The 72,089-nt window shown below is 44.3% G+C and overlaps 2 protein-coding genes, 1 long non-coding RNA gene and 1 pseudogene across 27 annotated transcripts; 2 read left to right on the top strand and 2 right to left on the bottom strand.

Moving 5' to 3' along the window:
* The first annotated feature begins 3,733 nt into the window (after positions 1–3,733).
* On the top strand, positions 3,734–9,142 carry LOC136485732 (uncharacterized; annotated as a pseudogene).
* A 6,870-nt stretch (positions 9,143–16,012) lies between these two features.
* On the bottom strand, positions 16,013–31,811 carry LOC136485730 (wall-associated receptor kinase-like 22). 3 transcript variants are annotated; one of them, XM_066482576.1, is made up of 6 exons: positions 30,828–31,811; positions 22,048–22,113; positions 18,199–18,669; positions 17,590–17,742; positions 17,330–17,458; positions 16,013–17,212 (listed from the first exon to the last, which is right to left on the bottom strand). In XM_066482576.1, exons 1-6 carry the CDS (start codon positions 31,714–31,716, stop codon positions 16,206–16,208), a joined length of 2,715 nt encoding a protein of 904 aa, XP_066338673.1. In that variant the 5' UTR covers positions 31,717–31,811; the 3' UTR covers positions 16,013–16,205. The 3 variants fall into 3 exon arrangements, with proteins under 3 accessions (XP_066338673.1, XP_066338671.1, XP_066338672.1); XM_066482574.1 differs by having other exon boundaries at positions 16,013–17,458; XM_066482575.1 differs by lacking the exon at positions 22,048–22,113 and having other exon boundaries at positions 16,013–17,458.
* An 11,313-nt stretch (positions 31,812–43,124) lies between these two features.
* On the top strand, positions 43,125–50,301 carry LOC136487258 (uncharacterized). Its single transcript, XR_010767205.1, has 4 exons — positions 43,125–43,406; positions 49,180–49,322; positions 49,439–49,615; positions 49,727–50,301. It is a non-coding gene; the product is annotated as an uncharacterized lncRNA (long non-coding RNA).
* On the bottom strand, positions 43,787–57,980 carry LOC136487257 (uncharacterized). Of its 23 annotated transcripts, none has more exons than XR_010767200.1 (10): positions 57,572–57,980; positions 56,417–56,509; positions 55,758–55,801; positions 55,619–55,672; positions 55,010–55,306; positions 54,864–54,903; positions 54,669–54,765; positions 53,954–54,592; positions 52,161–53,873; positions 43,787–44,258 (listed from the first exon to the last, which is right to left on the bottom strand). XR_010767200.1 is itself a non-coding variant. In XM_066484388.1 (10 exons), exons 1-4 carry the CDS (start codon positions 57,856–57,858, stop codon positions 55,258–55,260), a joined length of 483 nt encoding a protein of 160 aa, XP_066340485.1. In that variant the 5' UTR covers positions 57,859–57,980; the 3' UTR covers positions 43,787–44,258; positions 52,161–52,455; positions 52,760–53,873; positions 53,954–54,592; positions 54,669–54,765; positions 54,864–54,903; positions 55,010–55,257. The 23 variants fall into 23 exon arrangements, 16 of the variants coding, with proteins under 16 accessions (XP_066340485.1, XP_066340487.1, XP_066340482.1 ...); XR_010767203.1 differs by having other exon boundaries at positions 55,010–55,298; XM_066484388.1 differs by lacking the exon at positions 55,758–55,801 and having other exon boundaries at positions 52,161–52,455; positions 52,760–53,873.
* Positions 57,981–72,089: the final 14,109 nt, after the last annotated feature.

Below are 72,089 nucleotides of genomic sequence, written 5' to 3'. Positions count from 1 at the left end.
TCGGCAAGCTTGGCCTCGGCAAGCTCATCTGTCCTGCCTTGCAGGACAAGAAAGAGCCACCCGACTGCCCAAAGTGCAAGTACGCCACCATCATGTCCTCTATGATGAGGATAACATGATGGGGCAGACCAGCATAGGGCTCTCTCCACCTATCGCGTAGCTTCCAGCATTTGCCATATGGTCTTCCGTTGAGACCATGGCATGCCCTCTACCTACCGACAGGTTTCAGGAGGAAGTCGGGGCCATGCCCGGCCCATGAGCACTCTTCGCGCCCTGAACCACTGGAGTTCAAGGAGCATCAAGGTCACAAGGCATCGGACTCGGTGGCCACACCCTCTTGTGCCTCCCTGCTCGCAAGCCTTCTTGTAGCACCAATTGCTAGGAGAAGCACCGTTGATGCCCGGCAAACGCAACCGACCACTAGAAGGGTGCATCCTATCTCTAGGAAGCCAAAGCACAAGCGATGCCTAAAAACTTGATGGGAGACGACTTAGGATCCACATGGAAAACCACTATTTATTGGCCCAAACCATGCGACCCGCGAGCCCCAAGACTTGTGGCGCAGATGGGACAACACCTGCTGCTAGCAAGACCTGCGTGAGGTTGGGGATATCAAAACCTCCCCAAAAGCAGAGCCAACACAGAGTCGACAAGACCACTCGGCCCTGTCTAAATCTTGGGCTCCTCGACAGGCTGCGGCAGCAAGAAAACTGGGATCACCCTAGGCAGCTGATGAGAGTAGACTCGTACACCGCGACAAGATAGCTCACATCGCCCAACCACCGCATTTAATGTGGGCACCAGCAAGAGGTCGAGGTCTAAGCCTAGGGCCAACGCAATCGCTCACAGAAGATAGCGTCTCCATGATTACTTCAAAGAATCATGAAGACGCTCGGGGGCTACTATTGGGGTCATATACCCTGGGGTGCCTCAGGACATGGTTTAGGAGCAACTTAGGCCAACCAGCCGGCAACGACCCGACGACCTCGGCCCACCTGGGCCAACCTCATAATGGGCCACATGACACATGACCCATCTCAACCTCCTCTCCCTTCCTCCACATGGCTCATGACTGCCTTGACCTCCCCCTGCCTTGACCGCTTAGGAGGAAAAGACAGGGAGCAGTTGAGGGCAATCAAGTGCACCTACTCTGGCAAGGGTAGGCACACCCTACACGCCTCGATAGGATGGGAAGGACGGGCACCCCTCGGACTGTAGTGTCTTGGGGCAGCGCGTCAACCCTAAGCAGACAAGACTCCTCCATAGGGCAGTGACGTTGGGCATGACACTACCCCATCCCGACTCAAGCCAACAAGATGGGTGTCTAGATCCACCCACTACGGGTATGGGTCTCATGACCCTGAAGCCAATCCATACCACAACGACACAGACCATGACCCTGACCCGAGGGATCGAGGTCGATAATAGAAGGGAGGAGGGCGGTCAACCAAGGACGACCACCCTATTACCTGATTGGATGCAACGGCACCCTTCTGGGGTGATGAAAGCTAGGATGGAGGCCACGCTGCCCCCACGATGCATAGGACAGTTGGTGAACAACTACCATTCCCACAGTGCCTCCACAACGCGCCATACCTTGGCGTGGGGAACAAGACCGCATCAACCCTACACGGGCACATCCACAGGAGCAGGGACAAGACGCACGAGGATGACCGGTCAAGATTCAATGCTGACTATCTCCTCCCCTCAGGCTTTCGACCAGTTGGGTTGGGAGAACACATCTCTCTTTATTGTACCCTGGCCCCTAGACCTATATAAGTGGAGCCAGACCCTCTTCTCAGAGGACTTCCGATCGATTCCATATACCTTCACTTACGAACCCCTGTTGTAAGCCCATCGAGCACTTGAACCGAGGAACATAAACTCGTAACACCACCACACTGGACGTAGGGCTCAGTCCCGAACAAGTATAATTCTTTGTGTCTTGAGTGCTACCATCGTCTTCCTAGAGCAGCGCGGTGATAAATTTACTGGTCGGTGTTCAAAACCCCGACAAGAGTACTCTCTGTTTAGTGGTGACACAAGAATCCCTAACATGGATGCCACAACCACCCAACATTATTTCCTTCTCCTTTGTTCCTTCCCAACGCTAGCTTCGTCTTCGCCTGTTAACTCCACCTTCGTCCTGCCCTGTCCCCACCCTATTGTCAGCCACACCTTTCTCTAGCATCAATGCTCTCAATTCGTATCCGACTCTCCTCTCACCATTGCTTACTGGTGCAGCAATGGCGGCGTGGACCTCCTTCCTCCTCTTCGCTCCATCGTCACCCTTCTCGATTTGGTGGTGCTATTACTGCTGGATTCGCTATCACCATGAACACAACCAATGCCAACACTGCGTCCATGATGCCCTACAACCAACCTTCTCAATTGACCTCCATCATCGCGGTGCCACCACTGCTATCTATCCCACCCAATCCCTACCACCATTGCTGGTCCAGCAGGCTCTATCATCCCTCTAAAACACCAGCACAAATCTCCTCTCGAACTCAACACCCTATCTCTAATCATAAAACCTAACCCTAACTAGAGCTTGTTGGAGTTGGATTCGCTTCTAGAGAAAGCAAGGTGATCATTGGAGAAGAAGATCAGGTCATGGGAGTTGTAACTGTCAAAATTGATTCATCGGATTCGATTTGTTAATTCCTCCTCCTTTCTTCCTATTCAACCCATTTTCTTTTCCTTATTTTTTTCTTGATTTTAATAGTGATTTGACTACATAGATGTGTGTGTGTGTGGTGAAGAGGGCTCGTGTTTGTAGTCTAAAAACCAAGAAGCCAGTCCATTTATTAGCTTCAGGTTTAATCTAATACGAAAACCTTTTATGTATGACATATATACTTCTATAACGACGTCATGTTCGTATACTTTTATAGCGATGTCATGTTCGCAGTCCAAATTATATAATATATGAAAACATATATGTTTATGTTTGACCTTCAACTTCTCCACTTTTCTAATTGATGATTCAAACCTAATGGTTCAGATCCACCCCGTCTCTTCTTAGTCCAAGACTAAAACATGGAATAAATGAAAAAAATCCTCGAGATTTTTCTTGGAGATTCGATTTTTTGACATCTCACATTTATTGTCCTCCCATGGAACAATACTTTTTTGGACTAATAAGCAATAAAAACGTGCCAACATCATCCTTCCCTTGTCTTTTCTATAAATATTATAATAACATTTGGTGCCTTAGCCTAAAAAGATTTGTTGAGGGTTGGAAATAGAAAAAAAGGATTTAGTGCAATATATCAGATCAGACTTCGAGGAATTGCTTAGAATTAGGGGGTGTTTGGTTCCTCTCACTAAGCTTTAGTCCCTGTCACATCGGATGTTCGAATGCTAATTAGGAGAACTAAATATGAGCTAATTACAAAACTAATTGCATAGATGGTGACTAACTTGAGAGACGAATCTATTAAACCTAATTAGTCCATGATTTGACAATATCGTACTACAATAAACATATGCTAATAATAGATTAATTAGGCTTAATAGATTCGTCTCACAAATTAATCTCCATCTATATAATTAATTTTATAATTAGCTTATATTAATTTCTCTTAATTAGTATCCAAACCTAAGACGTGGCATGCGCTATAGAGTTGGAACCAATCACCCCACCGCAGGGTCACGGCGACGTGATGGCAAACTTGTAAAAACAACCAGCCAAGTTTTCCCTAATAATGCAGAAAAAATATCAAAAATACCCCTCCCACCCGTAGCCCTAACAAATCGGTCCCCTTCTTCCTCCTCCCTCTGCGCCGCCGCCCGCCGCCGCCACTGACCGCGGTCGCCTCCTCTCCCCGTCCGGTCCAGTGGGGGCGGCGATTGGTGTCTCCTCCTCCTTGTGCTGGTATGTCTCCCAAACCCCTTGCTTGCTTGCTTGGATTCGATGCGTGCGTTCCTGAATCTGTGCGCGAAGTCAGGGTTCGGTTCCGTTCTCAATCGAACCCAGCAGGTCCTTCTCCTCTCCCGCTCAGTTCGATGGTTCGTTTAGGTGGTTCTTCAGCTTGGCCGGTTTCACACCGCGACGGCGCAGTTTATTTTCCGTAAAATTTGGGGGTTTAAGTGAATTCAGCGCCTCTCCTAGGAGATTCCACGTTTTCCCCCTTTTTCCGTGCCTGCCCCTTGCGTTGGTTGTTCTTCTTGGTCTCGCACTCACTCCTAATGTGATTTGTGCAAATAGCAGGGGATTCTTGAACAAAATTTCCCAACTTGACCCCTTTGTTTTTCAGTACCGACCTTGCTTTTGCTGTCTGTTGTCATAGCGGACCCGCGATTTGGAGTGAATGGCACTGCGCCCCAGTGTTTTCCTCCTGACTATCACACAGACACGCAGACACATAGGCGAATTGGCTCCATCAAGTTAGTTTCACAGGCTTCTAATTCGTAGCTTAGATTATCATACTGTTTGACTGCTCAAATTGACAAGATTTGTTGTCATTGTGAACCTATTCACAATTTCACATTCTGTGTCTTCTGAAAGTTCAGTACGACGATGACTTAATAACAGCTCGAAAGTTCCAAACTTCTTGGTTACCTGACTCAACCAGTAGACCTTTTTGTAATACATAATACAGGTCTGTCTTAGATTTCGTTCCATCTTTTTCTTTGGTGAGTGCTTTGTCTGTTAGTTTCCCATCTGCTAGATTTGTCTGAAATGTCATATGCAGTTCAACCTACATGCTTGCCTTTCATATGCTGCTCATCTGATTTTACTTGCTGACTGTATATTATTCAGTTCAGTGTAAGCCATATCAGAGAATCTGGATAGAGATGAATTTCCCTTTGTTTTTCTAAACTGTTGTGCCTTTTATACTGACTCAATCAGTGACTTAGGGGGCATGGCGAATGGGGCTATTGTGGTAGCCATTTGCCAGTACGGCGGAGAGTTCACTTCTGGCCCAAGTGGTAATCTGATATACAGAGGTGGAGAAGCTCATGCTGTCGATGTCACTCGTGATTCGATGCCTGGAGGGCTTCAAGGATGAGCTTTGCAAGGTGTTCCATGTTGATGTCACTGACATGTCACTCAAGTACTTTCTTCCCAATAATCTGAAAACACTCATCACCATATCATGTGACCGGGATTTGCAAAGGATGGTTGATTTTACTGCCAATGCTGCACATGTAGGATGTTTTTCTGATAAGCAGACAAGAGAACAGGTATGTCTTGTTCTACCTTTTTTGTGTAACCTTTTATAATTCACATAACATCAAACATATCATGAGGTGATTGATTGTTTTGTCTCATGCTGTATAACCAGGAGTATTGTAACACATTCTGGAGCTACATCTAGCTCTGTTGCTAGTGGCGAACAAAAGGAAAAGACCCACTTCTAAAAACAAGTACGTGGTATCACTCGGCTTTTTTTTATCAACATTATCTACAACCCCATACTCTTCTAAGCATCACAATCAATGCTATCCCTTTCTAGGGTAATCAGAAGCAGCAAACCAGCTACCAGTGCTCCTGGCAATTCAGTTCAAGCTATCACAGATAACGTGGGACAACCAGTTTCAGTTATTACTGAAAATGAAGAAAACAGGTGCAGGATCAACCTACACACAATTGCTTAATCTTTGCATGCCTTCTTTGCTCTAAGATGTTATGCAGAATAAACTGCTTTCAATGTAAATGCTGAGAAAAATGCATGTGTCGATGCTATGAATTAACTGCATGCTAGTTCCTACATTTGTCTGTTAGCTGCACATATCTATGCATTCTGTTAGGTTGTTAGTGCGTCGTGTTAGAAGGCTTCTCTACATAGAAATAAGTGCTAGCAGAGTCTCATGATGAGAGGTATCAAGTTCAATGTTAACGATAACAATCTAGCCTTTACTCTGGTCATCTGACCCTTACCACGAACCAGTCCATACCAATGCGAACGATTTCATCGACTGGTTGCATGCGCTTTGTGATCCTAAATTTTAGCTGTATAAAATTTTTCTACTTACTGCCACCTGTTGAAGTTGTTTCTTCATTTCAAGGAATAGCTTCACTTTTATGGACTACGGTCCATACCTTTAGTTTAATCAAATAAAGTTCCCAGTGGACATGTGGTCTAGTTCATCTTGAATGTCTATTTTGCAGTTCTGTTAGTATATCCTATTACACTATTGCAGTCCTATTATTTACTTTGTTCGTTAGTCAATGGTTCTGTTTTTTACTACATTGTCCACTCCCAGTTACCGTTTCTATCTTTCTCAAAACTAGGGTTTTTCAGTTGGAATTTGGGAATGACATCGGATTTACCACCACAGCTGGAGGCGCTTCCTTCACATCAGATATTCTCGATCAGCAAAAGCTTGCTGTTGTTGATAATATCCCCAGGTAACTTATTACACATTCATATCTTTCTCTCCATATTGTTTGCTAAAAAGGATTACTTTTTTTGACAGATTTTTGTCAATTTTGTATGATTTTTCTTTGCAGGGAAGCAGTTAGTCTGTTTGATGATGCATTCAATCCATATGTTGGTTCTGAGATCATGCATGAGCCTCCTCAGGGACCTAACAATCCTATTGTGTTGTGGGATGACATTATCAAAGGAGTTGGTCAAGAATTTGATAATGTGAAAGATTTCCGTGCTCAGTTGTGCAAGTATGCTATTGGGAAAGGATTTGTGTACCGGTTCATAAAAAATGAAATCACTCGCGTCACTGTAAAATGTGCTGCAGAAGGAGGCTGCACCTGGCGGTTGCATGCGTCTGAATCATCTCGTAACAAGAAATTTGTTATCAAGAGAATGACAGATGAACATACTTGTGGTGGAGGAAGTGGAGAAGGTCAGCGTCGAGCAACAAGACAGTGGTTGACTACTATCATTAAGGAGAAGCTGCATGATAACCCAAAGTTTAAGCCAAAGGAACTCGTAAAGGAATTATTTGAAGAATACGGAGTTACACTAACATATTCACAGGTTTGGCGAGGCAAAGAAGTAGCAGAGAAAGAGATTTATCATGCTATCAGGGAGACTCGCGATCAGTTACCCTGGTATTGTCAGAGGCTTGAGGAGACCAACCCAGGAAGTATAAGTGTGCTGTCTCCGGAGGTGGATATGAAATCCCGCCGCTTTTTTGTTGCATTCCATGCTTGTTTGCATGGCTTTGTAAATGGGTGCAGGCCCCTCTTATTTCTGGACAAGGTCCCACTGAAAGCAACGAATGAGTACAAGTTGCTTGTGGCTGCTGCCGTTGATGCAGATGATGGTGTATTTCCGTTGGCATTTAATGTGGTTGAAGATGAAAATTATGATAGCTGGGGTTGGTTCTTAATGCATCTGAAAATAGCTCTCCAAACTCACAACTACCCTTGCAATGGCATGACATTCTTGTCCAATGGACAAATGGGTCTGGATGCTGCTGTTTCTCACGTGTTTGAGGATGGCGAACATGCCTTCTGTTTGCACCATATCATTGAGGAATTTAAAGGAGAGCTGAGGAAGGGACCATGGTCACAACAAATAAGGGAGGGGATGGTTGAGGATTTCACTCGTGCAGCCCAAGCGTGCAACATCGAGGATTTTAATGCATCCATTGAGAGCATAAGGAATATATCCAGTGAAGCTGCTGACTGGATCATTGTGAGCAAGCCAGAGCATTGGTCAGATGCCATTTTCCGAGGCTGCCGGTATGATCATTTCTCCTTGAACATTTGTGATGCTTTCAATAACTGGATACCAACCAAGAAGGAGAGTTCCATAGTGCTGATGATAGACTCACTGAGAATGAAGATTAAGGAAGTAATAGAATCAAGGCTTGAAGCTTGCAAGGCGTGGGAAGGGCCTTTAACACCTACTATGGAATGCAAAGTGCAGGATGAGATGCTGAAGGCTGGCAAAATGACTGTGCTGTGTTCCTCCGAGACTGTGTTTGAAGTGAGGGGCAATGCAATTTTTGTAGTTAATATTGGAAATTGGGAGTGCACGTGTCGGCGCTGGCAACTCTCTGGCCTCCCCTGCATGCATGCCATTGCTGTGTTCAACAGGCTTGGTCGCAGTTTCTATGACTACTGCCCAAAGTTCTTTAGAATAGAAAGCTACCATCTGACATACTCAGGAATAATCTTCCCAATACCTGACATGGATAGTGTTGATTTTAGTGCTGGGGCAAATCTACTCCCACTGCCTCCCAAGCAGCGCTCATCAGATAAACCGAGAAGGAAGCGGTCTAACCCCAACAAGATAAGCACTCTCATACGACTCTGTAGCAGGTGCAAACAAACAGGACACAATAAGGCAACATGTGAAGTTCAGTTCTAGTCGAAAGCAACCTCTTCATCTCTAGTTTGTACAGAATTAGCAGGTACTTGTTGTCTTGAGCCTTACTTTGGCATTCTCGTGCTACATTTCCCCTGAACAAGATGTGTTTGCCTGAGTTCTGAATTTATTTATTTTTACATGAACCAGTTTAGTTTGAACATTTGTTGTGTTCCCTGTTGATCTTGGTATACAATACAAACCATGTTGAGCTGATCTTTTAACTCTCTGATGCATGTTTTGCCTTTGCAGTGTCAAAGGTCTGAAGTTTAGGTATAGTGCAGAGAACATGGTTTCTTTTCTCAGAGATATGAAATGTGGCGAAGCAAAGTGTCATTGGTGCTCTGGTTCTTGCTGCTATTTTTAGTTTCTTGGGTGGAAGGGAGTTGCAGTCATTGGATGTTGATAACATACATGGGCGATGCAGCTTAATAATAATTTACTTGTCAGTGAGTGAGCTGCGATGATGCCATAGATTCCTACCATAATTTCGCTGGAACAGAAGAGTATATGGGAGATGCAGCTTAGTTTTACTTGTTAGTTTACCTATGGTCCCATATACAGTGTTGCAACATGAAGTAAGCATCACAGTTTTTAGGCTAGTCGACTTCGTGTCTTTCAGGGGCACTGATGACAGTAAGAAAGGGATAATTAGATATTTATCACTGAATTTTTTTTAATCCTAGATTTGAACATCCATGTCTCACTGACATACGTGCCTCCCCACGTGTGCGCTGTGTCCTTTTACAGTAGCAAAAATATGGGATTTGGACGAAATTACTCGCAGTTTCTTTTTATATACAGCATATGCTGAGTTACAGCTCGCTCCTGTTTGAGTTGGTATTGGCAAAGTAGTTTGGTTTTTGATCAGGCGTCATCATCACTCGATCTATTCATCATGCACGCCCATTCCTGATCCATGTATCACACACAGATACGACAGTTGAATTAAAGGATGGAGGGGGCAGTTATCTCGCCGCAAACTGAAGAAACTAGTTATGTGATGAATTAAGGATAGAGGGAGCCTTTATATGTTTATTCACTCCTGATTCATCATTACACAAAGATATATACGACTCCCTCCATGACTGCTCACGAACATCATTATGGCTTGGCACTGCCGGTCATCATCACGAATATCTACTCTATTTTCATGTAGCCTCCCTTTGTTTTGCTCACAAGCGGAGGGGGGTGAATCCTCTTATCTACACAAAAATTTATTACCATGTAATTCAACGAAAATTGGTTTTGTACTTGCACATCTAATAATTTATTTGTCTTTATTTAAGTATTTGGCGCCCCCCTCGTTCGTATTTTCTGACTCTGGTCCTGCTTCTGCTGCTAACTCATTTGCATAGGTTGGGTACGATGCAATTTATGCATCTCTCATGATTAATCTGCTTGCTTTATATTATCAATTTTAATACAAATTTCATTATTATGCTGTGGTTACATGATTATGCTTGTCAATCCATTTATGTTCATGATTTATGTATTGACTCAACTGAACCTAAAAGTGCAACTGTTCCATAGTCCATACACAACAAGAGACATCCGCAAGCACAACAGCAAAAACGCATCATAAATCTTGATCATTAATCACTTTTCCTTAATGATGAAGATACATGCCACAATGATGAGACTTTGAATGATTTTTTTACTAAATTGTAGATGTTTTTTACATATCACATCACTGCCCTTCGGCCCACGACCTGTCCAGGAAGGAAAAAAGAGTTAATAATATTTTACTCTATCTTTATCATCACTCGGATATATATTTCATAGTACCAAATAGTATGAAAGGATCAGTAGTTAATGATGGATTATTTACCTGCTGATGATGAGGAGCAGCAGGAAGTTCGCAGAGCCCATGAAGCGCCAGGATCTTAGATATGCTGTACTTGTCCTTCTCCTCATTTGTGAGTAGGAGGACAACGTAGTCCATGTCTCTGTTTTCAACCGCCCTCACAGCATCGTAACAGGGACTATGCCGGGATACAACATAAACAGGATACCCTAGACGGATGAATTTGTCACATTCTTCTAGGATCTTATCCTTCTGTTACTTTCTTAGACGGAAACATCTCTTATAGCGCTAATCTCGGCAGCTAGTGAAGAAAATATAGGGCTCAAACGACTTGACCTTCTATGGCCTTTTTCGTTTCACTGAAAAAACAAGCCGAAATATTGTTCTGGCTGATTTGTTATGAGAGAAAAACACTATTTCGACTAAAAAAACAAGCTGAAAAAGACAGATTATAAGAGAAGCGAACATGGCCTATATATCTTGAACATGACACAAGTTCTCCTATATATAGCATTTAAAACAGCTGCCAACTCTTGTGTCAATTTAATGCTCAAATTTGTTGATATGATATCAGAGACAGGTAATACTATGCTCAGGGCTAGATATGGTATAATTTATGAAGATATAAGACACTACCAGAGAAGAGGTTTTTCTGTCGCTTTCGGTTTCTCCTGTCGGTTCTGTATAAACCGTCAGGAATGTCTAGAAATCCTAGTCGATTGATAAAGAACTGACAGGATTGGGTGAGATTATTCCTGTCGGTTCGTCAAAACCCATAGGAAAAGTAAGTCGTCAGATTATTCCTGTCGGCTCTTATGACAGGACAGGACAAAGACATTCCTGTCAGGTTTATGGTTTGATTCCTGTCAGGTTTGGCTGCTAGGTTTCGGGTTTGACTGGTCAACCGTAAGCCGTCAGGAAAATATTCTTGTCGGCTGGCCGTCAGGAAATATCAGTTATTCCAGTCGCGTTGCTCTGTCGGCCCTTTCCTGACGGCTGAGCCGTCAGGAACTATATTACTGACGGTTTTTGGTCTTTACTGACGGTTTCCAGCTGTCAGAAAAAACCCTAGGTGCTGGTAGTGAGAATAAGCAATCACGAATTTATGAGCTCAATGTTTGGATGCTAATGATATTATTATTTCCATCATGGACACTAAATGAGTGTATGTAGGATTTTTTTTGTTGACTTTGAGATGGAACAAAATCAAAGAGTGGAAAGTAGTAACATGTCGGACATGCAGCTTTGACTCGATTCTAGACTTGAAAACCATGCTCAGATTTTAGGCTACTACTATATTCACAACTACAAAATAATTGTTGTCTCAAGTGACGTAGGAAATAACAACACGATATACTGATTATAAAAGTTGCGTTGACATCTCAATTAATATTGTTCCAGTGACATGACAGTAATATATAGGGAAAATTGGCTCCTGAACACCGAAAGTGACCACGCTTTGCTGTTGGACATGCAAAATGAAGCGATTTGCTGGACGACACTCTGGTTTTTAACAAATTTATTGGTGGACACTACGCCTAATAAAATATTAATTTCTGGCTTTTGAGGAGAGAGAAGGTCGGTAAAATGTCCTTTTTGCCCCTGCCCCTTTCTTCTACCTCAGTCCAGCGCCAGCATGACGTCACGGTCCAGCGCCTCCCCATCCTCGCGCTCCACCCGTTGTGCCGCAACGCCACCCACGCCCAACCTCTGCCGGAGCATCCGTGCGCCGCAATGGCTGCGCGTCATCCTCCACCCGACGCGCCGTGACGCCACCCGCGCCCAACCTCCACCCGCATGTCGTCCTCCGCCCGCGCGCGTCGGGCTGTGGAGGGAGCCACGCCGGTGGGATGCGGGGCGCGACCGCTACCGCATGGAGGAGGGTGCGCCGCCGTCATTGGGCGCGCCATGGTGGCCACGGCGCGGCCGAGTACCAGCACGCGTGCCCGCACGCGCCCAGCCTCGGACCCGGGGCACCGGTTTGACGATTGGGGCGCCGACCAAGCGGGGGCGTCGGGGCGCTTCGAGCAGGCGGGGCCGCCGGGGCACTGGGGAGCGCGGCAGCCGGGGCGTGCTCGAGCAGGCGCGCCCACCAGGGCGAGGGTGAGCGTGGGCACCATGGCGCGGACCACCGCGGCCGCCATTGCGCGCGTGAGCACTACCGCCGGGGCGCGAGTAGCCGCGGCCACCGTGGCTCCGGGCGAGCCGGGATGAGGATGGGGGTCAGGGCTCGGCCCGACTCGGGGCAGGGAGGCGCGGCGCGCCAGCGAGGCCACCGGCAAAGTCGGGGTGGAGGAGGAGGCGAGGCCGCCGGGGTTCGGCTTGTGGCGGCAGCGGGTCAGGGCGCGGGCGACGTGGGGAAGAGGGAGAAGGAAAAAAGGAAAAGAGAAAGAGGCAGGGGTATTAAGGACATTTTACCGCTCTTCTCTCTCCTCCAAACCTGGAAATGAATATTTTATTCGGTCCGATGTCCACCAACAAATTTGACAAGAAGCAGAGTGTCTATCAACAAACTGCTTTATTTTGCATGTCCAGCAGCAAATAGAGGTCACTTTCAGTGTCCTGTAGCCAATTTTTACCTAATATATAAGTACAACACCATGATACAATAATGCACTGCTTCTCATAGTAGATAAAAAGTCACGGTCTGAAGAATCTGCCGCAAGAAGAATCTCCTGATCCCCTCTAGATTCTCTGTCCTAAGTGTAAAATGGCATGTATGACCTTGAGGCTAATGATAGCTCATTTGTTGACTGAATACAAGCTGAAAGCAGTGATGCACTGTCCCAGAATAGCCAATCACTGCCAGGTCTCAACAGCTCGTCACTGTCGGAAAATGAAACTACTTTGGCATGTGATAGTGATGGAGTTGCCCCATCACTGTCGGGTTCTACGAATCGGCAGTGATAAGCCACATCACTCCCGGGTCCTACGAACTGGCAGTGATAAGTGGTAAAAGGTCCTACAAACCGACAGTGATAAGCCCCATCACTGTTGGGTTTTCTACGAACCGACAATGATAAGTGGTAAAAAAACATGTGTTTTTTAGGATTCAAACTCAAGATCCCAACGTTCATGTTCCCTCGATAAGCTACGTGACACATGTGACTATACAGCTGACACTATTCTTTTAACTACATAATTTTGAATCTTATACTCTATATTTGACACTCCAAACGATCTCAAATAAAAGTTGTTAACAACAAAACTGTAGATCTCATCAAATACTACAACTTTGAAGTTGACTTTATCTCCATTCGACATTGTTAATCATCTCAAATCTGATCTGAGAACTTATATTGAATATTTGGACTTGTAAACAATCTCAAATTAAAAATTTATCAACTACAAAGTTTTAGATCTCATTAAACTTTACAATTTTGATATAAATCTTATCTTCATCCAACCTCATATGAAAATATTATGATTTTTTTGTACAAAAAAGTCTATAATTGCCAGTTCAAGGCATGACCCAGCGCTGATAGCTGACCTATCACTACCAATTCGTGGCTTCAACAGGCAGTGATAGGATGTGTACTATCACTGCTGGTTGAAGCACAAACTAACAGTGATAGGCTACCTATCACTGCCGGTTGTCCTAAGACTGCTGGTTGAAGCCACGTACCGGCAGTGATGCTCTATCACTGCCTATTCTAAAATAACCGGTAGTGACACTCTGGCAGTGAAGGTCTTTTTGGTGTATTGTGGTACTAATTTTTTAGTTTGTTTAGTAGGAAGTTCATTGCATTAATAACTGATCCACAGAAACAGTCTCATTCTCTAAAATACAATGAAATCTAGATGGATACAACCAATCACCCAATCATAACTATGGCATATATCACGCAATCACCCAAACATTCTCATCACGCAAATCATCCATATCCATGTCACTCCTTGAAGAACTCCCTTCACCTATAGCATCACGCAAAGCACCCATATCCATGTCTTCCCCTGAAGAACTCTCATCACCTATGTTAGATTCAGTTCCATGAGTACTATCATCTTGGATACTTGACTAAAAATCAACATCATTAATGTTATTGTCTCTAATGAAATTGGGAAGGGCCATACAAGGAAATTGAGGCATGTTTAAGAGAATACACTATTTCATCTTTAGGACTCCAAATGATCATTTAATCACATTCCTCAAACTCGAATGTGCATAATTGAACACTTCCTTCAGTCCCACCGGATTACAACCATGCCGCCATTGAGAAACATGGTACATTTGTCCCTTGTATGGTGCAAGATATCCTTTCCTGTTAGGATATCCATAATCGACAAGATAATATTTTCCTACATGCTAATTAGATTTCTAAGTTTTATGGTTCAACGTACAAAGTGTACTTGAAAAATAAAATGGAATGTAAGTGATACATAACTGTAGGAGGGTGTGGGAATCATTCCTTGTATGTGGGCAGAGTATCTAATAATACACGAGTGTCCATGTGTAGGCCAACCAGTGACAACAAATGTGCACCCCATATCAAAGTCACAAACTGCCAAAACATTTTGTGAAGCAAACCCATGGTAATCAATATATTTAAGTTGTTCACTTAATGGAACAATTACTGATATATGTGTGCCATTAGTTTCACCAATGCAATCTTTGAAACGAGGCCAAAACCTAGTTTTTTGTAGCTTAGGATGTATTGTACAAAATTATGGATCTTTAGGCCTAACAATGTCGAAAGCCAAGCCCATGACAGATTCAAGCACCTCTTTGAATTTCCTACCTACAGTTTCTAAAGAGTGGCCAAACTTGTTCTTTACTTGCCTTAATGATTGAGGTGCACCACATGCCCACAAGAACATTCCTAGGGCTTCCTTGGTACATATTCTCTACTTTCAAGCCATAATCTTGCACCAAGGTGTCATGAAGGTGTAACAAAACTAACCTTATCATTCTAAACATGTTATAGCATTAAATTGGATATTGTAGACATCTCATCTCTAACATGATCAACAACTTGGTGGCTCAATGTTTGCTACTTTGTTGCTTCATCTCATGATATGCATCCACCAAAAGCTTCATGTTATTGGTCTCTAAAAGTTTCATTTTTCTTTCCCTTAGGGAATAATTAGCTGGCCTTTTTTCTACCTACGTCTCATAAGTGGGTGTGTCATCTCCCTCAATATTTCCCTCGGCATTAGGATCATCCTCACTCTAAACATCTACAATAGCAGCACCACTTGTAGCAACAAATGAAGTCTCATTTGTCACACTAATTGCTTCATTCAAACATGACACATTGCTGGTCTTCATGCTCAAGTAGTACATCTTTGAAAGACATACAACCTAGTATAGCCTAAAAAATATATGAATAAATTAGTTATATAACTTTTGGTAACACAAGACAGCTAAGACAGCTGCCAAATTAGTAGCGAATTGTGTGGGTTCATGGTGTTCCCAACTCGAGCTAGTGTGGGCAGCTGGTCTGACCAGTGGGGGGGCAAGGCTGCAGAGCTTGGACAGCTCAACTCTGTGCTGGCAGTGTTTTGCCGGACTGTTCACCAGAGCAGGTGTTCGTGCAGACTGACAAGTCTGAACTTGTGCATTTTAGAACGGTCCAGGGTGTTCTACCGGATTGTCCGTGGATGCACGATAGAGCCCAGAAAATGCAGAATTTTGTTTGCAAGTTTTCCAAAATTGAGATTAAAATGCTAATGATGCTCATGATCATGATGCAATGCTTATGCATTAGTCACGACCGGGTCGTGACAATAGGCCTCTAACCTAGCCCCATCCAAAGAGTTCCAGATAGCACTGGAAGCATTCGGTGAAGCATAGCTATTTTTGTAGTAGCTATTGACATATATGTTTTACATTAATGAATAAGTCTAATGTAAAATCTTCAGTCAATATTTCAAGGCAAAGTTAAAGCCAACTAGACAAATTTGCATTTTTAGGAGCCAAAATATTTAATAAAGTCAGGTGAAATATGTAAATGTTTACGTTATATACACTTCATACAAGCATAAATAGTAAAAATAGTGACAAACATATTCGATTGCTGTGTTTTTGCCACAGAGTATGGCACTAGACACTTAACTGGTTCATGAATAATTATAATGGATGACTGGCCAATGAAGCTTGAGAGGCACATCTAACGTGGCAAACCAGCACTTGACAGAAACTCTTCTTCTAAGCTGTAGAACTTTTTGCTTTGTTGAGATGTTGCACATCTATGCTTTTTTCCAAAATCCATACTAGACAATTGAATGCTACCTGTATTCGTTTTTGTTAACAAGGTTTGTCTTTCTTCATCTATTCCAATGTTAGCTTCATTTATTTCGACTCGTTTTGACCTCAAAAATTGTAATGCCATCTCTACTTGTTTCATAGTAGGCCTTTTGTCACTTTGGAGTCTCAAACACATCTCCACGAGTGAGGCAACACAATTGATTTCTTCCTCATATGCTTCCTCAAGAACTTGATGAGCCACTATCTCTGAAATAGGCCTACCCTTCATCTCCCATAGAAAGTAGTTTGACAAGTTTTGCTTCAGACCTGACTCAGTTGTGATAATAGGATCCATTCTTAAAAGCAATTCCAGGAGTACCACACCAAAACTATAAACATCACTCTTGTCGTTTAACTGCCCAGTATGGTAATACTCCGGATCCAAGTACCCAAATGTGCCTTGGACATTTGTAACAACATGTGTTTGATCAATCGGAACTAATCTTGAAGCACCAAAATCTGACACTTTAGCCGTGTAGTTAGAATCAAGGAGAATGTTGGATGACTTAACATCACGATGGAAAACTGATACTGAAGCTGCAGAGTGAAGATAACAAAGAGCGCCAGCAGCTTCTGCAGCAATTCTGAGACAACTATCCCATGATAAAACAAATTCATTGCTTGATTCAGCATGAAGGATCTCGTACAGTGAACCATTAGGGATAAAATCATACACTAATAGTGGGACTTCAGTCTCAAGGCAGCAACCAAATAGCTTAACAATATTCCTGTGATTTATTTGGGAAAGAATTGCAACTTCATTGATAAACTGATTGATCTCACCTTCCTCAATGATCTTAGACCTTTTTATTGCCACCACACGTTGGTCAGATAAGATGCCTTTATAAACTGTACCATGTCCTCCACGGCCTAGGATGCGAGTGGAATCAAAGTTATTTGTTGCCTTTTCAAGCTCCTCCAAGGAAAAAATCTTTGTCTTCTCAGTAGCATTTTCGTCAGTTAATATTAATTGTTCGAGAAGAAGACCTTTGTTTCTCCGGAAATAGTTCCTTCGCATTCGCTTTTGAATGTTTCTTCTCCATCTACGGGTAAGGTATATCGCACTTACACTTAGAAGTAGAACAGTAAGACCACTGCTCACTCCAATGACAATACCTGAAATTTTAGGTTGATAAGTTTCAGTTTAGACATAATTCCTCCTATATGCCACTGTTAAATTTCATAAATTGGGATGTGCCGTTGCATGTCTTATTTAACCATATAACTAGGTCAAAAGCATTGCTTACCTACGAGAACATTCTGTTGTTTCGCTGAGGAGCACTGCAATTTTATTGGATCATATACTGTCTTCTGGGGGCATTCCGTGCAGTTGTAGCTTCCTATAGTATTGTAGCACATCATCCCATGGCATTTGCTTGGATCCTTACACTCATTAATGTCTGCAAATTAAGAGATAATTTTTTCTTTAAATATTAAAGTTGTATAAAATCAATCGTTTATTTCACTTGCAGAAATTAGTCCCTCGGCTTCCTGATGCAATATCTAGAAATTCATAGGTTGGACTGTCATGGTAAAGATCCAAAATTTTAAATGCGATAAATGTCAACATTAATTGAAAAATATGTTTTAGGTTGATCCAGCTCAATGCAGCAATATTTTTGAGAGAGTTTCATTACGGATATTATTATCAATGGTGCATACCTGTGGAAAATATATATTAAAAACAGTATCAGATATTTATTTTTGTAGCGTTTGTTTTCTAGCTGGAGGCTAAAACTTGTAAAAATGAATAAAGATGTTGTTTTTAAAACATATATATTTAACCCCTATTAGCACAATTGTGCAATGAGATCAAAATAAACTTTGCGAAACAAAATAAGGTACAGTTTGATTACCTTGACAACCATTGTTGACGTAAGGATTCCCCTCAAAGCCGTTGGAGCATTTGCATCGGTAGCCAACATATCCATTATTCTTAGTATTGACTGGGATGCAATTGCTGTCGGTACTAACACATGCGTATCCAGATCTATTTGCCTGTGCGTCTTGACAAGTTAGATTAGCAACAACCCATTTCAAAGAAACTGACTCACCGGAATCAACGAAAACACCAGGGTCGTCACGAGTTACTGGCACAACTGATCCTTCGTCTATATCTGGGACTATGAATTTTATGAGCCCGTTCTCAACATCAATTTCTGTCACCACAAAAGAGTATCCCAGTAGGAGGGTGGAAGACGTCTCATTTGTGCAGTTCAAATAAAACTGTTCCCTTGCATAACAACCTTCTTCAATTCCAAATGGAAAATTAACTGTGATATTTCCACATGAACGGTTGCAATTGGGTTTTTGAGCTGGGTTGTAACCTATATACCACAAAAATGTTGCAAATGTTCAAAAAGGATAAATCACATATATGTAGATAATATAGGGTAAAGTACATTTTCAACCCTAAACTTGCACAAGAGTACGAATTTGACCCTCGAACTCCGAATCAGACAATAGGCGTTCCAACTTACAAAACCGGACATTTTACCCAATGAACCCATTCCACCTAGGTTCACACTGACTCAGCAGTCTATGTGGAACCACTTGCCACATTGGCACTAGGTCCGTCTAATAATGCCATGCAAAGACGTTGGCGTAGTCTCTCTCTGCATTCCCGCTCCTGCCACTGACCCCCACGGTGAACCCTAGATCTCACCGATGGTCACCCGATTCTCCCTCCGTTCTCTTCCCTCTAACGCCGTCCCACTATCCTCCGCCTGCCTCTGTTCCACCATGAAAGCCCTAAGTTTGGTTTTGATAGTTGAATGACAACTAGTGGACTACGCTAGGGTCCACAACAAGGTGGTGAGCAAGGCTAGGAAATGGTTGTGAGGTTATCAAGCCATATGGAGCAAGCTGACACTTGGAGAGAAGAAGAGGAGATGAAAACAAGCCCGAAGGCAAAGGTATAGCCTAGGGGTTTTCATTTTGCCGATTGAATCATAATAGAGTGCGTAGTCGGGTTTAGGATAGATAGTCGTACTATTAAGAGAACTCTAATGCAAAATGGTTATGTAAGTGCCACTAGGTATGAACTAACATTGCATATGCATTAGACCTAGTGACGTGGTGAGATGCAAGCGAAAAATGTTTCTGAAAAGTTAACTCAGTGCCTAAGATGAAGCTATTCATGTTGGAACACATTGGAGTTAGCGAATTTGAAATGCTTGCGATAAATGGGACTTAGAACACATTGGAGTTAGCGGATTTGAACTCTTGCGAGAAATGGGACTTAATGAAGCTTCACTGCACTCACCAAAAAATCTGTTGCCCCCTAGGGGAGGTCATTGGAGAATGCGGTGCAGAGGGAGCAGTTAACTGAGCCAGGGTTAGTATAAAAAAAGTTTGGTGCATACCCTATTGACGGCACCAGAGGATGTGGTTGCACTGTTCATCGCGCGGGTTTTTAAATGAAACACCAGATTTTCGGTGGTCGTCATTGGAGTTTTCTAGTGGCGGCGTGGAGCTTTTAGGTGGTTCACCTAAGAGGTTCAGGGGAGAGGCACCGGAGTAAACATGATTCTCCCCTAACACTGCTCCGTTCTTCCCCTGCTTCGCCGGCAGGTCGAAGAGCATGCGCTGGGAAGAGGACTTCTTCTCAGTCTTCGATGACTCTGATGGTGAGAGCTCCCCCACACCATACCTGTCAGCCGCTTGACGAGCTCTCTCAGCCACCACCATCATGAAGAGCCCTCCTCAGGCCGTTGCGTAGCTGGCCCCCAACATCTCTAAGCCATCAGAGCTAGCGTGCGAGGCCTGGAATTTTGGCAGGGAATGGAGGTGCTGCCAGTAGGATCCCAGTGCACTAGTGTCTGGGGCCAGGCGTAGGATCTCCGCATCGGACACCACTTGGGGGCAGGAAGTACTGCCGCAAGCATAGAATCACCACTTTGGCACCCAAGGGCATCACCGAGGAGCTGAGGCTCATCCTGCCCTTGGCGATGGACCCCATGGCCTTCCTGTCGAGCTGCAGGAAAGATGCCTCAACTATCTCTCCTAGTCTCATCGGCTAGCCACCTGCAGGCTCCCTCACCGCTGCTTGCGCTGCCATAGGTTCCGGCTCATGCTAGAGGGGCGGGTTGGAGGTGAGGTGGCTACAACACTCGTACACTACCCCGCCGCTGCTTGCGCTTGCACAGGAACCATCTGTCGTCATTTCTTTCAAGAAGAAGTTGAGTTTCTTCAAGTACCTGTCGTACTGGAAGGATCTAGATACACCCCATGCCATCGACTGCATGCACCTGGAGAAGAATGTCTTCGAAAGCATGATCAGCATCCTGCTAGACATCAAGGGAAAGACGAAGGATGGTCTGAAGTCATGGATGGATCTTGTCAACTAGGGCATCAGGCAGGAACTTCACCCGGAACCATCATAGAATGAGAAAGTCAACCTCCTGGGCGCTAGCTACAACCTGACAAAAGACGAGAAGAGGGTTGTGTGCCAGTGGCTTAGGGGAGGTCAAGGTGCCGACCGGTTTCTCTTCCAACATCAAGAGCCTGGTCTCGATGAAAGACCTCACAATGACCAACTACAACTCACATGACTGCCATGTCATGCTGACGGTGTTCCTTCCAATTATGATCAGGACTATCGGTCTAGAGTATGTGAAGATGGTCATCACACGGATGTCCTACTTCTTTAACCGCATCACCTAGAAGGTCATCGATGTAGCTAAGCTGCCTACCCTAAAAGCCTTCATCGCGAAGACTCTTTGCCAGCTCGAGATGTGCTTCCCACTGTCTTACTTTGATATTATGACACACCTGATGATGCACATGGTTGATCAGATATAGGAACTAGGCCCTATGTACCTACACCATATGTGGATGTACGAGTGGTTCATGTCGACCCTCAACAGATACGTCCTTAACTGTGCTCACCCACAGGGCTCTATGGAGGCCGTGAACTGCTACACCAAATACATCTGAGATGGAAGGGAGATTGGGCTACATGAAGGCAGAACCTCTAGAATGGGGTGCACGGGGAGGAAAGTATGCACCGATGTAGAGTACAAAATGGTGCAATAGGCTCATCACAGCGTCCTTCATTAGTTAGTGGTCATGGAACCCTATGTTGACAAGCACTTGGAGGAGATCCGCGCCGTCCATGATGGAGATCACAAGGAAGCATGGGTCTAGAAATAGCACAAGATCAGTTTCACGGCGTGGATCAAAGAGCAGGACACCCCATGGAGGATCCGATGATGATGAGACCGTTGTGAGGCTTGCGTCTGGCCCATCCACCCAAATCACCTCGTGGCAAGGGTATGACATGAATGGATATAGGTTACACATAAAAGAAAAGGACAAGAAGAGCGTGGCACAGAACAACGGTGTTCGATATGAGGGCATCGATGAGTCCACGGGGCAGAGCAGGACATACTATGGTTATATTGAAGAGATATGGGAGCTTGACTATGGTGGTGACCTACAGATACCTGTCTTCTGGTGCCAGTGGGTCAAGCCAAAGAGGGTTGTCATGGACGAGTATGGGCTAACCACCGTGGAGCTCCATAGTGTCAGCTACAAAGATGATCAGTGGGTACTAGCAAGCCGTGTCGTGCAAGTAGCCTACTTTGGGATGCCCAAGGAAACAAGAGGCACGTGGTTGTGATAGGAAAGCAGAGGATTGTGGGAGCTGATGGGGTTCAGAGTCCCAAAGAATACAATAACTATGTAGAGCTAGGGCTCTTTACCGATCATCCACAGAGGATCAAGGCCGTCGAAGCCCGCTTCAACCAGACCAAGATGATGCCCTGGGCCTGCAACGACGGTGAGAAGATGACTATAAAAGCGCCTGCACCAAAATGAGATGTATGCCACACATATATGTAATAATGTAGTTAACGAGAAGTTTTGTAACTTATTATTATAATGGAACCATATATGCCATACATTTATGTATATGCATCATTAAGTGCTACTCTACTACTCCTACATTACTCCTACTCCTACTGTACTACTCCTACTTTACTACTCCTACTACTACTCTACTACTCAAACTACTATACTCTACTACTACTACTACTCTACTTCTCCTACTAGTACTCTACTACATCTACTAGTACACTACTACCTCTACTCCTACTACCATTAAATTTTAACAAGCATTTCAAAATAAATATCAATTTTAAAAAGCACTTATTTACAAAATATATGAAAATCTCAACCGAGGCGGGCAAATAAGGATGTCCGCCTCGGTTAATATTTATGGAGGCGGCAACATAAGTGACCGTCTTGGTTAATCCTTGTCTATATAAACACCGGCTCACCTCCAAATCAGCTAAGTCTTTTGCCGGTCACTCATACACGACCCCAAAGGGCTGCCAAAATTTTCTCCCACCCCCCGGCTCCGCCATCGCCGGCGCCAAGCTCATTCGCACCCATCCCTGACCTCGCGTGCTTCAAGCTCTGCCCTGCTGTCTTCGCCATCCGTCCGCCACCTCGGGAACCCTAGCTCCATCGTCTTCCTCGTTGTCGAGATCGGCCACCCCTTGTGAACCCTAGCTCTGCTCTATGCGGGCCCTCTCCTCATCATCAAGCTCCTCTCTGTGCAGGTCCTCTTCATCCGTGTAGGTCCTCTCATCATCGTCAAACCCTAGCTCCGCTCCGTGCAGGTCCTCTTCATCCTTCACACCGAGCTCCATGCGGGGCCCTCTCCTCATCGTCCTCTGTGTCGAGCTGCTCCAACGAGGGCCACTGCTGAATCCTAGCTCTGTCGCCACCGTCTTCGTCCTCCCTGTGCTGGCGCCATGGTCTGCCCCTGCATGTTGAGGTCCCTACTGGTGATTATGACGAACCCTAGCTTACCTGTTATGCCAATTTTTTTATTTTCATTGATGTCTGTGATGCTAAGTTTCATTGCTGAGCAAATGCCACTGCCTGTGATGCCAATTTTATGATGATGTTGAGCAAATGCCAAATTTTGAACTCTGAACTTTGTTTGAACTTTCTAAACTTTGTTTGAACTTTCTGAGCAAATGCCAATTTTTTGAAGATACAAACCCTACAATCTGAACCAAATCAATTTGGGGGAAAATCAGAGAGGTGAAGATGAAATTACAAAAGAAAAGAGAGGAGATCAGTTTACTACTATTGCCTATTTCAGTTTACTACTGTCCTACTACTACTTCTATACTATTGTCCTCCTATACTACTACTTCTATACTATTGTCCTCCTATACTACTGTCCTACTACTACTCCTATACTATATTGTCCTACTACTACTTGTCTACTACTAAGTGGCTGCTGCTCTTGTACTACTACTTCTACTACTACTTACTCTACTCTTACTACAACTTACTCCTAGTCTATGTACTACTACTCTACTCTTACTACTACTTACTCCTACTCCTCTACTACTCCTACTCTACTCTCTTTGTCCTACTACTTGCTTCAATCTGTCCTACTACTTAACTACTCCTACAACTACTTGCTGGCTGGTGCTCCTACTATTGCTCTTACTACTTGCTACTCCTACTACTACTCTACTTAATTATGGCAGTTGGCTGCTCCTGCTACTTAACCATGCCTTGTCTGAATTTGATCTATTGCTATACTACTCCTAAACTACCATGACTTGCTGCTGTCCTACTACTCCTATACAATTCCTACTCCTATACTAATCCCACTCCTATACTACTACTCCTACTACTACTCTACTCTATGGCATATGCCACGATGAACTTTTTAAACTTTTAAAAATGTGCTGAGGCAGTGGCATATGCAATGATGTGAACCCTTTTATGCTGAGGTAGCGGCTATGATGATCGAATGCCCCCTACTTGTAAGCTGCTAAACTAGGATGGCTTGTATACCATATACAAGCAACCAGTTTAGAAGCGATGTGATGACAATGGGGCAAATCTGAGCCAACTATGTACATGGAATTTTTTTGATTCAACAATTTTGTACTTTTCTTCTATTTTTGTACTTTTATTCTATTTTTATACTTTTCTTCTATATATATACTCTTCTTGTATTTTTGTACTTTTCTTGTATATATATGTACTTTTCTTCTATTTTTGTGCCCCAAGTCCCAATGCAATGGAAAAAATATGTAATTTGAGTTTTGAGATGAATATAATGATTACATTGTGTTTATACTTATGAAATGTCCATATAACTAAGTCGTATATCTGTCTAACTCTCTTAATGATAGCTTCCAATGGCGAACGAATCGGAGAACACCTTACCTATTATTAGAGACCTCGTGGAATGGCGCGAGCCTACCCCTGATGCGAGTGATGAAGGCTCATCAGACTCCGATGGGAGCGTAGAGTACGAGAAAGAGGAGCCCCTAACATCGTGGCCGCAGAAGAGACCTCATGGAGAGGAAGAAGACGATCCGGACTTCGATCCGAGGGCCGAAGCATGAGGTTCTCGCGTGGTGCCATGAGTGAATGATCCAGATGAGGATACCGAAACAACAAGGCTTGAGGTACTTGCAGCAGTGCACATTAATTAGCACAACGTTGGAGAGCCTATTGCAAGTATATAATTAATGCGAGTTCTTGTCCTCGACAGGTACCGATGGTGCCTCAATGTTTGGAGTACCCCGAGGAGGAAGAAAGGGTAGAGGAACCACCTACTCCCTCCACAGGGACTTCTTTGACCGCATCGATCGGTGGCGAGCTGAAGAGGAGAAGGGGCCAACATGGGAGGCACAAGAAGCACTATGATATGCATGTGATATACCAGGTGGGGGCACAGGGAGAGCCCATGCAGTTAACTAGCGTCATTGGCACCTTTAGTAACCAATGCTCTTGTATAGTCAGGGAGAAGGTGCCTATCACATATGAAAATTGGAAGACAATCCCAAAACTCCTCAAGGATTTTGTGTGGGGAGAGATGAAGATGAGGTTCACGTATCCAGAGGGCTATGATGAAGAAAATTGCAAGCAGCATGTGATGTACCTTGCAGGCAAATCGTGTCGCCAGTTCAGGTTCATCCTCAATAAGGAGTATGTGAAGATAGGGAAGACACCCTTCGACCATTACAATTTCATCATGCGTGACATCTGGGAAGTCTTCGCCAGCCAAAAACAATGTGAAGAAGCAAAGGCCAAGGGCAAGAAGTTCTCCGAGCTCACACAGAGGAACGTGCACCACCACTACCTGGGCATGACAGGGTACGCCGCTAAGAAGCTAAAGTGGAGGGAGGAAGAAAGGGTGGCAGCTAAGGCTAGACCGCCGGATGAGTACAAGGGCCTCGATGAGAGGGCACGAGACTACCTCAAAGCCCACAAGCCAAAATGGCTGCAGGAGGGCAAGACCAAGTTCAACGAGCCACAAACCGAGGAGGCAGAGAAGAAGATTATGGCAGTTGCTGCGGCCCAATAGAGTGAGTCATTCAAACCTCGTAGAGAAAGGGACCAACTAGTCGAGGTGCTGGGAAACCCTGAGCATCGTGGCCATGTCTGTGGCATATCCTTGAGAAAGAGCATGAAGACTATGGAGTCCTAGGCATCTAACGCTAGCTCGTACAAGACGAGGCGGGCGTGCAAGGACAGGCTCATCTAGCAAGGCTACGATGAGGCAATGAAGGATTTTGTCATGGGCAAGATTGCAGATGCGTTCACGAGCAGTGACCCCAAGATGGTGGAGCTAAGGTCGTAGATGCTTCACCAGGCTAGCATGGTGCTACCATAGACACAAGTAGAACTACAAGGGCAGACCACACAGGCGACCGGAGGAGATGCAAGGAGGTACCCGGTCGACGATATCGTCAAAGCAATGCCTTGCCATCTCACGGTCCCCTACAGCAGGAAGGTGATAAGAACGTTTGTGGTGGTCGAGGCAATGGCATTGCTAGGATGCATGTACCATAACAATCCAATCCCGGCCGACTATGCCTGGGTGAAGGTGACTTGGATCCACCCGGAACATGTCGATGATGAAATCGACATAGAAACTCCATACGGGACCAAGTACCTACGAGCTTGTATCGGCAAATAAGTACTCTAGGCTCGGAGTGACATTTATTTTGATGACGATCTTCATCCGTCACCGCCCTCGCCGTCTCTCGTGGGTCAAGACTCTGACGACGATGACAGCAATGAGCCAAGCACTCCTCCCAGCACGAGCAATTCATAAGAAGATACTTGGGCAGCACCGAGCACCGCTATACCGCCTGCAAGTGATTCAAAGGAGCAGAAAAAGCAATGTCCTCCCCCACCAACAAAGGGTACACAAGAAGAGCGAACCACGTCATCCGTTAACTACACCAAGGTGAATAAGCCTGTCACCGCAATAGCCAAAGAGTACGAATGCTCAACTAAGTATGAAAGGTATGATTCTGGAAGCCATAGTCATAGTAGAACATATACGGAGGTGCTAGCAGAGTTTTTCACTCTTGAATCTCTCAACTACAGGATGCCACCACTAGCGGCGGGTTGGCCCCTTTTGGATGATTGCCCCAAAAACTACGAGCATGGGAAGTTCATATTGCCCTTGGGCCAGCTCATAGAGGAGTCGTGGGAGATAAGGAGGTTCCATCTCTAGTACATGGAAGTGGCGAAAGTAGGCCTGCGGTCTTTCATTGTAAAGGTTCCAAAGGAGTACTTCAACTTGATCGACGATGCTCAAGTCGTCATAGATTTCCACGACATGCATAGGCTACTACGGCGCAAAGACCTTGACATCACTCAAGTCACCTTGTTTGCCCTGTAAGTTAATTACGACTTTAATTCCATTGCATCGCTGTAGGTACTTTAGGAAGAAGCTAATAATACCATGACTTGTCTTTGCAGGATGCAGTCCCATGTATGCAAGGAATTGGGCCAAAAAATTATTTACTTCTCTCCGATGCACATTAGCTAGAGAACCATCGTGGGTTATGACGTACCGGATACCCATGAAGATCTTCGGAACTTGAACCCAGAAGAGAGAGTGGCAGCTCAAAAACGTCTGCGCAATGAATTCAAGTTTAAGGCGGGGAGTACGTGTATAGATCCATGAAGAAGGTCGGGGAACATGGGTGTATCCTTGCTGCCCGCCAGTTTGCGTAAGTCAAAAGGATACTTGGAACGTATATGCAGCTACTAGGATCACCACTTTTCATATATATTCGAAGATTTGAAATCTGTATTGTTTGAATGGTGTAGCGAGGGCATCATGGGTCACTGGATTGCATTTCTAATCTATCCTCAGGATGGAAGGGCCATTGTATTCGACTCTTTGGATACTCCAAGAGAAGGGTACAAGGAACTTGAAAGCGTATTGAGATAGTAAGTGACGGTACTCATTCTTTTACATTTAACATATGTGTTTAATTTGTCGTTGACACCAGTGGTTTTCGTACAGTGCTTACCGGTAGTACTTGGAGGATCCCGATTCCACCGATCATAGATCTGAGGAGAAGAAGAAGAAGAAGAATGGCAAAACACGGAAAGTCAGGCACAACTTCCCGGTACGTATCAAAATTCGTTTATGCTATTATATCGTGCATGCTCTCTATATGTTCTAATCGATTATGTATTATATATCGTGAAGTGCTCCAAACAACCTCATGAATCAGTATTATGTGGATTCTATGTTTGCAAGTACCTCAGAGCGTGTGGCAAATTCAGCATCAGCTACAAGCAACTCAAGAAATCACTAGATTGGTGGCGAAAGGAAAGGGTCATCGAAAAGAACTTCACTCAAACTATAGCGGACATATGTTCATTCATCTTGCACAGATGCGTGCATGTCGGGGCAAAGCTCTTCAACGAGGAGAGCGAAGTGAAGTACGAGAACATTAGAAACTGGAGCGCCAAGCTACACGTCAAGGATTACAAGTTGACGGACCTCTTTTCATTAGGTCGTAATGAGCGGCGATCTTAGTTTCACATGTTCATAAATGACATGCATGTAATTAACTTCAATGTTGGTTCGTGTTACGATAAGGACGAGAGATGAATGATTGTGGCATATGTATATCTATGTTTGTGCTATGCATGCGTATTTTCTACTTTGTTTGTGTTTAATTCACGAAAATATATTCAAATTCAAATTCAAATGGAAACTATTTTTTAATCTGGAATATCATTAACAGAGGCAAGCAAGTAATAACCAGTCGCCTAACGGAGGTGGGCGCCTTAAGGAAACCACCTCGGTTAATCTATTAACGGAGGCGGGCTGCGTAGGGCGACCGCCTCCGTTAATAGGTATTAACCGAGGTGGTTGCCTTAAGGCGTCCACCTCCGTTAATCTTTTAACCGAGAGGTGGTTGCTTTGGCCGCCTCCGTTAACCCAAAAGGCCCGCCTCCGTTAAGATTTGTGCAGTAATGGTATGAGTGGGGCTAATAGTGGGATGTGCACATATTGTGGTTGAGCGAGATGGGATAGGGGGAGGTAGTTGGGCGGGAGAAAATGAGGTAGCTGACATGTTTTTTATATATTTTATATAGGGTTTAGTAGGCCTTAAATGGGTTGTCTTTAATAAGGCCATGCCCATGCGCTAGCGTGTCGTTCTGCCCCACCAGACCAAGCACGGCACAGGGTGGTGGGCCGGGCTAGCACGAGCATGACTCGTAGTAAGCCGCGATAGGCTTGTGTCGTGCCAAAAAGGACGGGCCTCGGGCCAATCTGCTAAGCACAGCCCATCTAGACATATGTGATTGTGGATTCAATATTTAAGCCTTGAAGTATTTCTACGGGAAAAGTACTTACAGCATCATTGTGCGCTTATGGTATAAGTACGTTATCATAATTTAGCCCAATAGAAATATAATTATAGGTCACAAATGAGGATATGGCGTACCAGTGATGAACTTATATATGTATTGATCATGCTGGAAAAGCATTTTTGTATTTTTCTTATAAGATTATTACATGATACATGTATAGAGTACAAGCTTATATAGCTTAAAGCGAAGGTTTCAGCCGAATGCATAACAGCACATAGAGATGCAATGCCAAGGATGAAAATGTGTTTGGAGTAATTTGAAAATTTTATCACTTCAGGATAGGGATTATAGAGTTTATAAGGGCATGTTTGGCACAGCTTCCCCAACATTTTCATGAGTTATTGTGAGCTGTTTTTTACAAAGCACCTTTTTTTTAAATAGCTTCAAAGGTGAAGCTGTTTTTCTCTCCTCTCACAAAGAGATGAGTTGGGATGAAGCTAAAAAAAGTAGCTCATCCCAACTTCATCTGACACAAGTGGGACCCAGCAGTCCTAGAAGACTGCAGGTCACCGCTGGAGCAGGCTCGCGGCCGCCTGGTAGGCACGCGACTGTCGGGGGTCGCCGTTGCCTGGGCAGGCGTGCGGCCGCTAGGGCAGGCTCGTGGCCGCCTAGACGCGACGCCGGTGTAGGCGCACGGTCGCGGACCCGTGGCCGGGCACGAGCGTGGCCCTCGCCAAGAGGTGCCACACCGGGCTCGGCCATCGGGGCTCACAGCCGTTGGGCGCGCACGGGGCTCGCAGCCTCCGGAGCGCGGCCGCCGGGGCTCACGAGAGCCGCCGGGACGGGCAGTGCGATCGCCTCCATGGGGGGCACACGAGTACGCGGTTGAGCGGCCCTTGAGGAAGACAGCCGCGGAAGAAGAGATGCCCGTAAGGAGTTGGAAAAAAATAGAAAATAAAAAAAGATAAGATAAGGGTACTATGGTAATTTGATCTTTTCGTCCATATGAAGCTGTTTTGGCAAATAGGAAGAGAAAACCGTTTAGCTTCACCGGTAGAGCTGCTCATTAAGCTCAAAACAAAAAAAAAACAGCTTCACCGGTGAAGATGAGCTGTGCCAAACGGAGCCTAAATGGTTGTTATGTTAGGAAATTAATATATAGAGTAGACATAAATAATTTTGATTAGCTGGGTACGCGCTAAACTTTTGTATAAAACTTTTAATACTTAGGTAACATAAGATTCTACAGCATGCTTGAGCATGAGTTGATGAGCTACATACTGGTCATATATAACAAACGTACCATGGTAATATCTCCAATATTTTACATACCACATATGATTCTACATATATGGTGGTTTTGGTTTTAAACAGCAAGTAATAAAAGAAAACAAAAGAAAGTAGTACTGATCTACTGACTATTCAGTCACACTCAAAACAATTTGGTGTCGTTGTGAGACATGACAATTTGTAAAACAGCTAGCCGTCAGCTTAATTTTAATGGTAAATTATGACCAACGGATATGATGGTCCAATAATTGTTGATACTGTGGGTTTGTTTGTTTGTTTTGCACTTTTGCTGCAGTTTTGAGTCCCCAGAAAACCGATGAAAAAAAGGAGAGAAAAATTAACCTACAAACCTAGTAATAGTAAATTAAGGTGGAAGAAAGGCAGATATATGTTCTAATCATTACAGTTGCTTCAAATACAATATTATTGTTTAATTTTTTCAATATTAGATGATTTAACAGTTATGTAGGAAATATGTTTACTTCCTCAGCCAAATCTAGCTAAACTCTGAAGCGTAAATAATAGTTCTTGTAATTAATATTTGTAATGGAAAAATTATAGATCTAGATGATACCTGTGTCCTTGGCGCAGCCACTGAGAATATAAGGATTGCCAACGTAGCCAGGATTGCACCGGCAAGAATACCCAAAATCCAATGATTCTTCGTTGTCAATACACCGGCTGTTATTGGCAACACAAGCATAGTTGGTAATATTGTTTTCTTTGGCGCTGGCGCAGCTTGGTTGATCGATGATGTTCCAAGTGAGCCCGGCATCAAGTGTAGTCGCGTTTATGTAATCCCATAAAGAGCTCCGATTAGGCTGCACCTGATGAACGACACTGCTCTGGTTGTGTCGTACGAAGTTGAGCCCAAAGGCTCGAATATTTGCCTCCAAATTCACGGTGCAGCATCCAGTACCATTGCAGTTTTGCCTCGCCACCGCCTCCGTGATTTGCTCAGGACATGTAAGCGTGCAGAGGCGCACAATTGTATTAGTATCCCTGTCATCAAGGTACATGTCAAATCCGCAACCAGTGACATTAAACCATGCGTAAGACAGAGCAAAGGATTTCCCAGGAGAATTCCACGAGATATTATATACATCGACACCGTTTCTCATGGGGATGGTGTAGTTTAGGGCGATTTCAATTTCGTCGTTGTCGCCGTAGCGATACCCCGTATCAATGGTGACGATATTATAGGCCACCTGGGTGATGCCATCACGTAAAGAAAGCATAGGGGGTCGAACAGAGTCGTTGCAGATGAGCTCGAAGTCTGGGTCCCGGAAGCAACCAGCTGCACCGATGCCGAAGGGGTAATCGAAGGTTAGGTTGCCGCAGCTCGTCCGGCAACCTTCCAGGGTGGCGGCGGAGGGCGCGCTCGATGCCAGCACCGATTGTGTCCCCAGCAGTGCAAGCAGGAGCAGTTGTAGAACAACGGAGCGATTCATGAGCTTCACCATGTCGGCTCAGCTCCAACTCCAACTTCTTCTTTGCCTATATAAAATCTGTGGTTTATGTAAGGTGGAATTGCTTGGAGATTGCAAAGCAAACTAGTCTGTCGATCTATTACAGCCGCCAGACCCAAGCATATGCATTTTGCTTTTTTATACAACGATGTGAAGGGCTATATGAGCCATTTGCTCAGACATGTGTGCCGAAATGTCAATTGTCTATTGCTGTGGAAACACCGCGGAAATGATGGCAAAGGTTGCCAACCTGCCATAAGTTTTTCTACGCTGTACTTTTCTTCACGAGGTCAAGTCTGTCGAGAACTACAGTACTATAGAAACTTCGCAACCGTCGCTCTCGGTCGTTGTTTATGAATGAGTAAAATAGGTTGGCGGTCCATAAACTTAAAGACGGTGTCATCTAAGTTCTAAACATTCATTTTTTAAATTTCTGGGTCCCTAAACTTTTCTTGGGCTTCAACACAGGTCCAAACAGGTTTTAACCCGCTCCATACGCCAACGTGGCATGATGACTCAGCGCTGACGTGGATCTGACTTGTTCGGTCCAATCTCCTACAGCTAAAAAAAAAACAAAGTGTGGATATTTTTTGGTGCGACATTTGTTTTGATTCGTCCGTCTACCCACGCCTGCGATCCCACGATATCTCCCGCATGCTGCATCCTTTGGTGCGATTCTCCTTGATTGAATATTGCCTATCATGTGATAGAGGAATCACGGCAAAATAGAAAGTATAAAATTATTATGCTATCTATATACACATTGCATGTTTGCATGCACCAGCATACATGACAACGAGCAAAAGGAAAGAGAATTAACAGAGAAGGAAAGAGAATTAAGACAAAAGCAATCTCTTTGTATTTCTGAGAACTTTGCCAAATCTGCCTACATTTAATTACTTCCTCTCTTTACATTTACAAAAGGGACAGTTTTTTTCTCCTTTCATTTGGTTTTCACACTCACGTGTTCCATCGCCCTCGCTTGTTGTTTCTTGCTAAAATTGACCTTGGGTCTGTTCATTTTGAATCATTTCCCCATATTCTAATTAAACTACAAAATTTTGAATTAGGATACGAGGTAAGACATGCAAACATGTATTTCAAAACTACTTGTAGAGTTCAAAGAACTTAATAAATAAATCTTTCTGGAGGCAGTGCAAATTCTCTCTAATCTTTCATTTAGTGTAGTTAGTGTTATCATAGTACCCGCATGTATTCATGGGAAATAAATTGTGGACAAAACGTGGACACTTTTTGGTGCGACATTTCAACATGGGTCCATCGTCCTGCCAATATCCTTGAGGCAGACCACATAAAGGATGAGAGTCCCTCTATGAGATTGCTCACAAGAGACTCAAACTTATATCTGATCATGGTAATGTTGAATTGCTTTGCATCAAAAGCATCGGCAATGATAAACGGGGACATAGGTTTTAGTATGCATAGTGGAGGAAAACTCAACCTTGGCCTTCTCAGCAGCTTTTCTGAACCTTTTGCAGTGCTAACTTGTCCTTACTCAGATAGTCAAGAGGTGCACCATAAAATTATGCACCACTAAGAAAAGTGTCACCATTGGTTGCATTGACCTAAAAAAATGTGTCGAAATTAAGAATTCCAACACCTAATTCAACATCTTAGAACAGACACTCAAGTGGATACCTTATTCTATAATATATGTCTGTGTGGAATAGTCCTAAAGCCACACATATTTATACGGTGAGTATAACATACTTTGTTTTAAAATTTTATGAGAGATTTTTTAAGACACGCAGTATTATCCATGTGACAGACACTAATATTTACATATATACTCGAACCTGTGTGTACATGATTATATGGAGATGCAACAGAACTTATTCATGGATTTATTGGCGCATGAAAGAAATGGATATCGAAGAATTCTTTCTGCCGATATAAAATATTATCTGAGCCATATCACGAAAAAATCTATACAGTAGAGTTTGTGAGCCTGCGACGTCGTGCTCTCCGTGACTGTGTTAATTTCACGAACTTTGCTTTTTGAATTAAATATCACTTTAACGTGGGCATTTAATTTAACAGTATTGTTATCTTATCGTGCGATCCGTGTGTTTTTAGTATAAAAGATTTAGTTGTCCCGTAGCAACGCACGGGCACGCTACCTAGTACTACCTAAACTTGCACATCGATGTCATCTAGGTCCCAACCTTCCAACATTGCATATCGAGGTTCCCAAACTTGTTGAGTAGGTCACATGAGGTACCTAAACTTGCATGGCAGCGCCATCTAGGTCTCTAACTTCTAAAACTGTAGTCTAGGTCTCCAAACTTTCTAATCCGGCTACACAAGATCATAATTACCATTGTTTGCAATAAGCCGAATGTGTGGCTACTGACCGTGCACCTGGCATGTGGGGCACGCATGTCATCCCTCTCTCTCATCTCCTTCCCACTCCCTCTCATGCCGCAACCACCATTTTCACTTGCATCACCGAAGCCTGAGCACCAACACCAGCATCAATAGCAACCCACCAACAACATTTGCAGCATCTCTGAGCAGCAGAAGAAGCACCGCCGCCAGGACAAGTGACGGTGGCTAGCCTCCACACACTCCCTCCTGCCCTCCAACACACACGCTGAGCATGGCCACGGCCAAGCCCGCCGGTCATGGGCGAGCCACGCTTCTTGCCCTTAGCTCTTTTAGCAGTCGTATCCATGCTTTGGTGGGGCTTCGTTGTAAAGTGTTGTCTGGAAGCCACTGGACCAAGGGCAAGGGAGTATTGTCCGAATGGTGACAGGAGGGAGGGGAAGGAGATAGAATAGAGGGGTAATATATGGGCCACACCCAAGGGGTGGAGAAGGAGATGAGAGGAGGGATGACAAGTGGTCCCACATGCCAGGTGCACCGTCAGTAGCCATGCAAGAAGCTTATCGCAAAGAATGATAATTTGGACGTCATGTGACCTGATTAGCAAGTTTGGAAGTTGGGGACCTAAATGGCACTACCGTGCAAGTTTAGGTACATCGTGTGACCTATTTAACAAGTTTGGGGACCGCGATATGCAATGTTGGAAGTTTGGGACCTAGATGACACCGTTGTGCATATTTAGTTATTGGACCGAACATGTCCAATCCACGTCAGCACTGAATCATCATGCTACATCGGCATATGGAGCGGATCCAAACCCGTTTGGACCTATGTTGGAACCCGGGGGCAAGTTTAGGGACCTAGATATTAAAAAAATGGAAGTTTGAGACCTAGATGACACCGCTTTCCAAGTTTAGGGACCGCTAGTGTATTTTAATCTTTATGAATAAAAGAGTTCAAAACCGGTGGTGATAATATAATAAATCATAATCGCCGGTTGGGTGTATGACCCGGTGGTGCGTGCGATGTCCTCTTCGTCATCGTCGGGGTGCGACATACCATCCGTCTGTGATGAAGAGGATGTCACTGCCGGTCCGGCATATGGTCAGACAGTGATGAAGGACTCATCACCATTGGTCCGGCGTACGATCCGTCGATGATGAAAGGATCATCACCACCGGTTCGGCATACGATCCGTCGGTGATAAAGTGCTCATCACCACCAATGCGGCGTTTGATCCGATGGTGATGTCTTGATCATCACCGTGGGTTTACCATATCACCAACGGTTTATTTAGGACCAGCGGTGATGACCAATATACACTAGCAAATATGCATATGTATTGCAACAAAATATAAAGTTTGTTGCGCAGTCACAAGAACGACTTGTGCTCAAAGATTTATACAACGATTGTGTCATCTGCTCCAATACGTCTTGAAATTAGACTGTGTATCGTGGCTAGATGCACGTTGTTCGAAATATGGTCTCATGTTGGATTTGAATTGTGTTGGCTTTGGATTGGAAACCAGCCTGTTCGGGAGGCCGTATCGTATCGTGGATTATTTACTGCTGGCTGGTTTGGTGTGAGAGAAAAACACTGTTCCTGGATGGAAATTTATGATCGTTTACGAGCAAGCGAACAGGCTTCTAGTTCACGTCGGATTTGGATTGAAAACCTGTAGACGGCAAGATGTAGATAGGAGATAGTGAGATGCCGTGGGATAGCTTGATGGACGAAAAAGTAAGGGAGAGAAATATCCCTCCATCCCAACACACAGTATATCGCTGTAAAAAAAAGATTAACTTGTTAAATTTAATTAAATATATAAAAGTATTAATATTTACGATGTGTAATAAGTATAATTGAATTAATAGTGAAATATATTTTTGTAGTAAATATATTTGAAATATAAATGTTGATACTATATTCTATAAATCAAGTTGAATTTAAAGAAAATTTAAAAAGATATATACATTCTTTCTTTTAAAAAAAAAATTACACAGTACAACGTAGACGTTCACGGTGCTCGTACACTCGTCCACTATGAACACACACAAACCATACCACTATGAGCATCTTCGAAGACTGAGCCGACGAATCTTCGAGATTGACGAAGTCACCCTAGCCACTTCGCTGTCGACGGAAACATTGCCTACCACTGAAAACATAACGTCGTTAAATCCTAAAGTATTCACAGGGAGTCGAACACACAGACCTAAGATGCTACTAAATCTCTTATAACCACTGGGCTACAGACTCTCTGGGTATATACATTCTTTCCTGGATGGACAGATATTTTCACGTTCGGTCCAAATATATTTCACATCGTGCGGCAGCGATAGTCAAACACCCCTTCTTCCTGGGCCCCGCCGTGACCTCTCAGTAGTTGGGACCACGCGCCGTCAACTCCTGTGTCCTGTCTCCTCTGTCTATATTCTTCCACGCGTGATCCAAACGCGATCCCTCGGTCAATTCCACAATCTAAGCCAGTAGCTGAGAGCCGAAATAGTTACTTTGATCTCTCAACTATATTATCTAAGACTTTGTTTCATTCTGATATTTTAAAATAGTCATTTTTAGTTCTTCATTTTTTTCTTTTAGGATCAGTTTCATCTCATGACTTTTAAGGTCATGTTTAGTAAGGCTTCTCTTTGGCTCCTGCTCCTCCAGAAGAGCTCAACCAAATGATTTAGTAGGAGGAGTTATTTAAAAGAGGAGCCGCAGTCGTCGTAGCTTCTCTAAAATAGCTCCGCCTCCTCAAAAAAGCCCTCCCAAACTCACAAAATGATGGTTCCGCCTGCTGAGGCCTGGGGATGTGTTAAACAGACAAAACTAATCCAATGCATAAGTAGAAATTGAAATTTTGCGAGTAAAAAATATGTGGAGTACACACGAACTAAAAGTAAAATGTCCGGCCTGTAGATGTGGACGATAGCACACCATAATCAACGACCAGACAACTCTTGGCGTCAAAGACATGTTTATCACAGGGCAATGACCAATGAATGTGAGTTGTTGACGGAGATGACCAGCTGGAAGCACCTATGAAAGCATGATGCGCGTATTTCTCGTTTTGGACCTACCCAAGTCAATATTAACGTGACTAATGGTTGACGGAGATGTTTGTTTAGCTCCATTACCTTTCCGCTTCTCTTTTTTTTGGTAGTGGAAAGTACAAAACTGGTTGATCCATCGTCATTTCCCAAAGCTAATAATAATTAATACAAGTATGAAGACTTGAGTCATTTCTCTAAAATCATCGGATGAGCTCTTCTCATTTCATCTAGAATAAAATGGTTCCTCGAATAAAAACAAGCCCAGAATTATTCTAAGGGGGTGTTTGGTTCTTTAGTCGCTCATAAAATTCATGTTACATCGAATGTTTAGATACTAATAAGGAGCATTAAATATAGATTAATTATAAAACCAATTATATAGATGGAGGCTAATTTGCGAGATGATTTTTAAGCTTAATTAATCTGTCATTAGCATATGTTTACTGTAGCACCGCGTTGTCAAATCATGGACTAATTAGGCTTAAAAGATTCATCTCGCAAATTAGTCACAAATTATGCAATTAATTTCATAATTAGTCTATATTTAATATTCTATGTATGTGTCCAAACATTTGACGTGACAGGAATTTTAGGAACCAAACCGGGCCTAACCCACTGAACGGGGCAGCTTTATTCGTGATTGGGACACCTCTCATTAGAGACAGGCAACAGCATTGGACTTAATGTGTGGTTCAGAAGGAAAGCGTCAATGAAAGAAGAGACTAAGGCCCTGTTGGTTCTCGCTCCTAAACTTTAGTCTATATCACATAAAATGTTTGGACATATGTATGGAACATTAAATATAGACTAAAAAAATAACTAAATACATAGATTGAGACTAATTTGGGAAACGAAAATTTTAAGCCTAATTAGTCCATGATTTGACAATGTGGTGCTACAGTAACATATGCTAATAACGGATTAATTAGGCTTATTAAATTCGTCTCGCGGGTTACTGATGGATCATGTAATTTATTTTTTTATTAGTATCCGAACACCCCATGCAATACCCCCTGTGACACTCGATGTGACACCGCTAAACTTTAGCCCCTGGAACTGAACACCCCCTAAGTTTCTTTATATAGTACAGTAGTAAAAATAAGTAGCAAAAGACAGAGTTGATGTAAAGATTGGCCCCACACCACACCTCAAAGAGTTAGAACGCTTGGATTGTGAAACAACACTTCGTTGGCGATGCATGCAAAACCTACCATATTTAGCCGGGTGTGGAACCTAGCCTAGCCGACCTGAACCTAGTCCTTGCCTATACTTTGCAACCTAGCCTAGCCGGGTTTGCCATATTTCGTCCGTGAAAGAAAACTATCATACTTATGTGGTGAAGAACGGCTAGATTTACATGCAAACCCGCGAATGATAGCTCTTGCATTTACATGGTGAAGAATGGCTAATTTTTTAGCAAACTAGTAAAGAGACGATCAAAGCTCTCGCCTAGGGGACCCTGTCACGACGAGGATGTCTAAGGGCTGTCCTAGGACAAGCAACAAGCCTAGTTTGCCATCTTTAGTATTCGAATCAAAAGATGGGCAGCAATATGGAGGTTGGAAGAGATTAGGGCAAGATGTGATTGTATTCAACTCAATAGGCCATGACCCTTTATATATAGGGAGTGGTGGTCTTATGCCATGGGAGATCAAAACCTATTACAAAATGTGTAAGAATACAAATTCAAACTTGGCGCGGCATGGAACTGCGGCGGCGGCTGCTCGACAGACTCGCTAGTGGGTTTTTTGTTTTTTTGTAATTTATTTTCAAAGACGGGCATTTGTTGCCCAATCCGAAAATCTATGATTAACAGTGACTTTGTCTCAGAGGCGGAGATGCTGCCCGCCTCCGAAAACGTGTTCTGCCCGTCTTTGAAAAAGGGTTTGGCAGTAGTGTTTCAACCTCGCAAACTGCACACCTTCTTTGATAAAATTGGTATTTCTCATCATGTTTCTTGTCCACATATGCATCAGCAAAATGGATTCATTGAACGCATAAATACCTTTGTAGATGCTACCGGCCAAGTTGCCAATTACCAAAAGTTAATGATGGTAACCATAAATGCATTTGAAGAGTGGTTGAATCTCATTACACAAACCTTTCTTTGCTCAAAGGGGTCATTACCCATCACATAAATGGGTTTACCTCTTGGCCTAACCAAACCCAAAGTTGATCAGCAGATGTGAAATGTGAAAGAAATGTAAAAGAAGATTGGCTAGTACTTCTTCCTTCCTTTTCCATGCTGAAAGACTAGAGGTCTAGAGCTCACAAATTATGTCTTCTCTTCCTTTCCTACCTTCTACATGAGAATTCTATCTCTACATGACACTACCATATTAAACTGACAAGCACAGAATGAAAACATTGCCTCTAGGTCGTCCATATGGTGACTCAGGGGGCGACACAGCCCCGCCGCCGAAACACCTGCAGCGCCTACCACCTCGGCCACCGCCGCCGCTCTTTGGCTAGTGGTGGCGGCGGCGGCTGTGGCGCCCAACAAGGCTACACCACAGTAGCAGCTTCCCTCTCCTCCCTCCACTCCCCCTTCCTTTTCCGTTGTCGAGTCTCTGTTCCCCGGTGACATGGCCAGCCGGCCGGCGGCGAGCTTGACGCAGATCCGGTGTCCTCCGCCCTGGATTCGGCGTCATCCGCCTCGGATCCAGTGTCGCTTGGGCTGGTGGACGCGGTTGCCCCTCCCCCACCCCCACAACACACATGCTGGATTGGGCGGCTAGGGCTGCCGGCGGATCTGGCCGGGCAGGGACGATGAAACCTGCGACTACAGGGGCTGGTGGCCACTGCCGTGACCCAGCCAGCCCGTGGTGCTGCCGGCCCCCTCCTCATCGCTATTGTGACATGTTCCCCAGGTCAGCAGCGCGTGGCGTCGTCGTGGACTCCTCAAGCCTGGATCCGCTGCCCCCGTGTGGCGGCGGCCGACCCCCACCCCCTGCGCTTCTACCTCGGCCATGGTCCACCATCCCCGTGTGGCGGCAGCAGGCACCACTACCCCCAGCGTGGTGCACTGCAACCCGCCACGGTCGTGTCACGGGGCCCCTTCCATCTAGCGTGGATGCTTGCCGGTGCACGCCTCCCACCGTTGCGGCCGAGTCCCACCGTTGCGGCCGAGTCCAGGAACGGCTCTGCGTGGTGTGGCGGTGACCGGCACCCCCTGTCCAAGTGCAAACGCTTGCCGGTGCACGCCTCCCACTATTGCGGGTGAGTACGGGAACGGCTCCGCGTGGTGTGGTGGCGGCCAGCGGCGTGAAAGCTTGCCGGTGCGTGCCTCCCACAATCGTGGGCGAGTCCGGGAACGGCTCCGCGTGGTCTGGTGGTGGCCGGCACCCCCCTCTGTCTAGGTGTGAAAGCTTGCCGGTGCACGCCTCCCACCATCGCGGGGTGAGTCCAGGAACGGTGGCACCCTCCGTCCATACGCGGACGCTTGTTGGTGCGCACCTCCCACCGCCGCTGGTGAGTCCGAGAACGGTTCCGCGTGGTGTGGCGGCCGCCGGCACCCCCCTCCATCCAGGCGTGAAAGCTTGCCGATGCGCAGCTCCCACCGTTGCGGGTGAGTCCGGGAACGGCTCCGCGTGGTGCGGCGGCACCCGGCATCCCCACCTCCGTCCAAGCGCCGGACGCTTGTCGGTGCGCGCCTCCCTCCGTCGTGGGTGGGTACTACAAGAGAAACCCCCTCTTTTGCAATGGATAGGTGGCAACGCTTAATTTGTTAGTTGCAAGGAATAAGATTGCAACGTTTATTAAACCGTTGGAAGCGTATCCGTGCTCTTGTGAGCTAATGCGGGACTTGTGCTCTTTGATGCGCAGGTTGCTGATTAATAAAATCAGGTTGCTGCTCTTTAATAATAATTAATTAATAAGCGGCAAAAACAGTCAAACACAGGTTTTGAACCTGCGACCTCTTCGAACCAGTCAAGCCATTACCCTGTTGCGTATTATTTCCTCACTAAATTTTACTTATATAATAAGAACAAGGCCAGGTGCAGAGCTTATAACCCATCGCTCCTATTATCCTGTACGCACCCTAATCACGGCCGCCGCCTCTATGCGTGGTGGTACCACGTCCGCCGCCGCTCTGTTCAGTTTTTGACAATTTTAGATTTAAAAATTCCGAATATAATTCCATGGGTTCACAAGTTGTATGGTGTTAGCAAAATAGAGATCACATTTCAAATTTGAGATTTCAGAATATAATTGTTTATATGTCCTTCATAAATCCAGTTGCACCAGGCCCATCATCTCAGTCGACAGGAAATATATTGGAAAAACAATAAAAGTAGTAGCACTGTGAAGGTATAAGACTGAAATTAAATGGCTATAGATGCGCCACCGCTTAGGTGCGATTTCTAAAAAAAAAAACACCTTACAATATTTGATTTCTAATAAACAAAAAAGTAAAAGACTGAAATCAAATGGCTACAGGTGCGCCACAGTTTAGGTGCGATTTCTAAAAAACAAAAAAAAACGCCTTTCAACATTTGATTTCTAAAAATCAAAATCCCCCCTCCAAAAAAAACAGCTTTCATATGGATTTGAACCCATGGCCCCTAACAAACTAAACAACTCTTTATCATTAGGCTCCACATGCTTTTGACTTTGATTTTTTTTATCACATTTTGTAACCTTGTGATAGGCTGCACGAAAGACTTTGTAACTTTCTTATATGACGTCCAATGAAGACGAACTTTGTACCAAAGTTATAGTACCTTTTGAGATTTACAACTTTGTAGTTCAATTTTTTTTTATTTGAGGTCGTTTGGATATCCAAATATGTATCATAAGATTTTATAGAGTTAATACCAGAGTTGTCGATATGCTTTAAAGTCACAAGTGAGTGTGTAGTGGTAGAAAAGGATCTCGGATGGAGAAACAACCAAAATAAAAGTTGTAGATCTTGAAAAATTACAAAACTTTATAATTGACAACTTTTATATGTAAAGTTATTTTGATACTGAGTTATTTGTTTCACCAGATTTAATAGAAGTCAATACCAAAGGAATACATATGCTCTATAGTCATAAGTGAGTGTGTGGTTGTAGTTAAGTATGTCGGATGAAGAAGCGACCAAAACAAAAGTTATAGATTTTGAAAAGTTATGAAATATTGTAGTTGACAGCTTTTTGGTTTGAAATCGTCTATCCAACGAAGATTACATTTAAATTCTAACGTTTCAAATTTGAATTTGTTTAAACAACCTCGGATGGAGAAACGACCAAAGCAAAAGTTGTAGTCTCGAAAAGTTATGCAACTATGTAGTTGACGACTTTTTCATTTAAAATCATTTATCCAACGAATTTATGGCTGAATTTCCTCACATTTGAAATTCAAAATTTTCATACGACCTCTTATAGAGAATTGACCAAAACCAAAGTTGTAAATCTCGAAAAGTTATAAAACTTTGTAGTTGATAAATTTTTTCATTTGAATTCGTTTATAGTCCCAAATACTCATTTAATTTGGATATAGCACTATTAACCATATGTTATTTTTTTCTTGCGCAAAGAAAAACCATATTTTAATTTAGATTCGATTTGCTTGATAGAAAGTATCAATTTAATGTAATTTAATTTGTTAGGCCCGATTAAATGCCTGGGTAATTTTTAGATGTCTTACTTTATTAGCTATCGGATTTAAATGATAACACTACACTAATAATATAAATTCAGCGTAATCACAAATTTTTGTTTTGCCTTTTATGGCTCCCGCCATTCTTTCCCTCATAATTACTTTTTTTTGTCGTATTTCGCTCCCACCATTCTTTCCATCCATTTTTTTTTTATTTCGTACCTTTTTTTTTTCTCCCACACAGCTAATCTACTTTTTTGTTACTCACGCTAATTGTTGAGAAGCCTAATAGTGGGCCCACCCTTCATAGAGACTAGCTAGAGAGGACTGCGTGAAAACAGTATGGGAACCACCCCTAATTAATTGTGGATCTCATCAGTTATCCCAGCTGAATCGTGGTTCCTTTTCTATTATTCTTTTCCATCGCACAAGCACGACTCCATACCTCTATCTCCTTGCTGCAAACCACTACGCCACCACCGGTGCAGTAGCGGCGCTGCGTCCCCGCACCAGCGCCAGTGGCTGCACCGCGCCGCCGCAGGACAACGCCCATGTGCCCCCGCACCCTCGCCGGTCCCTGTCGCCGCCTCCAGAGGTCACCGTCGCTGGTCCCTGTTGCCACCTCAAGAGAACGGCGTTGGATCGATCCCTTCTTCCGTGCAGCACGGCGATGATCTGAGCTCACTTCTTGTCCGCAGGTTCGTATCACTCTCCCGCCTTCTGCCTACTTCCGCTTCTTCACCGCTCGCGACGAGTTCGCGCCGCCGCAGTGTGCGCGGCTGGTCCATTCCGTGCGTGGCTCGACGATTCCTGAATTTTTAGAATTCTACTAGAAACCAAGCGCGGTGTTGCTGCGCGTCTCCCTGTGTCTGATCAGCCCGTGATGTGAGATGAGTCGCCCAGCCTTTGAGCCAAACTGACCAATGGATCTTTTCATGTTTGAAATGAGTTGATGATGTCTTGTTTGGCGCATGCTTGTCTGAAATCAAGCTCAAAAGTATAATAGCAGTTCGTACAATAATATCTAACATTTCCTTAAACTAATTACTCACATTGAGGCACATTTAAATTTTTTTAGAGTTCAAGGGCGGCACCCCGGCCTTTATAATGCAAAGACCAACAGTTAAGCATTCATACATCATGCGTCACAGTGTAAAGCACCCAACACCACACTGAACCCCAGATATTGAACATCCAGAAAAGGTAAACAGGCGACACAAACTACATGTTCCAAGCTTCGCGCATGCCAGCAAAACTGATCCATTTTTTCTCCAGTTTTGCCTTCTCCAGATCATCCACCACCATAGCACTTGCTTCTTCAGACAGCGGCAGCGACTTCCAGTCACCACCGGTTTGATACAGAAGACGCTCCCATTTGTTGCTTATCTGATTAAGCCAGGCATCCTGTGAGGCCTTGTTGCCAGGAACTTCAACTTGTCCAGGCACCGTAAGAAGTCTGGGACATGCTCCTTTGGGCACAAAGCACTCCAGTTCTGCAGCATGCTAGCTACCTTCAGTAGCAGCACACGCCCATCCTTCCACAAAAGCCCCTGAAAACACCAGCTATTCCTTAATTTCCAAAGCCCCCACAGGGCAGCAGCACAAAAACTATTGGCAACTAAGAACTTTTTGTTACTTAACCACATAGTACCTAAAGACAAGAAATCAGAACCAACAGATCTATCTAAAACCTCAGAAATAGAAGACCAAAGCTGTCTAGCAACTGCACAGTCAAAGAATTAAGAGCTGAATAGATTCAGCTTCTGCACAGAACAAACATGAGGGATCATCCACTTTTCTTCTAATAGTTAAATTATCCCTAGTGAGAAACAGCCGGCACAAAAACAGGAGTCACACCTCTAAAGTTGATGACTTTGTTGGCCCCTTAATCTTCGGAACGGATGAGCCGAGCACTTACTGGCGTTGCTGACCACACACTATGGCTAGAGGTAGAAGAAGATGGATGAAGACAGAGCACACACACTACACAAGCACCAGCGTTAGCCGGAGCTCACCGCTATATCTTTGAACCAGAGCCGCTCTGAACCAGAGCTCTGTAGTCTGAGTGTGGCAACTAAACTTAGTATTCCATTGCTCTTTCGATGGAATATATACAACTCTAGCTGTACCTCTACCAGGTACATAGTTGTTGGCCAACTACCAACTCCTGGGTACAAGAGTACACCAACTACCTACTCCTAAGGTACATGGTACACCAACTACCTACTCCTAAGGTACAGGGTACACCAACTACTCATAGCAGTACAATGCTTACCTCAGCCCACTACCAAATCATGGCTGATGTAATAGCTACCAACTAATATACTACAGCTACAGCTACATGAACTGTTCAGCAGAGCCGAGCAATCCTCAACTCCGAGCAGGGAGTGGTCGGCCGAGCCGACCAGTCTCCCACCAAGGAGAAATGAGGAGCAGCAGATTATGTCTAACAATTCTTTCTCTAATCCTGCTGCTAGCTCGATGCCTTGACCTAATCCATGCTAATCATCTTCCTCAGCTCCATGAACCGCAGACGTCCGAGTGACTTGGTGAGGATGTCAGCGAGCTGTTTGCCGGTCTCAACAAACTCGATGATGATATGCCCTCCATCGATGCAGTCCCGGAGGAAGTGGAACTTGATATCGATGTGCTTGCTTCGGTCGTGGAGGACAGGGTTCTTGGCGAGGGCGAGGGCGGGCTAGTTGTCCACCATCAGAGTTGGCGGGTGAGCTTCCTCGCCGGTTAGCCCACCCAGCAACCGGCGCAGCCAGACAGCCTGGCACGCTGCCGTGGCCGCTGCGACGTATTCCGCCTCACACGTCGACAGCGCCATGATCTTTTGCTTCAACGACTGCCAAGCAATGGGGGCCACTCCAAAGAAGACGAGCACGCCGGAGGTGCTCCGTCGCCCATCAATGTCGCCCGCCATGTCCGTTTCGCTGAAAACAGTGAGCTCTGGCTCACCTTCCTTTGCCTTGGGGGTGCCTCACTGAACACCGTGAGCCGCAACCCACCCTTGCCGCCACTCTTGGGGAAGATGATCGCTTGATTGAGCGTCCCCTTGACATAGCGCAGTAGTCTTTTGACCGCCGACCAGTGATCCTCACACGGGTTCTCCATGAACCGGCTGACGTACCCGACCGCGAACGTGATGTCCGGCCGAGTATGCATGAGGTAGCGTAGCCCGCCAACGATGCTCTGGTAGCGCGTCGTGTCCACCTTCGCCGCCGTGCTGTGCTTGGACAACTTCAGCTGCTCTTCCATCGGAGTTGCGCACGGCTTGCACTCTGCTATGCTGCTCCGCTCCAGCAGCTTCTCCACATAGGTGCGCTGGCCTAGGGAGATGTGCTCCTTCCCATGCCTCATCTCAATGTTGAGGTAGTAGGAGAGCGTGCCGAGATCGCTCATTTTGGAACGAGCAGTCATCTCACGCTTGAAGCTATTGATGTCCTCCGTATGCGCGACGGTGACTATCAAGTCATCCACATATATGCCAACGATGAGCTCCTCCTTCCCCCATTGCCGCGTGTAGAGCACGTGCTTGGTTGCGCACCGTGCGAACCCAAGCTCGCCCAAGGTGGCATCGAGCTTGGCGTTCCACGCCCGAGGGGCCTGCCGCAGCATGTAGAGCACCTTGCGCAGCTTGAGCACCTTGTGCTTAGCGCCCTTGATGGCGAAGCCCAGAGCTTGCTTGACGAAGACCATCTCCGCGAGCTCGCCATTGTGGAATACAGACTTGACATCGAGGTGGTGGACGCGCCAATCCTTCACTGCTGCCATGGCCAACAACAAGCGAACAGACTCCATACGAGCCACCAGAGCAAAGACTTCCTCGAAGTCGATGCCCTCATGCTGCACGAAGCCACGGGCGATGAGCCAAACCTTGTACTTGACAATGGTGCCACGCTCGTCCCGCTTCACCTTGTAGACCCACTTCAAGCCGATCGGCCTGCAGTCCATCGGTGGATCTACCAACTCCCACGTGCCATTGTCCTCGATAGCCTTCATCTCCTCCAACATCGCCCGTCGCCAATTGGTGTCGTGTTCAGCTACTACGAACGTCGGTGGCTCCTCGGCACTAACAAGGAGCAGCTCTAGATCGTCGAGCAGCCAGCTCGCTAGTCCTGTGGCCCTTGCATTGCCGACGATGTTGTCCAGCCTGCGGAACCAGACCTCCTCGCCATCGTGGAAAGCTTCCACGAACTCGCTAATGTCTCTCAGAGGGGAGGTGAACTCGATCGGTGGTCCCCTCAGCACTGCTGCTGAAGTGCTTGGCGCCCCCTCTGCAGTGATTGGCACCCCTCTCGGAGTGCTCGGTACTGCTGCTGAAGTGCTCAGCATCCCCTATGCAGTGCTCGGCACCCCTACTGGAGTGCTCAGCACTGCCCTAGGAGTGCTTAATGTGAGGCAACCCAGTCACCATCTTCTCCAGCCGACCAAAAGTGTCGAAGCTGAGATGTCCATACCGGGCATGCCATAGCCACGGCTCCTCTATGCATCGTGCAGCCAAGCAGATGGGCTGCTCCACCTTGAGGTCGAGCAGGTACAGCCGGTTCCAAGACCTCTTCACCTTGGCAAGAAGCCGCTGCTCCCGGTCCCTGATCCTGAGGACGATGTCCTTGATCAGTACCTCGCTGCCACGCTCATCCAGCTGGCCAATGCTGATGATGCTTGAACCCAGCTGCGGGATGTAATATACATCCGTTAGTGCGCGGTGCTCGCCGTTCGGGCACCGGAAGATGATGGTGCCGCGCCCTCAGATTGCCACCCTTGAGCCATCACCGAACTTCACCATGCCGGTCACGTTGTCGTCGAGCTCGAAGAAGGCTTCCTTGGAGCCCGTCATGTGGTTGTTGGCGCCGGAGTCCAGGTACCACCGCTGCTCCTGCTCACCGCCACACGTTCGAGGTGGACTTGGGCGCGCGGTTCGTCGAGGTTGACAGCCTTCCCAGGCCCTTCCACCGTCATCATCTCTCCCTTCTCCTCTGCCTCAACGTCGTGCAATGCACAGAACATCGCCATCAGGAGAGTGGCATCGTCATCCTCATCAGCCTGTGCCAGATGAGCCTCTGCCTTCTTCTCCTACTTGCGATTTGGGCATTCCTTCGCCCAATGGCCTGTCTTCCCGCAGCGCCGGCAGGCGTTGGGGTCGACCTTCTTCTTTTCTGAAGAAGCTTTGCCGCGGTGCTTGCCATCGCCACCGTGGCTGGAGGAGGCTTCCCCGGACTTCCTCTCCTTCATCCGGGCAGCCCACTCCTCCTCTATCAGTAGCAGCTTGCCACTGTCTATCGTTGCTGTCACCTGCTACAGGCGATCGTCCACCGCCCGCAACCGACCAGTCACATCCTCAATGGTGACGGTGGACAAATCCAGCATTGTCTCTATGGAGAGAGCGATCTGAATGTACTTCGCCGGCACAGAGTGGAGATACTTGGAGACCGCCTCTTCTTCATTGATGGTGACACCGTGGCTCCTCAGCTTGCTGATGATTGTCTATAGGCAGAGGGAGAAGTCCTCCACCGATTCACCATCCTTGAACTTGAGGTTGGCGTACTCATGCTTTAGCAGCTGGGCCGTCGTCTTCTTTGCGCGGTCGGAACCGAAGCGCATCGCCGCAATGGCCTCCCACGCCTCCTTAGCAGAGCTCTTCGCCCCCAACGGCTCCCTGTACTCCGGTGGCACAACAGTGAGGATAGCCTCTAACGCTGACATGCCGTCTTCTTCGTTGTCGGTGCCCTTATCAACAGCATTCCAGAGCTGTCGAGCTCTGAGCTTGACCTTCATGGTCACCGTCCACTCGCCATAGTTGGTGCGAGTCAGCATCGGCCAACTGGTGCCATTGACCTCCTGCACTGTGCGCACAACGACCTCCTGTCGTGGCTGGGCAGACACAACAGCACCATTGCTGTCGCCCATCTCTGAACCTTCCGTCATCGCCAGCGGTTAGTCTGGTGATGGCACTTGTATGGCTCTGATACCACTTGTTGGCCTCTGTATCTTTGAAACGGGTGAGCCGAGCATTCACCGGCGTTGCCGACCACACACTATGGCTAGAGGTAGAAGAAGATGGATGAAGACAGAGCACACACACGCTGCACAAGCACCAACGCTGGCCGGAGCTCACTGCTATATCTCTGAACCAGAGCCGCTCTGAACCAGAGCTCTGTAGTCTGAGTGTGGCAACTGAACTTAGTATTCTATTGCCCTTTCGATGGAATATATACAACTCTAGCTGTACCTCTACCAGGTACATAGTTGTTGGCCAACTACTTACTCCTGAGTACAAGAGTACACCAACTACCTACTCCTAAGATACATGGTACACCAACTACCTACTCCTAAGATACAGGGTACACCAACTACCTACTCTTAAGGTACAGGGTACACCAACTACTCATAGCAGTACAATGCTTACCTCAACCCACTACCAAATCATGGCTGATGTAATAGCTACCAACTAATGTACTACAGCTACAGCTACATGAACTACTCGGCAGAGCCGAGCAGTCCTCAACTCCGAGCAGGGAGTGGCCAGTCTCCCACCAAGGAGAAATGGGGAGCAGCAGATTATGTCTAACAGACTTTGTACATGGATTGAGAAGAATAAACTCCCTGTGAGTTAAACTGCCATACCAAAGTATCTTCTCCCACAGAGAAAGAAATAGTATGATTATTTGATTTCTTGCGAGTAGTCTGATCTATTATGTACTTATTTTTTGCATGCTTACAGAGCTGGAAAAATCAAAATAAGTCTGTTGCATTGGGTACAATAGTAAGTTGTGATCCAACACAGAAACTTGATGGTGTTCAGCTCGGCAAAGAATTTTGGATGGTTCTCCTTAGTTTTGCAATGGTAGATGATGAACCATTGATACGACCATACAAAGGCTACAAGGTTATTGGAGACGTAAGAGTTACTGTTGCATGACCATCAACTTTTGTACCATCTTTTCTATAACCCAATATAATTTTAGGTCTCATAAGTGTTATATTAAATTAATCCAACTTTCATATGTAGATCAAGAAGATAAATGTATGATCACATCAGTGGAACGCTAGACTAGAGTGCAGGAAGGGGAAAGGATGGCTGCTGGCATACTAAGAGGGATCCCTTTATATGTTTTATATTTTGCTCACATAGGAACTTGTACTCCGAACAAAAGTTGCGTCATGAATTATGTGGATGGTACTCATTGTAATGCAACAAATTCTTTATACTATATATATATATATATATATATATATATATATATATATATATATATATATATATGGTTGAGTGTGCTTATTTTCTATGTGTTGGATAATCTTGCATTTTTCATTAAATTGTACATGAATTATCTCTATTATTGTCTCAAAAATTAAATAATAATATGATATTAATGACTGAATAATTCATTTCTTACAACACATGTAAGTGTTGCAATCGACCAAATCTATATGTTACAACAAACCATAGAGGCCGTTCACCCATGGTTTTTTCAAACACATATAAGCGTTGTCATAACCTGTCATTATGTGTTGCAACTTTGCAATTGTTATTAGTATAGTTTACCAACACATATATAAGTGTTGCAACAGATCCTTGCAACGCCACTTTAGGCAACACATATTAGATGCATTGGTATAGACCTTGCCAACGTAAATATAGACTTTTAGCAACGCATATTTGCGTTGCAAAAGGGGGTGTCGTTTTGTAGTTTGAGAGCACTAGCAAAGGTTCTAGGCGAAAGCTCAGCTCAGATCAGCCTGGGCCAGCGACGAGGATCTCCTTGAAGGTGTCACTAAAGAAACTCTTGCTGTTGTTTCTCCTAGATCGACCTGATCAAGGCGGTTTCCTCTCGGCACAGGGCTCGGACGAAAGCCTTGCCAAGCTCCTACTTGTGAGATGATGATTACATTGTGGCGCCATTCACCTCCCTGGAGGCATCGTCGAAGAGTTCCTATGCCTTGGTGTTGTAGTTTTTTCTTCTCTTTTTTGTGTATTTGTGGTTGTGCCACCGTGCGCCCTTGTGCTGGGGCATTTTGTTGTTGTTTTCTTATTAGTGGATATGCCACAATCTAGCCCTTGTGTTGGGGCTACTGTACTGGTTTTAGTTTGGTTTTCCAAAATTAACCGGACGACAGGGTTTTGCCTCATTCCCTAAAAACGAGGCTGTTGATGATAATCAATACTATTCAGGTGGGATGCTCTCCCCCGGTGACCGTTCAAAAAAACATTGCCTCTAAAGAGGAGCTAAGCAAATGCTAGTAAACCACCCCCAAAGGAAGGAGGCCTGGGAGTCCTAGGCCTGAAAACCCAAAAATTTCCACATATTCTACAATATAATGGACATTCCTTGGCTCTCAAACATTATTCCAATGATAATTTAATATCTAGCCAAACAAAAAAGGGCTCCCTGTGGCAGGACATACTAAAGCTCATTGGCAAGTATAAGGGTATGGCATCAATGTTAATATCATATGGCAAGAGCTGCTTTCTTAGGGAAGATCTTTGGGGAATCGGTGTTCCTAGACTGCTATACCATGAATTGCATTCCTATGCAAAAAAAAAAAGCACATTTCAGTGGCAAAGGTCTGCTCCTTTGAATCTGTTTACCATCTCTTAATAGACCTCCCCATGTTTCGACGAGGCTTCCACTCAAATCCAGTAACTCAACACTGTACTAGAAAATTTGGCCTTCACACAAGAGGTTGATATTTGGTCTTACATTTAGGGATGTACTTTTTTGAGAAAAATTCCCTATATGACACTTGCAAACTCACTTTCCTTGGATAGCCATCAAAAGTTTAGGCTTCCTTCTTTAACACTACCTTCGAATTTTGTGCCCCGTCTGGCACTCCTATTGCTTCTGCTAGCTAACACTGTTAACTGACATATCAAGAGACAAAATTGCCCCTGATGTAACCATGAGCAGTTCACACTTCAATGATTATCACTAAGCCGCCGTGCTGCCACTCAATGGTGGCCACCCCACTTTCCCCTGGCCTCGAGCGGTCGAGCCTTCGCGCCGCCTCACTAGGACACCACGGTGCCCCTAGCCTCCAACCGTCGCGTGTTGGGCTGCTCCCGCTGCAACGCTGTTGTACCCATACCCATTAAAAATGACTCCACTGCCCCAATCGTGGCCTCTCAGGAGGGCCAGATGCCTGTGGGTGAGGGGCTGCACCAGTGTCCGCATCACTGCGACTATTGCTTCTTGCCTCACCCACTACCCAAACTAGTATAATGCCCATACTAACACTACAGCAATTATAAAAATGACTATGTTTATTAAAAATGAAGTAAATGGTAAGATAGATTAAGACTGATGCCAAAAGAGATTGTCAGCTAGCAAATGGAGATGCACATGAAAACAACCAAATGGAGAAGAATATGTACGGACAATATTTGCAAATTGCGAATAAATAATTTGGCTAAAAATGTTCCTCTATCAGGGCTACTTGCTTACTTGTACTGTTTGACATTATCATGTTCCTCAAATCCAATGAATGCTGGTGCTTCTCCACTTGTCCTCAGATCCTCGGTAGTCTTTTGAAAATATATGCAAGACAAATCATATTATGAATGGCAAGAAGAATTTGATAGTGTTGCTGCTACTAAACATTTGGTCAGAACCAATTAAGATGCGCCAGCTTAACTGGCCAGTAGGAAATAATGCTGAATCAGGCAACCAACTCTTGCACCTGCAGCCAATCTACTCGCTGATAGAAAGCTTACCACTACTGGTGCATTTTTCCCAACACCTGGAAGTAGCTCAAAATTCAGGAAGATGACAAAACTATGCCCAGCTCACACTAAATCCTAATAGTTAATAAAGATTGTATATTCCCATGAGTACAAATGCAGCATAAGATAAATAAACACCACTATCTAGTTAATAAAAATTATTTTTTTATGACATATGCTTGGCACTACGAAGCATGTAAAGACTTACTTCTGTAGTTATTTCCATACAGAAGATACTAATGAGCAATGACTAAACTAAAGCTTCAGCAGTACAATGTAAGGACACTACGAATTTGGTAAAAACAATCTCTTACTCCATACATCATTTTTATCATCCAGATCACTCCGAAATACAAAGAACAGTGGTGCCAAAATTTCATTCATCCCTTGTACATATCTTATTCCAGCATTCAGCTTGGCAAAGATTAACAATACATTTTTCAAAGATTCCTGTATGAAAGAAAAATTCGAGACAGCATCAGGTACCAATAAAAGAGCAATAAAGGAGGGAAAAGCTGCTCATACATGCAACAAACCCAGCAGCATATGAGCAATAGTTGGCTCAAAGGTTTCTTACATCATTTTCTTTTTCTCAAACCAAAGTGAACCTATGTTGTGGAGCAGGAATAATGAAGTAACCAATTGCATTATCCAGTTCCACTTGATTCTTGCTATGATCAAGTTATACATGGAAATGTTAATAAGAATACATCATAAAAACAACGACGACTGCCATATGAATAGCTCTAAAAATTCGTGTTCGTGGATGCAGAAACCAGGTATGATATGTGCAACGAAAACAGCAATCAAGATACCATAAGTATGACCAGAATCTGCAGTGACTTACAGGGTTTCTAAGGAACTCATCTTTGAAAGCCGCGTACTATTCTCTCTTCTTTGCCAGCTCCTGCTCCCACAGCGAGCGGTCATTGGGCAGATAGCCCAGTAGCACGCGCACAACAATAACATGCACTGTCAGTGACTGAAAAGGCAAAACCAAAACCTTTGGCTGCAACCTTTCCACTATTGACAGAATCAGAATGCTTCATCAGTCTTCACCAAAGGTTGAAGAAAAAAATACAGCTTCAGCCGGCTATTAGCATCCAAAGCAAAAGGATAAACTAAAATTTCCTAGAGAAATGGACTGATTAGAGGACAATCATACAAATTAAGGCCATCCTACAATGAAAACTATTTGCTTCACAGAAGATTGCAGTACCATTGCCTCAATGAGGCTAGCTTCCCAAATACCAAAGCCTCTGATGCTCATGCTGTGACCACAGAACAAATTCTAAAGATACAGGAAGGCGAGCCAATCAAGTACCTTCCACAATCTAGTATATTGCATGTGCTAACGCTATGGCAGCAAGCATGAACTGTAATTAATTAGCTTGCAGATGACACAGCCTTCATTAATATCTGTAGGTACATTTTCCTGTCATATAACCATTGCATGAGGGGCAAACTCTCTTGCATGTCTACCTACATTTTTGCAGTATAAAAAAGGTTACCCACCTCCTCTTGCTATGGATATATGATATGCCACGGTGACAATGACACCACAGCCAATTCAGCTTCGATGCCACCCATCGTCGCTTCACCAGCGCGGTAACACGAATGTTATCAAAAGTCTTGTTGTGAGCTTCTGACTGACACACAGCTCCTCTTGCCAAAAAAAAAAAATGTTTCCCTATCGCAAATCGCAAGTGGTAGTTACCTGGCATCGATCTGCTAAACAAAAAATTCAGTTACTATACTATATTTGGCAAGAATTCATGAAGTAGATATTACACAAGAAAATTTTAGTCAGTTTTTTTTATCATTGCAATGTATTTCTTTTCTCTGGTTGACATCTTCCATTCTTTTTAGTCTACAAATAATGTACAGATTCTGTATTGCAACAAGAGAGAAAAGGATGCCTTAACACGGACATCAACTCGAAATTCAACAATCATTTAAAATCCTTCTTGATTTATCTAAAAACAAAATGAAACACAGCCTTTAATGAAGGTACAGAGCGAAAATTTCTAACAGCCTACAAATGATAGGAAAGATCTGTACTCATCGTGCATAAGTAATGATCAGTTATTCTATATTCCGTCCATCTGTTTTTGGCTTTTCAAACAAAAAAAAATCACAGCAGAGTGGAACGCCCTGTTGAAACAAGCCATTGTCACCACATGATTCATTAGGCTGGATTCAATTAAGATAATGAAAAGAGTATACATACCAGAGTGGTGCGAAGCAACTTGCAGGCTTGCAGGACCCTAAATACAACCTGCTAGGCAATAAATTGAACACCCTGATCGCGAATGGGCGGCCATGCTCTGGCAACCAAGCACACGACGGGGAAGTCATCAGCTCACAGGGAAAGAAGCCTAGCAAGACAAGATCGAGGAGCGGTGATAGGAGGAGGGGAACAAACCTCCCAGTTCACGCTGGACGCCGCCGCCGGATCCACCGTTCTGCGCGCACATTGAGCGACGGTCAGTGTCGGATCACAACCGCCCAACCTGCACGCTCACGCGGCGGGCAAAGGCAGCCAGCCACAGGAGGCGGGATAGAACTCACCTTGGCCGGCACCTTGGCCGGTGCCGCGGCCTCGTCTACTGTCACCGACGGTGTGGGGGCGTCCTCAGATCCGGCCGGCGCCGTGTCCTCGGTGGGGTGGCGAGATCCCGACGAACGCCGCAGCCAGCGGCTGGGTCCCTCTCCCCATCCACGACGGCCGCCTTGACGACGACGTAGCCCTTGCCCTGTTGCCCTCGCGGCCCACAGTACTCGCGGTTACTGTTCACACTAGGCCCTATTGGCTCGACTTAGGCCCCATACTTCCGTAGCCCATCATGGCTATATCGGCCTGTGAGTCTGTGACAGTTCCAAACTCAGAGGAACTTTTGTGTAATACACAGGTGTGAAACGACGCTTAGGCCTTGTTTCGATGTACTCGGATTCGCATCGATCCACGTGTGTTGGGGTGGATTGAAGTGGAACTTGAACTAAATTCTATCTCAACACATGTGGATTGAGGTGAATCCGACGACATCCAAACAATGTCTTAAGGAAAAAAGATACGCACATGGGATTCAACTAAATTAAGCCAACTCTAGTGACAGCAAAAAAATGTGCAAATATTGCACAAGCAAACAGTGTCACAGAAAGTGATAATCAAAATGGTACCTCAGGAATTGGCTGAACTCTTCTCCTTTCTTCAAGTAGTCTGGGAACCGAAACCTGCAAGGGGACTACACATAGTTAAGGCCAGTACATACAGCAAGGTTTTACTGAGAAACAGATCTATCAGCACAACCAGTGACACCTGTCTGGTGACAACAAAGCACGAAGCAAAATCGTCTACTTTTCCTGCTGGAACAAAAGATCTACAGTTATTTATCGGAAGAAAGGTCTTCTCATGCTACCTCTCAACTTTAGCAGGAGGAAAAGCACCATCCATAGTTTTGGTTGAACAAACCATGCAAACAAATCTAGGCAAGCATTGGACATGAAGGAACTCAAAGGAGCATATATCGCTGTCTTTTGCAGGACTGTAAAAAACATATGGCAGCAACAAAAACTATATAAGCTTAGATCAAATTATACTCCAGAATAACTACTTTGTGGCTCTAAAATCTCAATGACCATTTTATAAGGTTGCATAAATTTCTAATAAGGCATGGTACAGGGTAAAATCGTTTGACCACCCAAAAAACATGAAGAAACTACAGTAATGGGGATATCATCTCCGTATGAATCGCAGGCTGAAGAGAATAGTGAATTTAGTGGAATAAGGTCATGCTCATTAGGTTAATATAAAGTGACTTATTGGCATGCCAATGGATTGCTGGATAGCCAAAACAAAAAAATTCTCATCCTTTGTATTCTGCTCTTCGAGCTCTTATATAAAAATTAAAGTTTTCTGCTGCTGTGTTCTGGGTGCTATAATATGTAGCTATGTATTATAGTGCTCCAGGAAATCACCTCTTTGCCAGGGATTCTAACGTGGAATGGCCGTTTTTGTTTTGCTGGTTCGATGCTGTTGTCTGTGTATGTTTCATCATCGCTTTCTTTTTCCTGTATCATTGAAATAGAATCCACTGGCGGAGCCAAGGGGGGGCTGGCAGGGGCCATGGCCCCCCCCAATGTTTCACAACAAAAAAAATTAGTAGTATGACTTAATATTTTTTATTTATATTAAGAGGGAGATTATATAAAATTCTTGTCATATATACCTATTAATATCTTCTAGATAATATAATCATACAAAACACAACTAGATAATAAAATTATCGCAATGAAAAAGACCGAGCCGGCCCCCCTAAGTATAATTCCTGACGGCCGGCCCCCCTGAGTATAAATCCTGGCTCCGCCACTGATAGAATCGTCACAGAGTTTACACATGGTGGAAAGGTGTCAATAAATAAGTAAAGTAACTCTATATAGATACAATCACTATATTTATCAATCTGCAATGTTATTCGCGCGCTTAGCATAAACTTTCTCAGATTTTTTTTTCTACGACTGCAAACATTGGTGATGTACTAAATATTTAGCATGAACCGCATATTCATGGGCTTAGATAAATGATCAGGCCTATGAACATATCTGAAATGTACTGCTTCTGTGCACAGGTTTCTGAAAGTTTTGACTGAAGTGATTGGCGCTATATGTTCTGCACTGACAGTGGAAAAAGTAAAAGGGTAGTGCAACTAACTGGGACAATTTTATTTATGTAAGAAAACCCAAAGTATGTTGCATAGCAGGATAAGCTAATGTAGAAGAAATGACCTAGTTGAGTAAACAAACAGTACTGTTCGCTGAAAATCCTCCGATGGGAAGGGTCTCCCATCTGCACACACACACCCAAATTTGTAGTGCGAAAGATTAATGACTCACAAAATGAGGTTGCTGCTCAAGTGCAGATGGAAATTAAGTCAAGGAACGATGCCTGGATTAATTCAGAGCCTTGCCAGCTACTCCTACTCTGGTTGTTTGGCTTAAGCCTCAAGCAGTTGTTGTGTATACCGACTCATCGCCAAAGTCAAGCAGTAGAACAGTCATAAATCCTAGTATTATATAATATATAATATATAAATTGACTAATTGATGAATGACCGACTCGGTTATCGTGTATACCATCCGATGTAGAAGAACGGATCATCAGCGGGGTCAGGTCGGGCCGGGCCGGGCCGGACAAAACCCGACGCTCCTTTGTGTTGGGCAGTGCCCGACTGTGGCCTGTGGGACGGCCCGCGGGCCAACCCGGCAGCCCAACGACACCTCCCGCTAGTCCCGTCTCCCCTTCTCCGCCGCTTGTAGACGCTCGACATTGATGGAGGTGAGGCCGACTCCGGTGAAGTCGACGAGGGCGGCGGCGCATAGATGGGGTCCGAGGCCGGCACCCGGCAGCAACTGGCTTGCATCGCACACCCTCCCTCGAATCGGGATCTGGTAGGTGGCCATGGCCTTGCAGGCGGTGCGAGAGAGAGGAGAGCTTCGGTCGGGCCGTCTGGTCTGGAGGGCCGGCGCAAGCCCACGAATCGGGGCATCGGCCGAGAATGGGAAGGAATGGGAAAAAGGACGGAGAGAAATAAATATCAGCCATCAGGTGGGCTGATTGGATTTGGGATCGGACGACCCATGAGCAAATTTTTTTAATAACTTTCTACTGTACATCGTATTATGACCTTTACCTCTGTCCCAAAATAAGTGTAATTTTAGCTTCCTTCTAAACTGAAATATTTTATGCTAAATATGGCATGAGTTGCAACGATCCTTAATCATCATGTAACTTAATCACACTGATAGTGAGTTACTTTTCGCATGTGTTTAGGTGTGATTATTAAGGATTCATCAATTTGCACTGATTAATGAGAGATTTCCATCTCTGCGTCTTCGTTTGGGGTGTGAACATTTCTGCACTGATTAATGAGAGATTCCCGGGCAATTCATACCTGATAATTTCCGTCATTTTCTCATTCACAAGCAGGTACAGCTGTAAGTGGTCATCAGATTCAGACGTCATATGTTGTTTCTGCAATTTGAGAATACTATACTGGTTGGCTGGCGTCTGCTCCATGATGCATGGTATGAAGCATATATACAGTTGTAAAAATTATATGAACCTTGCAGTTGTCATGCTTTCTGCACAAGGATGGACTTGGTACGTTTGCAAAAGATCCTCCTTATCTATCATATATAAACTTTGGAGGGGTCACTGCTGCAAAGATGCATACATACCATATTAATCTATCATTCTACTATACTACGTTGATTACAGAGTCTGACTGGATTATAGTATATCGAGCCTCCGTAGCACCACAGTAGCCTCGAATAAATTTAGGCCTTGTTTAGTTGTAGGAAGTTGGAATTTGGAGCTATCGTAGCACTTTCGTTTTTATTTGGCAATTAATGTTCAATCATGGACTAATTAGACTCAAAACGTTCGTCTCGCAATTTCCCACGAAACTATGCAATTAGTTTTTTTTTCGTCTACATTTAATGCTCCATGCACGGGCCGTAAACATTCGATGTGACATAGCACTTTTTGGAAATTTAGGGTGGAACTAAACAAGGCCTTAGTATTCATAGTAGGATGACTGATTTGTCTCGGTGTTCCATCTCAGACATTATTTGTTCACTCACTTTTCAGGTTTGGGGTACCAGTACTCTGCTTCACCTGTCCATGTATGGAGCTGGGGAGAGAAGCAAAACATGGAAAATTTGATTAGTGCAACCTGACAGGTGCCCTTTTTTAGTCTGACTTGCAGCGGCGAATCTAGACTAAACTGCTGCCGGGGTCGCACAGATTCATGAACTCAATTTGATGGGGTCGTAGCTGGCCGGAATACGCGGGGTTCCACTGATTCGTACAAAGTTATCGGGATCGCATGACCCCGACACAAGCACTGTGGCTTCGCCGCTGCTGACTTGTGTCCTCCAGATGCATAAGCAACAGACAGACATAGTCTGTCTAATGGCTGCAAAACGTGTTGGGGGCCAAGAATAACGTGTTGGGGGCCAAGAATAGAGACTGGTACTCTGTGTTTGGATACTCTGTTTCTAAGGGCTGCCGCCGACCTGTTGAGTGTATAGAGAGGCTCAAAGCTCTGGGATCGGTCAATGCACATCGGTAGCCAGAGCTTGGTTTCTTTTTGGTTATCCCACCCACATCCAGCAGGCAGCAGCAAGAGGTCAGCCAGCCATTCAAACTCCATCATCTAGACAATGGCTTGGCGTGGCTATCTAAATTATAAATTCATAAACCTGCCTCATTCAAGCTTTCCACGAATCACAAATATCATCCAAACATGGAAAATTACCTGTTTCGGCAAAATGCACAGTAACCACCACTTACACCAATAATTACGAGCACAATAACTCCCAAATAGAGTATCAAACAAAGGGGAATTTTTTTTTGTGAATAAACAAAGGGGAAATTAAGCACAAGGGAAATCATCTGATGATTCAATACAGTGTCTAGAGAATGATAATGAAGATATATAGATGGATGGCACACATTATCCATAGGCAGGGTGACAGCACCTTAATTTCACTCCAAAATCCATAAGAATGTTACTGATTCATGTCATAGCCTGGTTTGTATAAGCGGCCCAACCAAAAATGAATATTAAGGGCCAATATCCTGATACCATACTAGCCGTGATAACATACGCTTCGCTGAAAAAGCAAGCCAAAACATTGTTCCGGCTGATTTGTTGTGAGAGAAAAACATTGTTCTGGCTGAAAAAACAAGCTGAAAAAGATGGATTATAAAAGAAGCGAACATGGCCGCTGAATATACCCATGCCCAAATCAGCCTCGTGCGTAATGGTGGTAGTAGAAGAAGACATCTCCAAATAAACTCCACATTCATATATAGCAGCACAAGAGAACTAAGGATACATGTGCCAACTTCACTCTTATGGACCACCGGAGCTAGCACCACATATGCACCAAGTGCAAAGGTAGCCTGATAGATATTTACAGGATCACTAGCCATAGATCTAGCACACTAATTGACATATGATGAAATGTAAACCCTAGAACACGTACTAGTACTGAAAAAGAGAGAGAGAGAGAGAGAGTGGGATGCGGGTGGCAAACCATTGGCCGCCTTTGTAGAAGATGAGCTGGCCATCACAGTGCTCGGTGGAGACTCGGTGGACACACGACGGTGAAAGGCGGCAGTGCAGTGGCGGCGTTGTCCGCGGTCATAGGTGCGGTCCAGTGGCGGCGACGAACCTCGTGGTGGTGCTTTCCGTCACTAGCTGCGCACCCTCTCTAGATCGGTGTTAGGGTTTTGTCGGTGGGAACTGTAGCTCGGTCAACCTCGTGAAGAGAGCCACCGGCCCCCACCTCCTTTTTATAGCGTAGTGTGACGGGGGCCCACCAACCATGTAGGGTTGAGCGCTCCCGGTCAGGACGCGGATCCAAGGGCCCAATTGGCTAGGCTAATTGGTTGGAGATCATCTAACATTCTCTCCCTTGATCTCACCTTATGACTTAATCTCCACTTACTTTATCTTATTCCCATTCCACCACAGATCAATGTATAGAGCGTGCCTCATCGTCACGGTCAGTTTCCATTAGATTAAACAGCTATAATGCACCTCTCTGTTTTGAAAAAGATTCTCAACTAGGCCCTTATTGTCCAGGAATCATAGGCTTTCCCATAAACCCATGCCGGCTAAGTGTTCTCTGAACACGCTGGGTGGTAAGCCTTTTGTAAGTGGATCCGCGAGCATCTTTTCTGTTCTTATATGCTCAAGACTAATTATATGATTCCGGACTTTATCTTTCACAACATAATACTTTATGTCAATGTGTTTGGCAGCACCACTTGACTTATTGTTGTGAGCATAACATACTGCTGGATTATTATCGCAGTATAACTTGAGTGGTTTATGTATGTCGTCTACCACTTTTAACCCGGGTATGAATTTCTTCAGCCAATTCACCTGCCCTGTGGCCTCATAACATGCTACAAAATCGGCATACATTGTAGACAATGTAGTAACGGTTTGTTTTGAGCTTTTCCACAATATAGCTCCTCCTGCGAGAGTGAATATGTATCCTGACATGGATTTTCTGTCATCTCCGGCATAATCAAAATCTGTATACCCCTCTATATGTAGAGAATTAGATGTTCTATACGTTAGCATGAGACCCTTCGTACCTTGCAGGTAACGCAAAACTTTCTTTACTAATTTCTAGTGTTCTATTCCTGTATTACTCTGATATCTGCCAAGTAACCCGATAACAAATGCTAAGTCAGGGCGAGTACACACTTGAGCATACTGTAAACTTTCGACAACTGAACTATATGGAACCGCTTTCATTTGATCGATCTCATATTGGTTCCTGGGATATTAAAATTCCCCATATCTGTCGCCCTTGACTATGGGAGCAGGTGAAGACTTACACTTTTACATACTGTATTTCTTTAGAACTTTTTCTAAGTATGCCTTTTGTGATAATCCTAAAACCCTCTTTTCTCTATCTCAGTGAATCTCTGCATTCAGCCGAATGGCATCAACTTCTGCAATCTGTTGCCTATCTTCTTCAGCTGTTCCAGGGATGCTTTCGAGGCTACTGTGGATGGTCTTGCCTTCTTTGACTTTGATCGACATCTCCTACTTCTTCTGCTTTATGGCACTGGGGATCTGAGCCAAGTTGGATTCATGGCGATCAATGGTAGCCTTCACATTTTCTAGTTTCTTCTCAAGCTCAATGCGTCTAATTCTTAACTGATTCAGCTCTGGTTCAATTCTAGAAGAAGAGTTATTCAGATTGTCGATCAATTAGGCTACCTTTTTGGCTTCCTGCTTGTTGGAGTTCTTCCTGGCTGTTAGAGTTTCACGATCAATCAGATTTCTTTGGGCTTTCTTCACCTTGGGAGCTTGGTCTTCAATGATCAACACAGGTGTCAGGGCTTCAGCAAGGTTTGAAGGCAAACTATTCTTGACAGCCAAAAAGATCTTCCTCACTGAATTTGTATCTTGGACCAAATCGGCTATATCCTTTTCCAGCATTGCCGACATGGTTGTCAGCTGATTCTCGGTCTCATCTATCAGGACTCCTTGGGAAGGAATAGCTGCCAAGCTAATCTCACTTTCATCTATGTACTCTTCAAAATTGAAAGAGTAGCTCAGGACTGGAGAATTGAGTGCCTATAGATAAACAAGAAGAGTATTATCAGAAATAATGAATTAAAAGCAAGATGGATGGTGAGAGGAACATGGTACCTTTTATAGGGGAGATTCTGGTTGAGGAGAAGGAACAACTGATGATGTATCAACATCTTTCCCAACATCTGGTTGGATCGGCTCTGGGTCTTTAATGTTGGTATCTGTAAACATTGGGGAGTTATTCAGTTTGTTATGGAACAACAGAATAGATATGTGAATACTTACCATCAACTGTTTGCTGCACTGGTGAATCAACAATGTCAATTGGGTCATCCTCAGCTGGTGGGCTGTTAGATCTCTGCTCTTGTTCAAAGGTTTCCTCAGGAAGGATCTAGTAAAATGAAGAGATCAGAGAAGAATGAGATTACCTAGAGTCGGAGGAACTTAGTGGGGTACCTTGGAAGCATCAGGATTCTCATCTTCTGCTGCTTCAGGTTTGTTAGAAGCGTTAGTTGTGTCTATTGGCTCCTATGTGGGGTTAGCCGATAAAGGCTTGGTCTGTGTTGACCCAAGTGTCTAGGACAACAGTTTAGCACCCAAAGCAGATTGAGATTCAGGGTGAGTTTGGTTGGGCTTTTGGCTTTGGCTTTTAGCCCAAAAAGCCAAAAGCCCAACCAAAGGGGCTGCTTTTCCAGGCTGCTTTTTCAGAAGCAGCTGCTTTTCCGTAGTACATTTTGAAAGCTAGTTTGACCCTGCTTTTGGCTTTTGGCTTTCTGCTTTTCGAAATTGGTGGCATAAAAAGCTTTTTCATAGTTGTTTCAAGAGAGATAAAGATAGAAGGTATATTTTATACTTGTTTAACCAAACAGCTTTCAGCTTTTCTACAGCTCACAGCCCACAGCAGCTTTCCCACAGCTCATAGCCCACATCAGCTTTTTTCCACAGCCATAGCTCAACCAAACACACCCTCAATAGTTGATGGCTGTAGGAAAAGATTAGGTTAAGGATTGAATATCATTTTGAAAGAGAAAATGAAATTATTTTTACCTAAGCAATTGATGATCTTGTCCTATGAAGCCTCTTCCCAGTGGTCACACCTTTGGCTGCCTTGCGTTTTAAAGTTTGGTTTGTTGGGACTATTGGGGCAGTCGGTGTCTTCATCAATTTCTTCAAGGTAGGTGTTGTGGATCCTATTCTTGAAGCGGTGGATAATATTCTATGGCATTCCCTTTCCTGTCCATGGTTGGAGGATCAAGTTCAACATCCTATAAGAAGATTTTGTTAAATAGATTGATAAGAGAAGCTGTTAAATTGTCTTTCAGAGAGAAGATTACCTCACTATCAGAAGCAAAATCTTCATCTAGAGATATACAATTAGGATGAACTAAACTACAGAAAAGATGCGAACGTCATTCTTGCCACCAAGAATCATACAAGTCCGAGGTGAAGGTGGCTCTATTCCATTCGTGCAGATAGAAGGAAGGAAGATCAGATCCCAACTGAAAGACTCTAGAAGCCTCCAACACTTCACTGATACCTTCCCTCAGCTTCAATATGTTTCTAAAGAATAGCCGAGGGGGTAGTTGGCTAAGGCCGAACTGATGGGCCACAAAGCAGGGGTTGTAGAATTCATAGGTTGGAAGGTTCCCTAGGATAAAAGAACTAGTGGTCATTTTGCCTCGGCCATGACGAAATTCAACTGGCAGGACACAAGGTTTGATGATACAACTGAAGATTGCAGCTGTTGTTTCATCTGAACAGCCAGTTTCAAATTAGAATTTGCATGGAAGGATCAGTTCATTATCTTCATCTTCATCATAGGGTAGCCAAGTCAAAATGTCTGCATCAAATCCTCTAAAGAATTTCTTGAAAAGATGTCTTGTGTCGATGGCAATGGTTATGGCCGATGAAGCTTCACCATAGTTCATACATTGCCGAGTTCTTCCTTCTTCTCCTTCATAATCTTCATCAATGTTAGAGGAAGGAAAACTCAGGTTCCTAAGATCAGGTTTCACTGTCTTGTACATGTACAAATTCAACCACAGTTGTATCAACCACTAGAGGCCGCTAATGGTGTGCACTGATTCATTCTTCAACAGTTGGACAACTATCTAGTGCATCAGATGATAAGCCGATCCCAGTAAGTATTTTCCCAGAGGGATCTCCTTGTCTGTTGCCTGACGCTCTGCTAAGAGTTTGTGGTTGTAAGTTGGACCATGAGATGACCTACAAAAGATGAATTTTTCTAACCATATATTCAGAAAAGCTACATGCTCTCTATCATCAATAGTCTATTTAGCTCCAATGTGGTTTTGGATGTAGCTTGCCTATCCTATGCAGTCTGATATCTTGGCTAGTTTCTTGGTACCAGCACTCAAGAGGTTGTAAGGTTGCATTGATCCTATCACTTTGAGGCCGGTTAGCATGTAGATATCAGCCAAAGTAATAGTCATCAGACCATGACCAAATACAAAAGCATTCAGGGCGTTAGGCCAAAAATAAGATACAGCGATCAAAAGTGAATCATTTCTTTCAATTCTAGACAAGGAAAGTGTTAAGCATTGATTCAGGTCATAAACTTCCTAGTCTCCACCTTGTTCTCTGATACCCTGCAGAATTAATCTCTCCATCCCCTGGGTATCTTGGCCAATTCCTGAAGGGAGTCTTGGTGTTCTAAGAAGACAAGTCCACTATTGAAAGGGATTCAATTGGTTTCTTGGTTTATGAAATTAGATGGATCAATGTCTCCCATGAGTCCAAGGTAATAGGCGTTTGGGACAATAGATGACAGAATCTAAATTTGTTTTTCATCTCCTAAAAATCAGATAAAGTGAACTTCAGAAAAGAGAGAAAAGTAAAGTAGCGGGTAATACTTGAAGGACAGAGGCATACCTCAGGGACGAAGTCGCTGGTCACCATTGCGGTCGGAATTGGATCTGAATCTGATGGAAGATTGCAGAAGAACAACTTGAGTAGTGATTTGAATGGAGTGGAAGACTTGCTAGGGTTGGAGCTCTAGTGGTGATGGCTTTGGCTGTTGAAGCTTGCTCGAGAAAGAAGGAGAGGTTAAATGGGCCAAATAAAGGCGAGAGTAGTACTATTGGGATATTATATAAAGGTTTGGCCCAAGAGATAAGGAGTTGTGTGTCTGTATTGGAATAAAAGGTTACAACACGGTTAGCAGATAAATATAAATTTTAGAATAAAATCATTTTTATCCCAATTAGCACTATGTTTACACCAAAATTTGGAAAGAGGATGCGGGAACTCGAAGCTTCCAAGTTTGTATCATCAAGGAATCGATTGCAGATGGATCGATATCAGTTGATTTAGGTATGATATCAGAATCAGCTCTTTTATGGATAGTGTCAGCAGACGACATTAATGAGAGAGTTTGGATAACATCAAGTGGGATGTGTCGGACTCCATGGAAAAGGAAAATTAGGGTCCACCTTATTTTTAGGTTAGGAAGTTTTTCTTTTTATTCCAAAATTGTATTGAGTCATACTTGAATAGGACTCGTGTTTAGGCTCTAGTTATAAATATTGGACCCCGGTTATTATACAAGGGCATGAACATTCAATCAATACAATCCTTTTTTGGCTTACGCCATTGCATTAGGAGTAGGAGTACTATAGATCTCGATAAGTTCTTCAGCGAACTGGGCTGCATTGACCGATCGATCTCCGGCTTGCTTGTGGGTGCTGTCATGACTTATGTTATGCTTGTAAAGCTGCATCAATTGATTGATCTTTGATAAGCTATGATATAAGTTAGTTATCGATCAATGTTGTCATTTGTAAGGCTGCATCAGTTGATTGATCTCTTACGAATTGTAATATAGATCAAAGTTATCGATCTTGTGTTAAATAATTCGTTGTTTAATACAATATCACCTATTATCGGATTTTGTTAAGGTTAGCAAGTGTAGCACCTAGTTTTAAGAACAAAACCAGATACATACCATATGTGAGCCCATGAAGTCAAATCTCACATATAGCTACAAATAAGGGTAATATCAATAGACAATGCCCAATATATAACGTACTTAGTATAAGGAATATAACCTTAGATAGTAAACAGCGGAAAGACAACTCTGATCTTCAGGTGAAGACTTTAATTCCATAGGAACAACTGACTGGTTGATCACAAGCCTAATTCCTCCAAACTCTAGCAATCTGGTACCCATCCGGGATTTTTATCCAAATATGTAAATAAATAAAACAAGCGTAACTACATGTCGTACTCAGCAAATATAACATGGGGTTCATGAGGCTCAAAAGGCTGACACTGGTTTAACTACGATTAGCTTTTAATGAGTCATCTTTTAGCAATTGAGTAGCAATAAGTTCATCGCAAGCCCATAAACACATGATCAGGTAAACATGCATAATGAATAGCATAAACAGTAATCATTAGTGAGCATCTTCATCATCAGTATCATCAGTGTTCATTATCTATTAACCATTAATAATTGTCTATTGCGTAAATGTTTCAAGGCCGCTCGTGACTGTGAGCACGGCTGGTATACCAGTTTTACACTCTGCAGATGTTGTACACTTTCACTGTGAGTCATGATTTACCCTTTTGCCTGAGGTCGCGAGCCTCTTAACCTACTACCAAGGAAGGTCGGTAGGGTTCACTATGAAGCCTTTCAAAGGTTCGTCTAACAAATTAGGGCCGTTAAGGTTTCCCCATCAATAAACATGAACCCCCCCTCCAAGGAGTGACTAACAAAATACCAAAAAACTAAAGTGCACCCTCTTGGCAGGCTGAGATCATACCTGTCGGAGCCCTTCTTGTGCCATAAAGGTAACCACTAATAAGCTAGAAAAGATCCTCATACTGAGCTAAAGCCAGAGCCATGTAGCCCTCACAGCTGTACTGTAAGTCTCGGATGATCACTTACAGATAAGTCCTTAGGGAGAGCAATCCGGAGTATTTAGAAAGTAGCTAAACACTCTAGCCCATGTTTCCATGTTGCTAAAAACTCATGTTTTAATGTTTATTACATATATGTAACACCTCTGGTGTTACGAGCTTGCTTAGCACCTAGGTTAATGCCTAAGAGAAATCAGTCAACAAATTTTGGGTTTTTAAATGCTCATGGAATGATGAGTGAGTCTTATTTGGTTCACTTTGTTGGACTAAACTAAATATATGAGTTAATTCACTTAGTATGTAAAAGTATTTAAAAATGTTCGATAACGATTCTAGCGAGTAAATGGCGAATGGCTTGTTCTGTTGGATTGAGCATGAAAACAATTTTTATAAACAAAATAAAATATAACATGTATCTAGAACTTAAATAAAAATTGAAGTGCAAGTTAGTAGTTGAGAATGCAATTTTTGTTTTGGAGAGTAAAGGTTGTTCAATAGTATATTTGATAGCTCAGAAATCAAATCTGAGAAACTAAACTAGAATTTTCGTGAATCGGCAAGAAGTTGAGTAATAGTTAGGATGCCATTTTTGGTGAATTATATTGAGCAAAATACTCAAATAGTGCTTAAATGTTTTGCCCCTATGGATTAGTATGAAGTATGGATTATTGCATGGGATATTTGTTAAGTTGAGATTAACAAGGTTTAGACCTTCTATAAATTAAGACAAAAGTGCTAATGATTGTTAGTTATAACCTAAACCTTGAAATTTCCAAAATGATGATAGACAATAACGTGTTAGCATTTAAATTATAGCCAAATTCGTTAAACACTAGCTTTATATTCTTGTACCTCTACTTGCATCATGGTGAGTACTTTGGCGTGGAGTGGTTCGTAGAATGGTTTGACGTAGCGGGGTTATCCCAAGAATTGGTCGAAACTCTTTAGAACACGCAAAGAACCATGTTTGGTGTTCTATTCGTGAACCGGCGCGCTGTGCGACGAACTCATCTTGGCCTTCTCGTATCTGTTTGCCTAGTCACTCTTTGGTCGTGTTGAGTGCTTCCCTAGCTAGCTGGTGGCGCGGACTTGGGTTAGTGAGGTTGGTCGAACCTTAACCGCACTATTTGGTAGCCTTGGCATTGCTTTAATAGTTGCATCATGGTGAGTACTTTGGCATGGAGTGGTTCATAGAATGGTTTGACGTAGCGGGGTTATCTCATGAATTGCTCGAAACTCTTTAGAATACATGAAGAACCATGTTCGGTGTTCTATTCGTGAACCGGCACGCTACGCAAAGGTCTCATCTTGGCCTTCTCGTATCTTTTTCCCTAGTCACTCTTTGGTCACGTCGAGTGCTTCCCTAGCTAGCTGGTGGCGTGAACTTGGGTTAGTGAGGTTGGTCAAACCTTAACCGCACTATTTGGTAGCCTTGGCATCGCTTTAAAAATCGTGCACGACACTTGTTTCGACCATTCAGCCTATGGCCGCGGTCACCACGTCCACCACGTTGCGCCATCATGTTCAGGCGCCCCTCATGCATGTGCTGCGCCCGCCCTTGCTATTGCCCTGCATTCGCCTCGTGGGAGTGCCATTGCCGTTGGCCGGCCTGTCTGAGCACGGTTGCTGCCGTAGAGTGGTGTGCACGCACTACTAGCGGGGCTAGGCGTAGCCAGGCCGATTCCGTGATAGCACCCGCTGGGTCAACGTGGCTCCCACCTCGCCACCCAATCTAACTACCACCAAGCCAATTACCCCATAGTAATTGCTGCCCTCCGCTGTCTGGTCGAGCTACCGCCTTATTGGGTTGTCAATGCCTTCACGCGCGCTCGCCGTTCTGTTCCCGCTGCCTGCTCTCGAACAAGGCCACAGGTGGTCCCGTTGAGTAGCCACTCGTATCCGCGGTCCTATAGCATACCCACCTTGTCGCCCTCATGCCATAGTAGGTCAAATCGTCCTGTGTCGTGCACTGCTGCCCGCTTTTCTTTGCCGTGCCCTCGTGCTGCTGTTGGCGGGCACCGTTCAAATTCATGACGCATGGGCCATCTCAGGTTGATTCTTTACGTTAGTAGCAAGATCACGGAGTTGGCCAACTACTCGACCCACATTTAGCCACAGCCATGCTTTAGTAATGGCCAATTTTTGAGTCCCGTCGCCACTGGTCAACTCGCTGCCATAACAGAGCACGATTGGGGATGAGGCCCTATCCCTAGGTTGAGGTCCAACTAGTCGTCCCTTTGCGTTCGCCTTGGTCCCCTTGTGCTATTGCTCACCTTGGTTTGGTCAAGGACGGCGCGAGCTGGGACCCAACGCGGTCTTGCTGTGCTCAGGCATCGCCGTCCAACGCAAGCGTACGTGGCCAGGGTTCCTCAGGTCTTCTCTGTTCCTACCGATTGTGTGGCTAGCTTCGTGGTAAGCCCCATTTTCTTCCCCGCCAACCCTATCGCCTCTCTAAACCGTAGAACCGTCGGAATAGGAGCACTACCGGGGGTGTTATTCACCGGTGTGGATAGCGGACCAGGTGTCACCACTTAGCTCCCAATCACCGCCGGGGGTTTCATATCGGCTCTACGGTGCTAGCCGGCTTGCTCCCTTACCCGACGCACCGTGCTTTCGCCCGTTGCGGGTGTGTCGTGTTGGCTGGAGCTACACCACTGCGCCTAGGCATGACGGGGGGCTTTGTCTTTACGAAGGTGATGCTTTTTTCGTGGTGCTCGGTGCGAAGTCTGTCTCTGTTGCAATAGTGTGCATTGTGCCCCGTAATAAATAGTTAGACCGGGGGCTCTTTTGCAAAAACACAGGCACATGCGCAGGCTACTCGCTGTGGGGCAATGCTGGGCCGGCCCGCTGCGCGTGCTGCCATTCCGTGTGGGCCGTAGGGGTTGCTGGGCCGAAAGGGGGTTGCCGCCGGCCCTTTCCATTTTCTAAATGTTTTTCTAGTATAGGTTTCTAGTTAACTTGTAAAATCAATATAAAATAGTATAGGAATCCAAAAATTATGAAACTAATTTTCTTAGGTTCCTAAAATCAAGATCTATTTGTTAGTATAATTTGTTCACCTAGTTTTAAGATGTTTCCAGGGTTTCTCTAATTGATTAAGAATGCTTAATATTATGAAAATGTAAACTTGTAGGAATTTTTGTGGTAAAATGATGATAGTGTTGACTCTAAAAATTTTACAGTAAATTCCTGATATTGTTAACTGCTTAATGTAATTTTTGTAGCTCTAGAATAATTAGTTTGCTAGATAGTTAATGATGCCCTATTTTGAATAAAGATTAAATTGATGGAGTGTAATAAAGAAACACCTTGGAACTTTATAATTAAACACTTGTTGGGAAATAACACCTGTCTTGACGATGTTGATACGTGGATTAGTACGTTAGTCATTAGAGCTAGCTTGTTAGTTCGTAGTATGTACTCTGTGTTAAGAGTTATTGTTGCCTTGTTAATTATCTATTGCATCATCTGCATCATTGCATATCATAATTGGAATGACGGTGGATTGGTGGTATCAAACGGAGTAGCTAAAAAGATGGTGCTAGGAATCAGGACATAGAGATGGAATGCTAACTTTTGGTTATATCTTAACTAGGCAAGCCCTGGTGCATAACCCCTACTTTTTTCTACGCTTTAAATTATATTTGTGCATTAAGTTTTAAGGAGTTGAATGAAATCCACTTGCATATATAAATCTTTATCCTATGAGTCTTACTAGTATGATAGGATCATGTAGATTGCTATGCTACAGGACACCGATAGAAGTCGAGTGATTGCCTATCACTCGCGAGAGATAGGAAATATATTATTGTTGATACTATATTATTATCACTCATAATAAAATGGTGGAAAGGAAAAATGGAGACCGAGCAGGGATATGGTATGGGTATTGGTGGGTGTAAGAGGTTGTCCTGTGGCCAATGGGGCATATCTTGGTTACACTTTTTTCTCTATCTATGTTGGGTAAGGACGGCCGTTGCATTGAGTTCTAGGTAGGTCACAAACTTATTATCCCAAGCACATATTTGGGTATGGGCGCAGGGAAGACTTGTTACTCTCTTGTCATGGGTTCTGGCTCTTTCTGGACCGACTTTCAGGGTGGTTTTTGGGTGGAGATCCTTGCACTGCACTGAGTCCAAGACTCAGGGGTGGGGGCTTGGAGTCCAAGTTTGGACGGGGACCTATACCCCGTGACAGGAGGGTAGTGGGTTGGTCCAGCTTGTGCCTAGGTTACAAGCAGAGCGTGTGTTTTGGGGTACCCAACTAGGCACATTGATTCATGAATCGCCAGGCGATCCGGTACGGCTTGTCTACAGTCTAGCAATGTAGTAAGAACTAGAAGATAAAAGATGGTAAAAATGATTTAGATTGCTTACCACCTGCTTGAAAGTAGCACAGGTGCTTACATAAAATGGCTAGTTAATGAACTAATGATGACTGCTAATAAAATCGAATATAAGGACGCATGCTTAGTAATGCTTCCTCTAGATGCAATATACCCACAAGACAGATAGCCTTGCATATCATTGGAGTCTTTTATTTCCTCCTGTCGGGTAAGTCTTGCTGAGTGCAACTGAGTACTCAGGGTTTTATTTTTTCCCTGTTGTAGGTGACAAGCGGATGCTAGAGCTGACCCTTGTGTG

The sequence above is a fragment of the Miscanthus floridulus genome, chromosome 10 (assembly GCF_019320115.1).
Source record: "Miscanthus floridulus cultivar M001 chromosome 10, ASM1932011v1, whole genome shotgun sequence".
NCBI lineage: Eukaryota > Viridiplantae > Streptophyta > Magnoliopsida > Poales > Poaceae > Miscanthus > Miscanthus floridulus.
The sequence above is the reverse complement of the archived record's forward strand: the minus strand, read 5'-3'. Positions and strand labels throughout refer to the sequence as shown.

What these genes read in the sequence shown, in the direction of transcription:
- LOC136485730 (XM_066482574.1), bottom strand. Translation starts at nt 31,716, where the DNA reads ATGGTGAAGCTCATGAATCGCTCCGTTGTTCTACAACTGCTCCTGCTT. An exon ending in TGATCCTCTGTGGATGATCG is followed by an intron (nt 18,670 to 22,047) that starts GTAAAGAGCCCT and finishes TGTGGTATATAG; the next exon opens with GTTACAACCCAGCTCAAAAA. An exon ending in ACAACAGAATGTTCTCGTAG is followed by an intron (nt 17,459 to 17,589) that starts GTAAGCAATGCT and finishes CTAAAATTTCAG; the next exon opens with GTATTGTCATTGGAGTGAGC.
- LOC136487257 (XM_066484384.1), bottom strand. Translation starts at nt 57,858, where the DNA reads ATGCAAGCCAGTTGCTGCCGGGTGCCGGCCTCGGACCCCATCTATGCG. An exon ending in CCGTTCTTCTACATCGGATG is followed by an intron (nt 56,510 to 57,571) that starts GTATACACGATA and finishes TCAATGATACAG; the next exon opens with GAAAAAGAAAGCGATGATGA. An exon ending in TTAGAATCCCTGGCAAAGAG is followed by an intron (nt 55,673 to 56,416) that starts GTGATTTCCTGG and finishes GTCCCCTTGCAG; the next exon opens with GTTTCGGTTCCCAGACTACT.